Source organism: Coptis chinensis, chromosome 3, assembly GCF_015680905.1.
Source record: "Coptis chinensis isolate HL-2020 chromosome 3, ASM1568090v1, whole genome shotgun sequence".
In the NCBI taxonomy this organism is placed as follows: Eukaryota; Viridiplantae; Streptophyta; class Magnoliopsida; order Ranunculales; family Ranunculaceae; genus Coptis; species Coptis chinensis.
In genome coordinates this window covers 110,218,374-110,290,462 of record NC_141458.1, presented here as the reverse complement: position 1 = coordinate 110,290,462, position 72,089 = coordinate 110,218,374, and the positions used below count along the sequence as shown (strand labels likewise).

Sequence of the window (72,089 nt, the reverse complement as noted above, 5' to 3'; positions counted from 1 at the left end):
TGCGATCTTTTATGTGATTGCGAAATGACTATAACTTGATATGTTATTACAAAAATATTAATGACTTGTGATAATCTGAGATTTATGGTTATGCACACAAAAACTTTATGACGTAATGATGTCATGTGATTATGTGAATGACTACCCTTAATATAGGTATTATGATAAGTGGTATTCCCCGAATATGCGGGACGAACCAGATTGTATCAATTAGATTTAAATGTCTTAAATGAGGTTTTATTATGAATGGAAATTTGACTGGCTAAGATAAATCATTTTATTGTGATGTCTAACTCTGTTTTGTAGGAGGGTAAAATCTATTAATATTTTATGCAGGGACGTAAATATCATACCCTAAGACGACGTGTTGGCTTAAAGATAAAGTGTATCAAACTTATATTTAATTATGTTATCATATGTGCATTTAATAAGTGGAATGTAAGTGGTATTTATGTTGTGAGTTATTTTGGAAAGTGAGAATGATGAGTATTGTTATATGAGATTTTTGGAATTGTATATTGGGGGTGAAATATTACTTGGGAAGAAACTACATGTCGTTTTGAGAAAACGGAACTAATTTGTCTTCCAAGTTGAAATGATTGTAATAGTATATTCCTTTATTTGAAATATTGAACATATTGTTTTTATATTTTTAGTCTTACTGATACTAGCAAATTCAATTTGCTTACCCATGTTTGCTTTGTTTTGCAACGTGGGTGTGTTCTTGGAAATATAGATGGTAGAGTGCAGTGGATAAGGACACGTGATTTGGATTTGCTCTTGGAGTTTCCTGGTTTAAGTTTATTTGAAGTGTATGGTTTTGTTTTAAGACAGATGTAATAGAGTTGGTTAGTTTCTTTGTAGTTTAATAATGTGATTGAAGGATTGTTCATTTTGGTTTTAAATTTGATCTCAAATTTTAATATCGTGGTTGATAATATATTATTAGGGTTTCATTTCATCCTGGGTTTTTAGATGATTGAATAGGATGACGATTGAGATAATTATATCTTGGATAATTCCCTATTTTAAATTTTCTAGAAATTTGGAATGTGACAATAATCTTCATTCCCATACTTATAAAATGATTTGCTCTTATGGAAGTAGACATCATTGGTTACATCTTGTGTTGTGGTATGTTTTACTTTTTTTATATTACTATTGTCTGTTTGTGATAGTTATATCCATAGTTTAGGTTTGTGATTTTTCGTTGTAGTAAAAGATTATAATTTTGATTGGAGTAATAGATTGTCCAAGTGCAAGCTATTTTAGCGGGAATCGATTGGTATCGTCAACTCATCAGGAAGTCTAATAAAAATATCGAAGATTATGAAGATTATGTGATAAGGGAGAGATTCTCCGGTTTCTGCGTCTTCGTTTACCTGACGACACTGGCGAGGTGCGATCCATGGTAGGCAGTGTTTTATCTTCATATAATAGCAGCTAGCAAGTAGTGAACCAAACGAAACGAACTTAACGCCCTTCAAAGTTCAATCAGATTCTATAAATAACTGTTCAACTTGTGCACACAGTACCACGAAAGTGATTAAAGAAGGGGATGAAATGTTGATTTCACAAGCCAAAACTCAACAAACAAGGACAAACTTTCTTCTAGCTAGCAAATGCATACGTACTAAATCCTGGTACCAGATTATGGCATTTTTAAGCAAGAGAAACTACTATTCTTTCCTAGTTCAACTCTAACTTTGATATGATTGTATAAATTACTACGTTTTTTATAAGAAGTCGTATTCGTCGATTGTTTAGCTCAATTGAACCTCTAAGTCTAACGCCACTCCTATTTGAAGTTAAATTTCTTAATTAAGATCACGTGTTAATCCCAAGCTTTTATTGTCAGAAAAAAGGTTTCAGTTATTGTTAACGATGTTGTCCGATCCACGACATTAGGTGATAGTTTGATATAGAGCATTGACAGAGCAAACCTTGATTTAGTTTCAATCCTAATTACAGAACTTGCATATTCAATATTCATGATGAGCAATTCTTTTTTTTTGAAAAGATTATGGGGTTAAGGCAAACCTCACCTGTATATAGAACCAAAGGCATAAAACTTACAAAATCTCCAAAGAGTATGATCTTTAAAGAGGTACATCTCCTCCCTAAGAAAACTACAAATCCCAAAGAGTTAATGCTATCAGCCATATAATCATAAAACACTCGTGAACATAACCCACTAGAATGCACATAAGAATAACAATGCAAACATCTATCTACCACCAAACAAAAGTTTGTCTCTTAAGACCGGTTGATCTTTCCTTAGATGTTTCTTGCATTCTCAAAATCATAGAAAAAATTGATGAGCAATTCTTATCCACATTGCTTATTGAGCTAGAAATTACATTATGATGGAATTGGACAGTTGAAGTAATGTGACACTGTATATATTTTAATGTGTATACTCCCAGAATTCCATATTCCACAAATTTTTGAGCTTTCCAACGAAAAAATAAAAATAAAAAATACTACTCTTTGAACTTGCATTGAAATCAAAATCGGAATTGTTGGATTTACAGTTCGCCATTCATTCACAAGGTCAGAGAGTGTATGAGAACAAGAATATAAAAACCTATTGTCTGGGATTTCTATCAAGGTGGCGAGTTACTAGGCCATCATCGTACTACTCAAGGAGACCAGGCTATTAATGTGACCGACTGCACGCACTCGAGAATCTGAATCAGCAGACATCTTTCCAACTCTTCTGAAAGTACCTAATGTTAGATTATAAAGGAATAGATTTCTGTAATACACACGCAATAACAAATTGTCACCGTACATGTGTATAACTTGAACCCGAGCTTCTCTGTAACTACGAATTGAAACGCCAAGTACCATGCAAGACTTCCTCATTTCAGCAATGATAATAACATGCTTTTTTACCCAACCTTGTTTTTCATAGTCATCTAGCATCCATATGACTAGTTCATCATGAGATGAATTGTCGTAGTAACACAAATGCTCTTCCATTTCCACGAGACCCTTAAGATAGTGTTGTCCTGTCAATGGACAGGGGTCTCCTGGGTGTGACATTGTGCCAAATTCCTCCTTGTTCATATTAAAGAACACAATTGAATCTGAACAAACTGGCCAATCCCCACGTAGACTATTGTAGTAAATATCATCAACCATCCAATGTAGTGCTCCATTTAGTACTATAGGAGGTCTAACAATGTCTGGAGGATGAGAGACGGTGTTGGGAATCAGTCTCGTAGATTTAGTGGCAAGGCTAAGTACCATAGATTTGATGCGCACGCCTTCGTTATAGGTAAAAAGAAGTCTGTAGTCCCTAGCCGTCGGGTGGAAGAAAACCCCACAGGCAGTGCATTCTGTTCGACTTGGTCTTGTCACAATTGGTGTGGTCACAATTACTTGCTCTTGAATAACAGGATTCCATAAAAAGTAGGCTGTATCGGGAAGTCTATTTCGTAATAGAAGAAATCCATTGCAGGAACTATGGAGATGAGGCAAACATAATCTTTTAGGACAGCCAAAGCGCAAATCAACTTCAAAGCGTTTAGTCACAATCTTTTTAGCGTTTTCGTCCGTGAAACTCAAATTGATTTTGCATATGGTTTTGCTTTTATCTATTGCAGAACGGGAAAACCATTGGAAAGCAATAATTGGAGTAGCTCTTTGGAGGTGCATTTCAACAAAAGACGAATTTGCCGTGAAGGGACGAAGAGCTCTATAGGCCTGACAATAAAGGAGCACATACTCAGCAGGAAGTCTTGTAAAAATGTCTGCGATTATTTCGTAAGGTAGTGATTCTCCAGTTGTCATCGGGTCTTCATTTATTGGACACATGAGAGCTGACTCTTCTTTTACCTGAAACCGGCGAGATGAAATGCATGGTAGGCATTGTTTTATTTTCATAACATCTGCAAGCAGAAATCCTGGATTAAATCAAAGGAACTTACGTTGTTAAGCCTCTCTAAAATTTACAAGTCTTCAACTTGTAAAACAAATTACCAAGATCAGAATTGAACTAATATATGAATGAAAATATCATGTCTCAAGCAATCTCAACAGACAAATAGATTAAGGCATGAATAAGTAACGCAGAGTTACTTCCTAATAAGGTATGTAACTCAAGCAGGTCCTCTGAACACCAGCCAAAACCATGTTAGCATACTCAAATCATGGTGCTTGCATACACACTCGTTGTTGGACTGAATAAAGGTATGTATATATCATGGTAAGCATGATTTTATGTATGAATGAATCGCATGATCATCTGATTCATCTCACACCAAATATATAATGTACTTGTCTGATAGACAGAGAAATGTACACGATTTAACTTAATCATGACTGTACTAAGACCCTGACCAAAATAAGTCCCAAGAATAAAGAATTCAAACCCGAATGCGTACGAAGGACTTTACATGATCTAGTGGAGGCGGAGTTACTGGCTTGAGCTTTATACAGTGGATGCCTTCGTTGAAATTTTCTCTTTTCCTTTCCTTCAGATGCTGTTAAAAGGAAAAAAGGTGAACTAGCCATGAGAATTGAAGGGAAAAAGAAGGTGTGGGGGTTGAAGATAAAATCTTCGTAATATTTGTTTTGAATTTTTTTGTTTAGTAGATTTAAACTATTAGTTTTGAATAATCCCCTGGTTTCTGTTGGCTTTCTTATTTGTCCATCATAACAGACACATACTCAATTTAGCCAAATAAGAAAGCCAAATTATGGTCTAGAGCTTTTTTTGACCAAACGGCCAGGGTGCCAAGTGCCCAACTGCCAAAATATAGACGTTTGGGTTGGCGGTTGTCCCAATAATGTCTACTTGTGAGCTGTGGATTTTTATCACCAAAAGTTGTAGGGTAATCTTCTTTGCACCTAAAGAAGCCTGTCGAATACCTAAACAACTCATCTTATGTGTTCAAACAAGAACCTCAACTTTTCGAATAAACTCAATTTTCAAATATTACCGGCCTAATCCCCAGGCCAAGTGATCAAATATTCAAATCCATCACACCAAACTCAGACACCCTCACTATCCATCGACTAAGTTGGCATGACGATTAAAGCCCTCGACTCGCTTTAGTGCTTACAAAGTACAAACACCTCAATCTCTCACTAATCTTAGCGAGCATAGTGTTTTTTTGGGTAAATTTTCATAGTTAAACTCTCTCTCACTAGTCTTATCGAGCATAGTGTTTTTTTTGTTAAATTTTCATAGTTAAACTCGCAATGAAATCCTATAGAGGTAATATTTGGGATTGGTATACTCTACCAATTCGAATCTCAAGAAAGTGGTCCAGAGGACCGATTCGAGGCCAAAATAATTCTAAAGGACACTTTATTTTTGAAATCACTCACAAACCTAATTTTCGAGTGAAAAATAACTCAAAAACCACATTTTCAAGTGAAAATAACATTTAAAGACAAATAGCCTGGATCTAAAATTAATATATTCCGATTTTATCATTTATGTAATTTTCGTATAAACAATGATTGTTCATACCTCCTCAAGTATGAACAATATTTGTTTATATCCCAAATAAGTGAATATACCTCATACATTATGTTGAGGCATGAACAGATATTGTTCATTGATAAGCACCCAAAATTATATTATAAAACCCTATAGAGACGTAATATTTCGGTTAATTATGTGCTTAATAATCATGAAATAATCGTATTTTCGTGCTTTTGCAGGTTTACGCAACCAACGTAAAAATGATGATAAAGCCGTGATTTTAAGTACGGAATAATGAAATATCGTAAAAACTTTTCCGAAGTAAGCCCATGTGAAGCCCAACAAAGCCGGACTAAAGCCCAAAGACTCAAACATGACACGTAATCAAGTCGAAACGGGATTACGCGGCGAAGCATCAAACTTTCAAACACATCTCTTGAACAGGACTCTCGACCGACAAGTGAAATTGCCGCATAATCATCACCGAATTTTAACTCTATACAAAGGCAGAAAGTTGTAAAAATGCCAAAAGACGGACCCGCCACTGGACGTAGTACGTGGACCCACAGGATTGGATGATTCATCATGTCCCAAGTCAAGTTCACAAGTTAAACAAATAATTGGCACCACATGACACCTTGCATCTCATTAATTAGCAAGACTTGACTTTGGATTCTTGTAATAGTGATTATTTTGTCTTGATTTAGTTTTAGATATGATGAAATTTAATGTGGGAAGTTGCTTCACGTGGGATGGAAGAGAGAACGCTCTCATATGTAGTAAGTAAATTGGAAAATGAAAGCATTCATTCCTTGTCTTGTATTTTTATTTTTTGCTTGTTTTATGTTAAGCTCTTGTAATAGTTTTAATGGTGGCAACACTTATGTTTTTCTAAATTAAATCTATATTTCCTTAAGGCAAAGTTAGTTTCTTCTCTTATTCTTCTTCTTGCTCTTTCATAATAGCATAACACATAACATATGAGTATTGTAATTGTAGGGGTCAAATTCGTGACATGTGACATCTTTGGTGGCGAAGGGTCCGTATACAGAATAGTGAAGAGAAGACCGGGTGCAGCGGATCTGAGCTGCTGCACCATACCTGCCGAGAACTGCGGGGAATGGCAAGGGTGGAGAGTGGGCAGTAGTCAGAGTAATGAAGATACTACAGGGTGCATCGGATAGAAGTCGCGGAACCCTAACTGTCGAGAACTGCGGTGTATGTTGTGGGACAAGTGGCAAGCTGATGCACATAGGATCAGGGTGGATGGACGAACGAGAGAGAGCGGTTAGAAAGAAGAAAAGTATAAAGACAAAGAGAGAGAGAGAAAGATGAAAGGAAAAAAGAACGAGAGAAGAGTAAGAGAAGGAGACTAGTAATTTCTTAGGGTGTAATTCTTGTAGTTACATTTAGCGCCGTTTGTGGGGACCTGAAAGCAAAATGGCTACTGTAGTGAAAAGAGGAGTAGGAAGACCTAAGAAAGCAATGGTTAGAGAAGTGGTGGAGGAAACAGAGAGCACCGAGGTGGAAAGGTAGGAGAGGAAGAAAGAGTAGGAGAGGAAGAAATATCCGGGCGGGCGCCGACGCTACCGCACTTCTCCAAGAGGAGATAGTCGACTTCTGAAAATGAGAATGACGAGTTGAGAAAGGAGAGAGAGATTACACATGGTGAAACGGGCGGAATGATCATCGAGCAGCCGGCTGGAGGGGGGAAAATGAGGAGTACCCACCACCGGACGCGAACAAAACGGTGGGTATCACATTGGAGGTAGTATAGGTTATGATTGAGAAGGATAGGGAGATAACCCGCGCAGTAGAAAAAGCAAACCAGAGTGCTACGCAAAAGGAGGTTGCAAGCCTCAACAAAAATCCACTGGCAGATTCGATATGGAATTCCGCAGTGCCTAAGAGGTTCTCCCAACCCAGGTTTGAGAGGTATGATGGGAAGGGAGACCCGACGGATCATTTGCACCATTTCCGGCAGCATATGTCATTGTGGCAGGAGGGTAAGTATGATGGGCTTCGCTACATGATGTTCCCCGCAAGTTTAAAGGGGGGAGTCTCGGATTGGTATTATCGGTTGGTTTCGCGGAGCATCAAAAGGTTTGAAGAACTGGAGCGCGCGATTGTTGACCACTTCATACACCATTAATGAAGGGTGGTTGATATCGCGGCTCTGTTCAACATAAAACAAAGGTCCGCTGAATCATTGAGAGAGTTTCTGTGCAGGTTCAAGGAGGAGACATTGAGAGTGGAAAATTTGGATGAACATACCGCGGTAATAGTCTTCCAGCATGGCTTGAGGGCGGGAACCAGGGTTCATGAGTCGGTTTCCAAAATCGAAATCACTTCGTTGCATGCTTTGTATCCCAAGGTAGAAAAATACATACGCTATGAAGATATAATGCAGAGGAACGCGAAGGAACAAAAGAGAGCGGGAAAGGCAGTGCAGGCTGTCGACCGAGATGATCGGAAGGGAAAAAGCAGAATGGAAGAAAGAAAGAAAGGAGCTGATTGCAGGAGAGCCGAGGTCCGAATAGAGACAGGAGACCACGCGTAAGGGACATCCGGAGAGGAAGCCATACCGAGAAATCGAACGATACATCGCTTAACGGACCCTTAGAGGAAATCTTGCCTCTTATTAAGGGCAACAATAATTTTGAGGAACCGCGAGCACACCGGTGGCAATAGAAGGGAAGCCATTCAATGCGTATCATCAAATCGAATCATGCCACGAATGAATGTTATGCTTTGAAGTGGTTAGTGGAAAGAATGATTGGAAAGGGATGCTCGGGAGTTTGTCGCAGAGAGGTTCGCCAAGCCGAGAGTGCCCTCGCCCGGCTAGAATTCTAGGTACCATCAATGTCATCTTTAGTGGAGAAACCCTGGGAAGAAATAAATGCACACAGATAAAAGGTGAAAAGACAAATGAAGTTTACAACATTGAACGAGGTCGCCAAAGATACCGCACCGTTAGTTAAGGGAACCGCCGGGGGTGAGGAAGGCATAATGTTCACCCTAAAAGACTTGGAGTCAGTAATTTCCCCGCATGAGAATGCATTGGTGATTACTATAGCGATGGGTAATTATCTGGTAAAGAGAGTGTTGATAGACTTCGGAAGTTCAGTAGATTTGTTGTTTAAGGGGGCCATGGAGGAGATGAATATCGGTAGAGATCAGTTAAAAGCTCCTCGAACCAATCTGTATGGGTTCAATGGCAGCATGACGGAGCCCATGGGGGAATTGATGTTACCAGTTATAGCCGGCCCGACAACGGTATTCACCAGATTTATGGTGGTGGATTCTAGCTCCCAGTATAATGTCATCCTAGGGAGAAAATGGATCCACGAAATGAAGGTCATCCCATCGACATTTTACCAGGTGGTCCGCTTCCCAGCTAATGGGGGAACGTACGAAATAAGGGGGGATCAAGTGGCAGCACAGAACATCCATCAAGTTACAGTAAAAACTATGGTCCGCGGTACCAAAGGGGAGGGGCCGTCACATGAACCAGGATCAACATAGCAATTACGGAGGCAGCCGGAAAACGAAGTGTACGAGCCTCCACCTGGAAACTAAAAAATGTGGATGAGTTGGAAGTGGTGAACCTTGAGGTGGGAGAGGAAGAAAAGTTTACATCGGTTGGAGTTGACTTGCCTGGAAGAATGGAAATGCAAGTCGGGTGCAGTTTTTGATGGACAATACCGATGTATTTACATGGGTAATCGAGGATATCACCGGTTTAGACCTGCATCGCTTTGTCATCATTTGCATATGAATAAAGATTCTAAGCCAGTAAGACAAAAGGTGAGGAGCATAAGAGCCAAATACGCAGAAGGTATTCGCGAAGAGGTGGTACGGCTTAAGGGGGCGGGGATAATAAGGGAGGTAGAGTTTACGGAGTGGTTGTCGAATGTGTCGCGGTACCAAAAAAGAATGGCAAGGTTAGAATGTGTGTGGACTTCACAGATGTAAACAAGGAATGCCCAAAAGATTGTTACCCTATGCCCCGGGTGTATGAGTTAGTGGATAGAACGACAGGATATAAGGTGTTTTCCTTTATGGATGCATCGATGGGGTACAATCAGGTCGCGATGTATGGGCCAGATCAAGAGAAAACCACCTTCGTGGTAGAAGGTGGTACCTACTGTACACCGGGATGCCCTTCGCCCGAAAAATCGCGGGTGCTACCTTTCGGCGGTTGGGAGAAAAAAGATGTTCAAGGCAAGATTCGAAGGGGATCGAGATATACATTGGCGACATGGTGGAAAAAGTATGTCGGAAAAAGAACACTTAGAAGGTCTCCATGAGACTTTTGCATATCTTGTGCAAGCATAAGTTTGAAACTCAATCCCGAAATGCACATTTGGGGTAACTTCAGGGAAAGTTTCGGGCTACATAGTCACCCACCGCTGAATAGAGGCTAATCTAGAAACGATTCGGTCATTGATTGAGATGCCATCTCCGCAGAATGTGAAGGAAGTACAAAGATTGGGCTGGTAGTGGTCGCGCACTTAACAAATTCATTTCCAAGTCTTCGGACAAATGCTGCCCTCTATATCGTTTGCTGAAGAAAACTCCTGATTTCCATTGGTCCGCGGAGTGTGAAGGAGCCTTCCAGGAGTTGAAAGATTACTTAGGGAAGGCACCATTGTTATCACGACCGAACAGGCGAGAAAGTTGCATTTATATCCGGGAGTTAGCGAAAGCACGCAATAAGTTCGGCCGTGAGAGTGACCGACAAGATAGAAAAGCCAGTTTACTTTCAAAGTAAAACCCTACTGGATGCAAAGACCCGGTACAGTAGGATTGAGAAGTATGCTTTGGCTTTGATATTTTCAACCCTTAAGTTAAAGCCTTACTTCGAAGCTCATTCTGTGGTGGTAGTGACGAATTTGCCTTCAAACAAAGCGCTGAGGGCGGTGAAGTCGTAGGATGTTTGAAGTGGGCGGTATTACTAAGTTCTTATGAGATTACATACCAGATCAGAACGGCTGAAAAGGCGCAAGCCATGGTGGAGTTTCTGGCCGAATTCCCAGCAGAGGATCCCACTTGGGGAGAGGAAATGGTAATGGAATCTGAGGGGGAGTTCAGTCGCGACCCTTTAGATCCTTGGGATATGCGCAATGGGTGGATAGTTTTCATGGATGATTCTATTACAGATACCGGGAATGGAATTGGGGTCGTGTTAGTAACTCTTGAGAACAATCGCCTTGAGCTATCAATGAAACTGGGGTTTGCGGCTTCAAATAACGAATCTGAATATGAAGCTGTGATAGCTGGATTAGACTTGGCCAAAGATCTGGGGGTGAGTGAGTTATCGGTGTTCTCAGATTCCAATTTGGTAGTTTGTCAGGTGAATGGAGGGTTTGCAGCCGCCTCCCGATGGCGCAGATATACGCGCGATCCTACGTTGAAGGGCAAGCAAGTTCGACCAAATAAAGTTTACCCACCTAGGCCGCGAAGAGAATAGACATGCTGATGCTTTGGCTTATGTAGCGGCGGTTCTTCCTGGGTCAGAGGGTCGGTCTATTGAGGTTAGAGTGTTGAGCAAGCCAAGACGCCGATGAGGTCGAGTTTGGCTCACCACCGAGTGGGATCAGGGTTGGATGGAATCGATAAAGGCTTTCTTGAGGGGAGTAGAGATAGAGAATAAACAGGAGAGGCGAAGAATGGAACAACGGAGTCAGAGGTACATATTGTTGGAGGGTGACCTATGTAGGAGAAATTTCAACGGCCCATTACTAAGATGTATAGGGCCGCGGCAGGCGCAGGAATTTATGGCAGAGGTTCATGAAGGCGATTGCGGGAGTCATTCCGCAGGGCGAACAACTACCCACAGGTTGATATCACAGGGGTATTTTTGGCCTCATATGAAGAGAGACGCCACAGAGTACGCCAAGAAATGTGAGAAATGACAAAGGTTTGCACCGTTCATACATTCTCCAGCTGAGCCCTTGCACAATGTGTTCAGCCCTTGGCCATTCTCCATGTGGGGGCTAGATATTGTTGGGCCTTTGCCAATGGCAAGCGGAAAAAGGAGGTTTATGTTGGCTGCTACGGATTATTTTACCAAATGGGTGGAGGGTGTGGCTCTACAACAGGTTAAGGAAGAGAATGTGAAGAAATTCTTATGGGAGAATATCATCTGCAGGTTCGGGCTGCCCCATACAATCATCGCGGATAATGGAACTCAGTTTACTGGAAGAAAAGTGCGAGAGTTTCTTCAGGCGTTTAGGGTGAAGTAGGGGTTCTCAGCCCCCTATAATCCTGAGGGAAATGGTCAAGTCAAGGCGTCGAACAAAATTATAATGGATAACTTAAAAATAAAATTAGAGGATCGTAAAGGTGCGTGGGCAGACGAGTTGAATCACGAGTTATGGGCTTATCGCACCACACCGTGGACGTCTACTAAGGAATCACCATTCACAATGGCATATAGAGTAGAAGCAGTCATCCCGGTGGAGATGATAGAGAAAACGACAAGAACCAAAGCTGTGGAATTGGGAATAAATGAGAGGATCTTGGCCACCGAGTTGAATCTCATAGAGGAAAAAAGAGAAATAGCGCGCATACGACTGGAGGAATATCACCGAAAGTTGCAGAGACAATATGATAAGCGAGTAAAGCCGCGGACTTTTCGGGTGGGGGATTTGGTATTGCGGCGTGTTACACTAGCCACTAAGAAAGAGAACGATGGTAAATTGGGTCCCAACTGGGAGGGACCCTATGTCGTGACAGAGAAGGGTACTTCGGGAACTTACATGTTAAAGACTTCGGCAAGAGAAATGATAGAGAAACCATGGAATATCATAATGTTGAAAAAATTCCATAGCGGAGGCAGTCTCTAGTTAGTTTTATTTCTATTTGTAAGGAGTAAAAATAGAAATGCTAATAAATAAAGTTATGTGAGAGAACCTAAAATATTGTCTTTTGGTTATTTTAGTTCCTTGAATAGAAGGAGTGTGTTGATTCCCCAAAACAAATAAGATATTAAATGAAGAACAACAACCTGGGGGCAAATTGAGCTGCCCCAACAGGCTTCGGGGAAGAGCCCTTTGCGGACTTTAAGTCCAAATCAACATAGGGGGCAAATTTAGTTGCCCCAACAGCACAAATTCAATCAAAACAAACAGGGAAGAGCCCTTCATGGATTTTAAGTCCAAATCAACATGGGGGCAAATTGAGCTTAACAGCTTCACCCGATCAAAGACACCGGGACGAGCCCTTCAAGGACTATATGTCCGAATCAACATGGGGAAAATTGAGCTGCCCCAACAGGCTTCACACCGATTAAAGACAAAGCGAGGGGAAGAGCCCTTCATGGACTATAAGTCCGAATCGACTGGGGCAAATTGAGCTGCCCCAACAAAGCTTCACGGCCGATCAAAGAGGCGATTATGGGGATGAGCCCTTCGCGGACTATATGTCTGAATCAACTTGGGGGCAAATTGAGCTGCCCCAACAGGCTTCACAGCCGATCAAAGACAAATGGGAAGCCCTTCGCGGACTACATGTCCGAATCAACATGGGGCAAATTGAGTCGCCCCCAACAGGCTTCACAACCGATCAAACAAATGAAGAGCCCTTCGCTGACTATAAGTCCAAATCAACATAGGGTCAAATTGAGCTGGCCCCACAGGCTTCACAGCTAGCCAACTAAAAATTATATGCAAAGAGATAATATAAGCACCAATGAAGAGATCCCACTTTAGTAAAGAGAGTAAAATAAAGTCAGATGGGTGCATATGAATCGAGAATATGATTTCACAAAATGAGTGGAGGAGATAACAAAAGACACTACATTTGACTGAATACCTGCTGGGAATACCCATAAAAACAAGCAAATTACATATTGCAAAATATACTGTTAGAGAGTGAACATAAGAATCACAAAGGTACAAAAATATATTTCAAATAAGCTACTGCGGCCCTTCAACCCCCCCCCCCCTGCTAGGAAGAAACCTCGGCCCCTCCCACCGCGGTGTTCGAATCAGCATCCAAATCAATGGGGGAGGTGACCGCGCTGAAAGTACCAGCAGGAAGCACATCGGTAGCAGCCTCAGGGTCAGCAATAGAGGGTGAGGCAGTTTGAGCATCAGTGACTGGGGCTAGAGGCGGAACGGGTAGCAAACGACCAGATGCAGCAAGCTCTGCGAGTTGGCTCTTCAATTCACGAGCAATTTTCTTCTCAGCTAGGTCTCGGGATTGATCAGCCGCATCCTTCACAGCTTTGTCCACCGCGGCCTGAGTAGCAAGCTTCTCCACCTCCCTTTGGCTCTCCATTTTGGAGGTGACCCCAGCGACGTAGTCGCGGTGCTTGTCCTCTGCTTGTTAATTAGAGAGCTTTTTGGGCCTTCAGGGCAACGATCCGAAGATCATCGCGGTCCTTCTCCAACTGGGCATGCTTGGCTTTCCACCTGTTAGGGCCATTGATCTTCTTTTGCGGCTTCTAGAGAGTCCAAAGTGTTGGTTAGCCCGCGCACCACATAGCCGATGTCCAGACTCAGCTGAGGAGGTATTCGTTAGAAAAAAAAAATTTGAATACCTTTTCCCAGCCAGTATAAATGGATGTTTGGTGAGAGGAGAAGGAGCCTGAGTCGCCGTATACTTGGTCTCGGGGGAGATGAGAGCTGAAAAACAAAGAAGCAGCGACCGCGGGATTGTCAAGGGTGGAGTCGCGTATATTTATATCGCGGTCTCGAGCCTTAAATCGTGGGTGCCATATCTCCACAAATAGCCGGTGAAGGAGGGATCACCAAGATCGTTTTTTTCCGTATGCGATATGTAAATCAGGCCGCGGTATTTGGGTTGGTGGCTCTGATGGAGGTGGAGGAGCAGTACGAGCTTTTTTGGCTGGCGGGCTCTTGGCCGCGGCTTCAGTGGGCTCATCACCATCGGAGTCGCTGTCCCAGAGTTTGAGTTTGCTAGAAGCCATGTCCGCAGCGGGAGTAGATGAAGAGGGATGGGTAAAATCGTCTTCCCAATCCGCTAACGCAGCGTAGGAAGAGGGGGCGGTATCTGTAGGGGTAGGGTGGGATTGCGCGGCAGCTCGTTGGGCGGCGGCCTTGGAGCGGGAGATCTTGGTTGTATAGCCGAAGGATCAGTGGGTTACGCCTTCTTTTGGCGTAAGGAGGGGTTTGGGTTTGGCGCTTTTGGGTGGCGGCAAAGCGGTAGGGACCTTGGTATTTCCCTATATCTTTAAGAGAGGGTCAAGCAAAAGAGGGTTGCCTTTGTCGGGTCTATCTTGAGGAACTCGCGACCGTTACTCCCTAGATTCCGGAGTTCTTGAAAAATTGCAGAGGAGATGCCGGCGTAGAATTGAGAACGAGAGTTTGGTTTCCAACCTGGGCCACAGAAAGAAGACACATTAAAAAGAAGGATATGCAAGAGATCAGGGGACCAAAGTGTTTTACTTACCACTGGTAAGGAAATTGAGATGCTTTAGAGAAACTTCTGAAGGGAGGTCTGTGGAAATAAAACTTCCAGACACATACAAGGGATAATGGTGCCACACCTTGTCTGAAGTTGTAAGCCGAAGAACAAAAGACTTCTTCCGCAAACGTGTACAAAAGGAGTGGTACCCTATGCTTCCGAATTTAGTGCTCTTTTTCAAATAAAATGAGCGATTATGTCGCGGAGTTGGATTTTAGGGGTGTGGGTTTCGTTGTAATGGTTAGCGGCGTACATCACTCGCCAAAAGTTGCGTATGCCTTGACAAGGCGGAATATTAAAATGGTTGCATACCTCTATGTCGAGCAGAGTTAAGGGGAAGCGCAAGCCGGCCGCTATCTAGCCAACAATCGCGACAAAACATCCTGGCCACGGTGCTACCAAGTGTGGAAAATGGGTAACGCCAGTCACGTGCTCTAGTAACACGTCATCTGGGATGCCATAGGCAGTTTTAACTGCTTCTAAATTAGGGCGGCGGTAGTATGATGGAGAGGGAGGAAGAGAAGCCTTCCTCCCAGAGGTAGATGGTATAGCGGCTGGACTGGAAGAGCGAGACGTCGGAGAGTCCGACCTGTCCGCGGTAGAGTGGCTAGATCTGGATGGAGAAGCACCGGATCCATCGGATCTGGTGGCGGAGGAATCCGCCGAATCAGATCCCGACATGTCGCAATGGACACTAAGAGGGGACAGGTGAAGAATGGGGGAAGAACACAAGTATTGAAATTGGAGTATAGCAATAAACGAAGGGGAGTGAGAGGGTGGAGGACAAACCTGAGATGCAATCACAGCCAAGAGGGTGGAGGGACCAACAGACACAAACGGAGCAGATAAAACCTTGAGAAAGAGGAACAGCGGGTAAAAGTTGAAGAGGTGGGGAAGAGGAAAAATGAGAAATGAAAAGGTGAATTGGGGGTTTATGGGTGTTGAGGAAAATGAAGGGTTTGGGCGGGATTTGAAAGGACAGGGGGCAAAAGCGTAATTGCAAAGAGAGGGACTAGGGGAAATGGGACACGTGGGCCTCGAGAATCGAGAGGTCAGATTTTGTACGGCGCATGCGCCGTTCTCACGCGACAACAATGATGGAACACATGTCATTCAACAGATGGAACATCTTAAAATAATGGAGATAAACCATGCTTTGAGATCGTTAGGTCTCGGCCCCATCGGTTGTCCGCGGACTACCAATAGGACCGAGAGAGGGCATCTATAGGGGTCAAATTCGTGACATGTGACATTTTTGGTGGCGAAGGGTCCATATACAGAATAGTGAAGAGAAGACCGGGTGCAGCGGATCTGATCTGCGTCACCATACCCGCCGAGAACTGCGGGGAATGGCAGGGGTGGAGAGTGGGCAGTAGTCAGAGTAATTAAGATACTACAGGGTGCATCGGATAGAAGCAGCGGAACCCTAACTGCCGAGAACTGCGGTGTATGTTGTGGGACAGGTGGCAAGCTGATGCACGTAGGATCAGGGTGGATGGACGAACGAGAGATAGCGGTTAGAAAGAAGAAAAGTATAAAGACAAAGAGAGAGAGAGAAAGATGAAAGGAAAAAAGGACGAGAGAAGAGTAAGAGAAGGAGACTAGTAATTTCTTAGGGTGTAATTCTTGTAGTTACAGTAATCCCATGATCATGAGCTAAAACCTTCATTTGTAGAAGGTTAATGAAGCTCATATGAGAAATAACTTTTTTTATTGATTTCTAGTTATTTGTTTAGGACAAATAAACTAGACTTTATATCCTACCCCAAAATGGTAGTTTGTGTAGAGTCTAGTTAGGAATTGAGGTGATTTATTAGAAATAAGTCATTGCTTTTGTTTCTCATGCTAGCAATATGATCTTAGAGATGAGTTATATTGTTAGGGATCAAAACTCTAAAGATTTGTCTATGAATTCTAAGAAAGACTAAAGATACAATAAACTAGATTCAATCAATAGAGGTTTCTCTTCACATGAGTGGATTTAACTTTCCACCCTTTTTTATCTATCTATATCACTTTTTTTTAGTGGTGCATGTTTACGTAACGCCTTAATTTAAAAATCTAAAAGTAAGCTAAATAGTTTTAGTATAACTCAATCATCAAAAATCCTTCTCACTAGTTTCCTTTGAACAAACTCTAGTTGTAATATCATCCTTGTCTTAAGTTGGAACGAATCCCTTACTCTAGCAATACACACAAAGAACGTGAGTAAGGAACTTGAGTTAGTACCAAAACGGATAAAGAATCTTCAATTCTTTACACCGCAAAAGTGTTAACATCATTCATATATCCCAAATATGTATGAATATATTCCAATAAGTGTTCTTACTCATTATACAGTATATTAATATATGAACAATGACTGATTGTTCTTACCTTAAATAGGTAAGAACAATGATTATTCATACTCCAATATGTGTTATTACTGATTATATATTATGTTAAGATACGAACATTGATTGTTCATACTCCAATAGGTGTTTTCTTACTGATCATACATTATGTTAAGGTATGAAAAATTATTGCTCATATTGAGGTATGAATCTACAGTGATCATTCATACACCAAATAGGTGAATGTTCATATTCCAATAGGTGTTAGTACTGATCATACATTATGTTGAGGTATGATTGTTCATACCCTAAATATGTATAAACAATAATTGTTCATACTTTTATAGGTGTTTTCTTACTGATCATACATTATGTTGAGGTATAAATAGTGATATGAACAATGATTATTCATACTCTAGTTAATAGGAGTTTTCACTAATCATACATTATATTGAGATATGAACAATGATTGTTCATAACTCATGTTGAGGTATGAATAACGATTGTTCATACTACACATGCCGGGTCGTTTTGGTTGGGTTGGGCCGTTTTTTTATTTCGCGTCAGGAGTAAACTTGACTTTTTACCACTCGAGTCGTTACCACTCGAGTCGTTTTTAATTTTGCGTCAAGAGTACACTTGTCCTAAAATCTACTCAGTCCTTGTGAGTGATTATAAAAAAGAGAGTAAAGCTAGTGCGCAGGAGAAAGAGTGGTGTATAGAATCTGGGCCACTCATATCAGCAAAGAGTACTGGTGTATTGCTCCACAAAGTAGTGTCCAAGGGGCAGAAATCCAACATACCTATACACCCTGCGCACCCTAAACGTCCTCATAAAAAAAAAGGTGAATTTGAGAGTGATTTTTTCTTGTTTCTTTGTAGAGTTACTCTCCGTTCGAATCTAACTAAACATGAATTGATCGAGTATACCTTAGCAAACGTTTGCTCACTTGCCTTCACACTCTCTGCTAATGGACTGAATCAGTAAGCTATCATACTAAGACCATAAATATAATTGAATCACTTGTGTTTTTTTTTTTTTTAAATTATAACCAAATGACCGACTATTAAAGAAAAACAGAATTGATTTTCAGCAACTGGATTAGTGTATGAATTGAAGATAATAATTTATTGAATTCCACCACGTATAACTGTATGAGGTCACTGAATAATCAGGTCAAGTCATAAAACATTTACAGCAATGCACTTCCCTGATTAAGAAATAAATGTGCATAATCGATACCATGACCCTGACAAATAACCCACAGAATATATCCAATCTTAACTGGAGAATTCTAAACGGAATTGTGTAAAATTTTGCATGATCTAAGCATCCATGGGAGCATGAGCACTGGCTTAAGCTTTATATGGTGGAGGTCTTATTACATAAAAGTCAAACAGACGATTTTATGTTGAGATATATTCCTTTTCCATTTCCTTCAATCTTTGACCATACACCGCCCCTCGGTTGTGCGATTAAACACACATATTAATCACACCCTTAACTAAGTATGAAATTATTTTTGGGACCAATAAAAATAATAGTATTAAACTTACATCTATCATCTATGGTATATTCGTAGCATATTTCAAATTCAAAATGTTGCCCATCTTATCCACAGGCAATGATGCAAATTACTCAACTCAAGTGCAGTTTTGTTATTTTAAAGCGATACTTTTTTTATAGTTATGCATTGCGAAAACGATCATAAATCCAAGTACCCTTACACGAAACTCGCGAACTGGAAGTGGCACCGACAATAACACTCAAATTCACAAACCAAAGGCCAAAATTTTCAATGAAATGGCACTTTTAGCATTTTTGGTAGTCCTCAGTTTTGAATATGTTAAAAACCAAGATGTAGAGATTCTGAACTGAAATTCGTATATACTGTACCTTAGTCTTAGCTCTTGAGCATTTTCCTCTTATTAAAATTAGCTCATCTTATCCATTTATGATTTATCCATGCCCGGATTTGAATAACGAAGTCCAATCCAGTCCCAAACTAACATAGACATTTAGTTTTGCCTGTTAATGCCTACTCGTAATAATATATCAGCTAATATTATGTTTGCGTATTTGAAATCAAGATCTCATCATATTTAGTTCATCGAAAAAAAACAAGATCTCCTCATATTTTGACTAGTCAAACTGTCAGAGTCTTCATGTAAACTGTGGTGAGTGGTGACACGCTTTATACATTTTATCCTAGAATCGACTTAGCAATCAAGCAAACATTTATAAATACCATCACTACTGCAACTTTTAGTACAAAGTCAAGAAGTATCCAAACATGGAAAAAACCCATCTTACTCTCCTTCTACTGTCAATCTTAGTTTCTTCTCTCCTACCACATTCTCTCAAGGCCGCAACAGGACGGTGCAATCCAAGTGACTACAAAGTCCTCTTGAAAATCAAACAGGCCCTAGGCAATCCTTACCACCTTGCTTCATGGGTACCCAATACCGATTGTTGTGATTGGTATTCTCTCCAATGCAACGACACGACTAACCGGGTTGTGGAACTCACTATCTTTTCGGGCCAAATTTCGGGCCAAATCCCATCGGAGGTAGGCGATTTGCCGTACCTCGACAATCTTACTTTCCGAAAACTATCAAATATTACCGGCCCAATCCCTCAATCCATTACAAAACTGAAGAGGCTTAGATTTCTTCGACTAAGTTGGCTCAATCTCACAGGTCCAGTACCAGATTTCATTAGCGAACTCTCCAATCTCATCTTCCTCGAATTAAATTTCAATAAATTTACCGGTCCCATTCCATCCAGTTTTTCGAAATTTACCAAACTTGGTGCTCTCCGTTTAGACCGCAACCAATTGTCCGGATCCATACCCGAGTCATTTGGGCATTTCAAGGGGTCCGTACCCGATTTATACCTATCTCACAACCAACTCACAGGCCCAATTCCTAAGTCGTTTGCGAACATGGCTTTCTCAACAATCGACTTGTCAAGAAACAAGCTAACTGGTGATGCTTCAATGTTGTTTATACCAAATGGTTCCAGTGTGATTATCGACATATCTAGGAATATGTTGGCATTCGATTTCTCGAAAGTGAAGAAGTTGTCCATGCAGTACTTGGACATGAATCATAATATGATCTATGGAAGCATTCCAAAGGCGATAGTTGATGATGCGAATTTGCAGTTTTTCAATGCCAGCTACAATAGACTTTGTGGTGTGATTCCAACTGGAGGAAATATGAACAGATTTGATTACTCTTCATACATCCATAACAAATGCTTGTGTGGACCACCTTTGGCCGCATGCAAGTGAGCATCACGGTATTGTGCACGTGTGGTTCACTGGCCATTTGGTTGCTACCTGTGATGTCTATATAACGTTGGAACTTGTAAGAAAGAGGTCGAACCCCTCATTGGTTTACTTGTTATGTTATTCATAATTGCTCCTGTGTACTATTTATTTGTTTTGTAATAAAAGCTTTGAAAGAGTAAAGATCCAGAAAATATCCACACAACTATAAAATTGTTGTGTAAAATATCCACGCAACTATAAGATTGTGAATTTGTGATGTAGGACATAAAGTGACTATTTTATTTTATTTTCAAGGTTTAATTGTTATTGGTAAGACATTGACGCTGAACAATTACCATATCTATAAATATATGATTTTTCTAGTATTTTGTAAACTAACCCAATATAATTATTATGATTTGATTATTATTTAAGAAGTCTCTTAATTAAGTTATCTTTGTTATTATCTATCTTTCTACTCCTAATCTTCATCTTCTTTTTACTTATGTTTTTGTTCGTTTAAATCTCTTATCTTTCTTCTTCAATTTTCTACTAGTCGAGATTTTCTAATCTATTTCTTCTAAAATCTCTACTTTAGCTTGTTCTACATTAGATCGAACCTAATAATTTAGGGGATTGAAGTCCATACTTTTGTCCATCACATTGAACTATATGAGGTCACTGCATAGTGCATAATGATCAGCTCAAGTCATAAAACATTTACAGCAAGAATCCTGGCATATCTATCTAATAAAAATGTCTTTGGGGCCTAACCTGGCGGCGGCTGAAATATTTCTCACAAGTTGTGACATGGCAGATCCAAAGTCTTATAAGATATGTACAGTTTGAAATGTTAATTTGAAAGAGTACTGAATCATTGTTGATTTGGTCAACAATAACTGCTTTGTGGGTTGGACTTTTATCATTTAGTTGGTTGGGGTTATTTTGGGTCTAATTTGAAGCAGTGTTGTGCGCACGGATTATATACTAGTAGATAGTGGTGGCAATGGGTCGGGTTGGGCCGGGTTCGTGTCGTGTCATATTCAGGTCGTGTGTTAAGAGAGCAAATCCAAACCCGACCCAATTACTAATCGTGTCGAGTTAGGGTGATAAAAGGGTCGGGCCGGGCTAGCCCGGGCCTCAAACTATAAAAGTCTTCATGATTGAGGGCCGGTCAGCCCGCCCCTATTTTGTATTGAGGGCCGGGTCGAATAGAGTCAAACATGAAAACATAAGCCCTTAACTCGCCCCTTGACCCTCATTTTTGAGAGCCAAATAAGGGCCGAGTCGGGCCCTATCTAATTATACTTTACTAGTTTACTCTTTTTTTTTGTGATTTTTTATTTATTTTTATCATACTTTGATTATGTATATCGATTTTAACTCAGTATATAAAACTAATTCTTATGCCTTTAAAATATATATATATCGGGCCGGCTAGATAGACAGCAGAATTTCGGACAACATCCAAACAGCAGAATATCGGCCGTTGGATCAAAATTAATCAGATCAAGATTAAAAAACGATATTTCAAAATTTGCTTAACATATGATATTTCACCTCACAAAATACGAAATTACGAAGGGTTTGAGTTTCGAAATTTCCTCCCAGCAAACAACAAACTACGATCACACGAGGGTTTTGAATTCTCCAAATTCATACAAACTTAACAAACAACAAATCATCAACAAAATCAAAACCACCTAAAAACCCAAAATACGAAATTACGAAGGGTTTGGGTTTCCTCTGACTTGCTATTTCTCTCACCTATTCCTCTCTCCAAAATCATCTCGCTCACACTTCGTGCTTGATTCTTAATTTATCTGGTAAGAATTTTTCGTTTATAGTTCGATTAGTTTGAAATTTGTGATGGGTTTCATTTTGGTTTTGATTGCGATTTCAAAATAGAAAATAGAAAATTTGTTTGGACACTTTGCTGATCCTTCCAGTAGATTACTTATTTATTGAAATGGATATTGTGCTTACGTTGTCAAGAAAAGAGATGTTATTTTTATGACAATCACATATGTAGCTTAATTTGATCTTCCGCTCCCTTCAATCATATCTGGCAGAGTGTAACATGCACTTGGTGATGATGAAGCGAGGAAAAGGAATTTTAGTGTAAAGATTGAATTTTTATTTATTTTATCTTATAATCTTGGGTGCTTATTTGTAGTTTATATTCTAATTGAATGTGTGTAATGAAATAGGTAGTTTATATTCTAATTGAACTTAAGAATGGGTGCTTATTTGTAGTTTATATTCTAATTGAATGTGTGTAATGAAATAGGTAGTTTATATTCTAATTGAACTTAAGAATGCTTTTATGACAGGTCTTAGTACATGAGAGTGTTCACATAACTGTTTTCTTATTTAACCCACTTGCATTGTTTGATTGCAATAAGTTTGCAAGAATTCGATCTTTACCTGTCCATATCAATAAGCTATGAGGGCTATGAAAGAATAGATGTTTAGGGTTCTCCAAGTATAGGAAATCTGACTCACTTAATGTGAGTCATTGTTTAAATTGCTTTTGACCAAGTATGGTTTTGCTTGTTACCTATGTTGTTTAGTTTTTTTCATAAGTTTTTCTAAGGGTATATATTGGCCGTGGAATTGTGGGAAATTTGAGTGTAAACACATTAACAGACGCTTTACCTTAGTGTTTTTTTTATTAATTGTTTTTACATTTGATTAAAAAAAAATTATCTCTTTAATAAATACTGAAATTCTATCAAGAAATGGGGTGCCCAATATGTGGAAGTGTATTGTTTAAGAGAATTTCAAGAACATCAGTGAATCCTGGACGTCGTTTCATCATTTGCGAGAAACATTCGGATCATCTTCCGAGGGAAATGAGATGTACTTTCTTCAAGTGGAATGATAACGAGGACAATTATGGAAGTTGTTCGTCATCGAATATCGAATCAAATTATTGTTCTGCTACTCCAGTTTCAACTGAGAGTCCGGTTTCTACTTACGCAAGGAAGATAACGACTGATTCAGAAATTAATTTTATCGGCATTCGTATAATATTTAAATTGTTGTTAGTTTGTCTTATCTTAGTGGTTATGTGTTTGATTAAGTATCTAGTTAAGGTGTTATGCTCCTAGTTAACGTGGTTATGTGTAGATTGGGCAAAGAGCATTTTCTAATGTCTTAGCTGAGAAGGTAAAGTTTGCAATAGTTCTCATTGCATTTTTTATTTCTAGAATTTATATTTCATTCGTTACATTCGCCTCTTGGTTACATGCAGGAAAACACCCAAGATTTCGTCAGTTGATCGTAGAATTTGCTAAGGTTTGCATTTATGCTATGCCCTTTTTTCAATTTGACTTGAAGTTGGGCATTCTGTTTGTAGTGTACCCTGAAACCCTTTTTCGTTTGTTTGTAAGTTAGTCTTGTTTGTAAGAACGGAGTTTGCAAAATGTAATCGTTTGTAAGTTAGTCTTGTTTGTGAGAACGGAGTTTGTAGCCCCTTATGTTATTGAAATTGTTTAGACAAACTGCCATTGGATAGCGAATGAAATATGAGAGATGTAGAGCAAAGCTCCAACTTTGTTATGTTCCCTGGCTTTTCGAGTATTTTGGAAACTAGTTGTTATTGATAGGTAAGTTGTGTGTTCAATGTCACTTAATTTAATTTTTCTTCTTGTTGTGTTTCTGTGTGTTCGTATTTGTGTGCCTATGTATACAATAACAAGCTCTAAACTTAAAACTGCACATGCCAATATTACTTGAAATCAGATTATGAATTTTACCTTATGGTGTTTCAGTTTTATTACCTTACTTGAAATATTGTTTCAGTTTTATTAACAACAAGTTATTGACTTGCTATCGTTTATTATTGTTATCGTTATCGTTATCGTTATCGTTATTATTATTTTTGTTATTATTGGTATTGTTATTATTCTTATTGCTATTTTCTATGTTGTTGGCAGTTAGGAATGATGATGAAATGGGGATAAAGGTGCTTAGTTTTGTTGGGACAACTATTACTGGTTTTGCTGGGATAACTATTACTGGGGTAACTGTGTTGTTTTTAGTGGTTGGATAAAGGTGCTTGGCATGGAAAGGCTAAAAGCAGAGTTGCAAGCATGCGGATTGAAATGTGGGGGTACTTTGCCAGAGCATGCTGCCAGGCTCTTCCTGCTCAAGACTACTCCTTTAGAGATACTGCCTAAGTTAGCAAAGAAATAAATGGAATCTTTCTCTTTGGTCTGTACTAAATGGAGAAAAGAACCATTGATGCTTAAATAGTTTGTACTTTTGGAAGCTCTCTTCACCACTTAAACTGTATTGCAATTCTGTATCTATGCTCTTGAGCTCCTCGATATTGAGCAAAACTAAGAATTGAGAGAATTACTCGACCTTTTGTGACCATCATCTTTTCATGTATAAAAACACTTGCGTTTCTTGTGAATTAGTTTGTTGGTATGCCTCCAGTATATTTTTTTCTTAATTATATGGTTGATCGAGCTTCTTGTGAATTTGTGATAGATGATATTGGGTGTTGGTTAATATAAGGGGAGTTCATCTATGATATTGGGTATTGAGCTGAGCTTCTTGCATTTATGATATCAGGGGAGTTCATCTTGGCTAGGCGCCAAAAGGAATTGGCTTGCTCTTTAAAGGCTAGCTTCTCATATGCAGTTCGAAATAAACTCTCACAGAAATAACCAAAATTCGAAATACAGCAAAAACCAATATGCAGTTCGAAATTTGGGCTATGTGACTTGCAACATCTTATTGATTCTCTGACAGAACTTGTTCTGATCAGTTTCTAGTCTCTATATTCTCTGACATAACTTGCAACATCTTATTGATTCTCTGACATAACTCCATCTGATAAGTTTTAGCTTATTGAGTTTGGGCTTGGACCTATCTCTCGCACTAAAAATAATTATGTATGCAGAGATACAAAACTTGCACCAAAACTTGCGAGATACAAACACATCATACAAAACTCGACAAACCAAAACTTGCACCAAAACTTTGATAGCCAATACAAAATACAAAATACCAAATGCAATAGTATGGTCATTAATACAAAATTCAAAATTGGATTTGCTATTACACACCCTTAACTCCTCATTGAACTGAAAACTAAAAACTCGGCCGAACACACCCTTAACTCGTGACAGGCTGAAACTAAAAACTCGACAGAACTGAAAACTCTGACAGAACACACCCTTAACTTTGACAGAACTCAGCTTGCATCAATAACCAATCCTTCACAACACCAGCTACATTCATCGTAAGTGCCGAAGTCTTCCCAACAAGTAAAAACACCGCAAGATAAGCATCGAAGGATCGAAGGATCAGTTTACACAAAATGGCAAAGAATAAATTCTTGAAGCATCGAAAGTGCATTTCTAACCAACAAACCAAGCAACCTAGCAACCAAAAATACTTACATTTCACAAATTACATCTTATTTTTCTCCGGACAATTTCTCGAGTCATAGTTAGCAATCTTTCCACAGTTTCTACACATTCTTCCTGGATTGTTTAGAGCTATCTCTTTGGGGGATTTCCATCTCTCCGCTTTCTTCTTCCTCCCTTTTGTTTGAGAAATGCTGGGATTCAAAATCAATATTTGAAATAAAGATTTGGAAGTCAAAATTAAATAATTTTTTATATCAAATTAAACATTAAAATAAATCAAATAACATTAAACACTAAACCGATATCAAATTAAACATTAATATCACAATCATAACCTGTGAGGTATCAACCAAAGGCTCTTTAACTATATCATCTTCATTATCTTCGTCCCCTTCGTTGGAAGTATTATTCAACATTGAAACATGCTTAGCCATTTCATCCATCTTTTCTATAAAATATGAATAAGCCTCAACACTATTCCCCGCATCGTAAGCCACTTGAGAAGCAACCTTGATATAATGAGCCACTCTCAAAAGTTCATGATTTTCATGACAGCCCACTAATCCAGTATGAAACTCCGCTCTATACGTGTTTGCCTTTTGAATCCATCGTTTCAAAAGAAAATGCCTTGGAATCTCTTCAATCTCGTAACACTGAAAAAACTTTAACATGTGACCACAAAGTAACCTCATAAACTGAAAATGCTTACATTCACAGTCTCCCTCTAAGGTTCCTCTATTGAAACTCACTTTCCAAATGGACTTTTTCTGCGGGTCTCTGAATTTCACCATGTAGCTTCCGGTTCCATTGTTGACAATCTCGTCCCCATCAAATTTGTACTCCATCTTTGTCTTGTCTAATTGCTCCTTAAATTTATTAAATGCATTAATCGTATAGACCTTCGCAACATGCATAAGGAGGAAAGCATCGTTAGCCACAATTCATGAACTATACTCAGTGCGGTAATCATCATCTCTTTCATTCCTACCAATCAAAGCCAAAGATCTCTCATTACCATATACAAACTCCATCAGCATAGTGCTCGAATTTACGAATTGGTCGTAGTGAGAATTCATCGATTCACTCCTCCCAGTCGTACGCATGCCAGCAAAAAATGTATCACTGAGATAAAAAGGAACTCATTTCTCTCGCATATTATACATTTCTGTCAACCAAGGATTTTCAGACAACTCATTTTTCTCTATTATTGTACATCATCTTCTTTCAAAATCAGCAATCTTATACGAGTAAGAAATAGTATTTTTCAGGTTAGTTACCAGTGTCTCAATTTTAGTAAAGGACAACTTCTCTTGAAATTTCTGCATAATATGCCAAAGACAGTAACAATGACGAGTATCAGGGAACACTTTTGCGATGGCTGCAGTCATCGCTCTATCTTGGTCAGTGATGATTGCAGTTGGTGCCGCGACCACCCATGGTCGCAAAGCCGGGCCTTAAACAGCCATATGAATGTATCTTCTGTCTCATCAAGTAACAACGCACAACCAAACTGAATCGACTGCATATGATGATTGACTCCAATAAAATGGGCAAAAGGCATAGAGTATGCATTCGTACGATATATGGTATCAAAAGAGACAACATCCCGAAATACTCATACTTTTCGAGACCTCCCATCAACCCGGAAAAAGTTTATCGCAGTCCCATTTTGATCTAGATCAATAACGTGAGTAAAACTGGGGATCCGCAGGGCACTCTTACGCATAAAATATTTAAGCCGCGGCAGTTGCATCACCTTTTTTAGGCATCTTTCTAGTCAAACCATAATGATGGTTCTAACAATCCTTCTCTGTAAACCCAACTTCTACCCCACTAAAAACAGTTACAACTTTACCGACAGGTAAACCATTTTCACCAAAAATCTCAGTCAACTTCTTTACTGTTTCAGGCATATTTTTATTCAATCTCATGCAATTTCTCTTTGCTGGACTAACCAAATTGTGGCTATGGTCATTTTCAACGTAGCTTACATGGTATGTATCTTTGTTTTTTTTTTTTTGTAACACACATTCTAGCGGGGCAACTACACTTGACAGTGCTAGTATTTCTAGAAACACCCACTTCTCCCACTTCTCTATTGTTATGGATCCCTTCACGTGAACAAACTATTAAACATCCCCTAGCCAAATCCACACCGGTTTTTCGATCTGTCGACCGAACACGAGTCTCAAATCCCTCTTATTGACCATAATGTCTGTAGTAAGTCTTTGCGTCGTCAACACTGCTAAAAACCATACCTACAAACGGAGCAACTAGTCTATCCGGGGATTTATTCGACAAAGACCCAACAACTACGTCATTGTCGATACTAATTATTACATTATCTCCCATTGACTCCATTTCTAAATTTTGGGTTTGAGTTCAAATACTGAAAAGGCAAAGCTAACAACTGAAATTCAACATACCATATACAATTGAAATTGATATCCACAAACTACTTCGCCCATGAAATTTGGATTTTTGGGTTTTGAATTTTGGGTTTTTGGGTTTTGAATTTTGGGTTTTTCGGTGGTTTTGATTTTGTTGATGATTTGTTGTTTGTTAAGTTTGTATGAATTTGGAGAATTTAAAACCCTCGTGATCGTAGTTTGTTCTTTGCTGGGAGGAAATTTCGAAACCCAAACCTTTCGTAATTTCGTATTTTGTGAGGTGAAATATCGTATTTTGTGAAGCAAATTTCAAAATATCGTTTTTTAATGGGTTATTTAGTTTTTGGCCCCACTTTATATATGGATATTAGCATTTGGCTCTCCTAAGTTGCTAAATTCGTTTTTGGCCCCAGTTCTGTTAGTTGAATCAGTCAACTTTAACTCCACTGTGTGTTTTCCTACTCACATTTTTGTAATGGCATAAATACCCCTCACACTTAACACATGTACTGATTTTATTGAAAACAAATAAAATTTACACGTGTCGAAATCTTGTGGTTTCCATCCAACGGTTACTGATATTATCCATATGTTCTTATTTTATCTGCGATCTCTGGAGGTAATGGAGTAAACTGTAAACGCCTAATTCCCCAAATCCAAAGAACTGATCCCAACACTATATCGATTGATTTCTTTCTGCGCCAGCCAGTGAAGTGCTCCATCTAAGAAAAAGTAATCTGATAAGTGTGAAGTTACTGGGATGAATGGGACATTTCTTATTCTTATCCACGAAGTCGATCCGAGTGTGCACATCTCAATTTTTAGTTCACACTCGTAATCTTCGCTATTATCATAGAAATCTCCAAAATCGTCCAGGAATACCTTTGTGATTGCCAAAACCACGTACTCATTAAGAATAAGATTCTGACCAAAAGAAAAAGTATTGACTCCAATCGTATTAGAAGTTGGTAGTTGTAAGATTTCTCCAGTAAATGGATTCCAAACATAGAGTTCACCCATCTTTATTGGATCCATTAAAGGATGACGCAAACCGGAATCCCGTAAACAAAGCAACCCATTACAAGAGCCACAAACACTAAATGAACGCAGATGTGGGGGCAACACTGGAAGAGGCTTCTCTGACTCATCATTACACCCAACATTCTCTATTGTACCAATACTTTGGATCTTCAGAATTGTGCAATTTGGATGCCAAATGAGGATGGGACAGAGATGAATCTTATCCATGAATTGAAAGGCAGGAGTCGTGTTTCAATCCCATATGATGACCCGATGTATTGAAAATAAAAAAAAAAGTGAGGGAGTGAAAACACTAAGAAATGCGATTCGCTCTTGGAAGCAAAGCGATGGTGGTGTTGATGAATTGGAGTCTTTGTGGCGCCATTCGGATGCCAATGCTTAGGGTGCCAAACTTTAAGGGCGGAGTTTGATCCAAATGCAAATGGTGGAGTTTGGAATTACCAAGAAACGGAGATAGTGAAGGTAGTTGCCGATCAGGTGACCGTTGGATGGAAATCACAAGATTTTGACACGTGTAAATTTTATTTGTTTTCAATAAAATCAGTACATGTGTTAAGTGTGAGGGGTATTTATGCCATTACAAAAATATGAGTAGGAAAACACACGGTGGAGTTAAAGTTGACTGATTCAACTAACAGAACTGGGGCCAAAAACGAATTTAGCAACTTAGGAGAGCCAAACGCTAATATCCATATATAAAGTGGGGCCAAAAGCTAAATAACCCTTTTTTAATCTTGATCTGATTAATTTTGATCCAACGGCCGATATTCTGCTGTTTGGATGTTGTCTGAAATTCTGCTGTCTACCTAGCCGGCCATTGGATCCAAAAAAAAATATATATATATATATATATATATATATATATATATATACGAGTAGGTTCTTAAAACATCTATATTTAAGAGATAATATTCTTAAAACATCAACATTTTTGGATTTATTTTTATGTATGACTTATATTCCTATCACTCAATCAATTACAGAAAACACATATGTTATGTTATGTTATAATCTATCCCCTATTGAAAATTAATTTAGTGATTTTTTTTTTTTATACAGCTCAAATAATTAGAGTATAATACATAAATATAATGTAAAATAACAAGAAAATGTATGAGGGCCAAGTGAGGGCTTAATGAGGGTTGGGCTCAGGCTTCAAAATCTAAGCCCTTGCCCGCCCCTTATAAGCATGAGGGGAGGGCCGGGCCGGGCCACCCCTTAAATCTGTGAGGGCCAACTTTTGAGGGATTGAACATGCAATTTTGAGGGCCAAGTCAGGGCGGGTTGAGGGCCTGAGGGCCAAATTATCACCCCTATGTCGAGTTTATCAAACCCAAATCCAACCCGCCTACGGGTGACCCGTTAAGCCAGCGAGTCAATAATATATCAGTTTCGGATCAGATTCCCAGAAAACTTGTATACAAAATATTTACTATTTCACAATTTTATTTATCATATATATATGCATTAATTCTAAAAAATCATCCATAATTTAATTACATATTAATGAAAATTGAATAATTAAATATATATTTATTAAATGAATCAATATGATAGCTAATCCTTTTTCTTTTAGTCGTTTATTTTAGGTAGTTGGGATGATAGATGAGATTTTATATCAGTTTTGGATTGGATTCAAAGACAACCTGTATGCAAAATATTTAACATTTCACGATTTTATTTATCAAAAAAACATATTAAAAAAAAATATATGTATTAATTCTCAAAAACCATCCATAATTTAATTACATATCAATGAAAATTGAATAACAAAATATATATTTATCGAATGAATCAATATGACGGCTAATCCATCTCCTTTTAGTCGCTTATTTTAGGTTGTTGGAACTTGGGATAATGAAACTTATCTTAAAACAAAACAGGTTATACAGGTCACGAGTTGATGACCCGACCCATTAAACCCGAAAACTAATCGAGTCTTCTAACGGGTTATTCGGGTTAATATATGTGACCCTAACCCTACCCATTTATTTAACAGATTCGGCATATCAATTCTTAAATGACCCAAAAACCTTTTTTCCCAATCCAAACCCGCTAATTTCGTGTCGGGTTAGCGGGTCGTGTACAAAACTGCACCCCAGATAAATAAAAAAAAATACTTATATCAAAACGGAAATGTGTAAAATATCCAATCTTAACATCAAAGAAATCAAAACGGGAATGTGTAAAATTTTGCCATCCCAAAAAGAGAATTGAGCATTGGCGTAAGCTTTATATGGTGGAGGTCTTATTACCTATATTTGTCAAACAGACAATTTTACGTGGAGATATTCCTTTTTCCATTTCCATCAATTTTTTACTATACACGGCCCCTCGGTTGTGCGATTAAACACACAACACACACATTAATCACACCCCCCACTCGTAGCTCTTGAGCATTTTCCTCTTATTAAAATTAGCTCATCTTATCCAGTGCCTGAATTTGAACCAAGTCCAGTCCCAAACTGCCAACTGTTAAAAGTATAGACATTTGGTTTTGCCCGTTAATGCCTACATGTGATATTAAAACCAGCTAATATTATGATTGTGTATTTGCATTCAAGATCGAGTCAAACTCTTCATGTAAACAGTGGTGGCACGCTTTATAAATTTTATTCATCCTAGTAGAGCAAATTAGCAATCGAACAAACTCATATAAATAGCTTCAGTGCTTCACTACTGTAACTTTTAGTACAAACTCAACAAGTATATCCAAGCATGAAAAGAACACATCTCACTATGATTCTATTGTCAGCATTCTTTGTTTCTTCTCTCCTACCACATTCTCTCAATGCTGCAACAGGACGGTGCAATCCAAGTGACTACGAAGTTCTCTTGAAAATCAGTAAGGCCCTAGGCAATCCTTTTCCTTCGTGGGTACCCAATACCGATTGCTGTGATTGGTATGGTCTCCAATGCAACGACACTACTAACCGGGTTGTGGAACTCACTATCTTTTCGGGCCAAATTTCGGGCCAAATCCCATCGGAGGTAGGCGATTTGCCGTACCTCGACAATCTTACTTTCCGAAAACTATCAAATATTACCGGCCCAATCCCTCAATCCATTACAAAACTGAAGAGGCTTAGATTTCTTCGACTAAGTTGGCTCAATCTCACAGGTCCAGTACCAGATTTCATTAGCGAACTCTCCAATCTCATCTACCTCGAATTAAATTTCAACAAATTTACCGGCCCCATTCCATCCAGTTTTTCGAGCTTTACCAAACTTGGTGCTCTCCGTTTAGACCGCAATCAATTGTCCGGATCCATACCCGAGTCATTTGGGCATTTCAAGGGGTCCGTACCCGATTTATACCTATCTCACAACAAACTCACAGGCCCAATTCCTAAGTCGTTTGCGAACATGGCTTTCTCAACGATCGACTTGTCAAGAAACAAGCTAACTGGTGATGCTTCAATGTTGTTTATACCAAATGGTTCCAGTGTGATTATCGACATATCTAGGAATATGTTGGCATTCGATTTCTCGAAAGTGAAGAAGTTGTCCATGCAGTACTTGGACATGAATCATAATATGATCTATGGAAGCATTCCAAAGGCGATAGTTGATGATGTGAATTTGCAGTTTTTCAATGCCAGCTACAATAGACTTTGTGGTGTGATTCCAACTGGAGGAAATATGAACAGATTCGATTACTCTTCATACATCCATAACAAATGCTTGTGTGGACCACCTTTGGCCGCATGCAAGTGAGCAACACGGTATTGTGCACGTGTGGTTCACTGGCCATTTGGTTGCTACCTGTGATGTCTAAAATCTCTAAATATAGTGTTGTAACTTGTAAGAATGGGGTGTTCACTCGAACACCTCATTGGGTTGCTTGTTATGCCATTCATAATTGGTCGTGTACTATTTGTATTGTAATAAAAGCTTTGAAAGAGTAAAGATCAAGAAAATATCCACGCAACTATAAAATTGTGATGTAAAATTTCCACGCAAATATAAGATGAATGTGATGTAGGACATAGCGTCTTTTATTTATTTCTTCTAAAATCTCTACTTTGTTCTTTATTAGATTGAGCCTAATAATTTAGGAGATTGAAGTCCATCACATATAACTGTATAAGGTCACTGCATAGTGGATAATGATAAGTGTTAGAAAAATGGGTTTCAATTGAAAGTCTATACTGTTGTGAACACATAGGACTTGGAATGGCACAAATCCATTGAGAAATGAATGATAAATTTGTCTCCCAAATTATCCCACTTGAGATGAAATGGTTGAAAAATGGGTGTGAAAAACACTTAGTCCCACGTGGGAAGAAGACCAAAGTATTGTTGAGTTTATAAGGCCTAATTGAGGCTATTTGGGTTGGGCCCCAATGGGTTCTATTAATTTTCCGTGGAGATGGAACACAAGCAAGCTCAACAAGAAACATGCGCACCACTAACAGGTGGGCTGGGCTGGGCTAGGTGGTGTGTAGTTTATATTCTTTTAGGATAACCAATTTCTTAACAAGGCCCAATCTATTTGGGCCCATAAGACTTAACAATTTTACTTAAAACAGTAAAAAGAGAAAAACATTTCCAAAATAGTGCAACGGTTCAAAATGTTGCATTCAACGGTTTGAAACGTTGTTTTATGCCGAAAAAGTACGGTGCGTCCTTTCGAAAAGTCACTATGTTGTTTTGAACCGTCACTGTGTTGTTTCGAAAAGACACTGTGTTGGTTCGAATAGTCACTGTGTCGTTTCGAAAAGGCACCACTCTCATATAAATATCAGACGTTTTTGCATAAAGAGACATCGATTGAAAACCTCTCTTCTCCTCTCTGTTCTTAGTCAAAATACAATGTTGCGTTTGCTAATTCTGTAGAATTGAAATGCTGCTTTCCAAAGAAGGAAAAATTTGTTCTATCTTGGGAGATAGTTTCCAATCCAAATTTAATTTGAAGCACCGTGAGGAGGAAAATTTGTCTTAAGGACATAGTGAATCTTCACTAGGCTCGGATTAAAGTTTTCATACGTGGTACATAAGAGAGAAATATTTGTACTATTGTGATAATTGGTAAAGTATAAGTATAATTTGGTTGTGGTTCCTAACAATAAACTCAAGTCATAAAACATTTACAGCAAGAATCCTGCCCTATAGATAAATAATTAAAAAGACTGTTTACAGCAAATAAAACACTTCCCTGATTAAGAAATAAATGTGCATATATATATTCGTGATCATGACGATCCTGACAAATAAGAGTGCACAAATCTCTACTAGTAGCATATCCTATAATGATCGTGGCCTCTTAAATTCATCCGGGTATTTTTCTTACGCATAATACCCCTGGATGAATAATTAAATCAAATGTCTAGATATTTATTAATGAGGACTACTTTGTCTTTTTATGCCTTTATAAATTTTCAGTACCAATATTGTCCTTAAATTAAAATATTGCTTAACACCTTTGAATAGGAGCAATCAGTCTTTTCATGTGGCGTTATATTAAAAAACCAATTTCACGCAATTTTGAATTGTACGCTTTACTATAAATGACATTTAATTAGCAATAATTTGGTTATTTAATAAGACGTTAAGAAAAGGAAAAGTATAACAGAGAATACGAAGCGATTCTTTTCCCTTCTCTCCCATCCTCTTCTCTTCTGTTTCTCATTTTTTTTTTCTCATTACAATGAAACTACTACTTCCATTCTTTTAATTTTGGGTTTCTCCCCGTAAAACCAAAGGAAAAAAAAAGTAGCCATCTATCGCTGGTGATCCGAATGGATTAGAAGCATTGAGTTAAATCAGCAAAGCACATGCGCATTGAAAGGAATGCACTATTTTATACTATGTCAAGTTGCATATTCTCTTCCTTACATTTGATCAATCTTTGATTGATGAAGTTCGTCATCACGTTACACGTTTTTTATATTATAGAAAACACTGTAAGTGTCAATTTTTATTTTTGATTTTTTTTCTTTCTACTATTTCCACAATCATGAAGATGATCTTGCTGCTTTAAAGTTGGAAATTGGGTATCATAAAAAAAAAAAATTATAATCGAGAATATGACATGAAGCTTGATTTGATTGAAGTGTTCTGATTGTCCGAACATTCTTAAATGAGTTTGATAAATCTTGAAAAGTTCTTATTTTCTTTTTGATTTTTTTTTGTTGAGATGCATAGTAGAATTGAAGTTCTACATTTGCTGAGGAAGAAGTTACTCAATCCTTTAGGTGCTTTGAATTTTTCCGTACTATAATTGGACTTTGGCGCTCTTAGAGGATGGTTGAAGAAGATGAATCATGGACTCGGCAATTGCGAGTCAACTGGCTCAATCATGGTATGATTTTAGGACATCTTAATGTTTTCGTAACATCCTCAATGTATTCTTTCATCATTAGCATTTTAGTATACTTTTGGCTTTCTGAAGTCTGAAATTGCTAGAATGTTTTGAAGCATATTTGACACTGAGTTCAGGCTTGGATAATTCTAATGTTGTCTGTTGTAAAACTATACATGATCCAAGACTGAATGGCATTATGTATGCTGAAAGCAGAGTAGAAAGAGCAAGGTTTTTTTTCCCAAAGTATAATGGGATGAGATCGTGGGAACACTGAATCATACCCATTTCTAGGCACAAAGAAATGGAGAAATGGGTGCTTAGGTGAGTTTCTTATTTTGGCTTGATGAATTTATTTGTGTCCCCTATTCAATTAAGGACTGGAAATTGAAATGGTATACATAATCCGTTAAATAGCTTAGGTGAGAATGAAGTTGAATAATGAAAATTAAAAGTGAGTTGATGGTAAATTAAATTGGTGGCTTTACTTTCTACGTTTGAATGGTGAAGAACATTGAATTTTGTGTTTTTTAAACCTAACTAAATTATTACGCTCAAAACATATATAAGATTAGGCTCGATTTTGTGCAGAGGGTCTTTCATCGAGTATTGTCCCTCACTATTCATTTCCAAAGAATTCATAGAACAGTGTTTTAACCCAGAGTAGTTGCCACACTTTACATTCAGGTTTCTAAAACAATTTGCAAAAAAACACATTGTCTTGGTCAACTAGGTAATGTACATTGTCTTGAAGTGATTCGATTTAGATAATATGCATTTTATGGTAGCTTAATCCGAGTCATTTTAGTGATTGCCCTCCCAATATATATATACAATCAACCCAAGTTTCATCTAGACGAGAAGGTATGTGAACAATATGCTATCAAGGGGGACGATGTAGATCGTGCTTTGCTTCCTGACACTACCAAAAAAACGAGTTTACCCGAGAGACGCCATAAAGAATACCCGACGGATTCCGTCGGTAGGACGTTACCAACACATTTTGTCTGTCGGGTATAATATGACCATTTGTCGGGTAATCTCTCTGGGTACCTGACGGTTCTACAAGAGTTGTTAACAGTCGGCATATCTCTTCTAAATATCAAGCGGCAAACTAATTTCGCTTCCCACCTATTTTTTTTGGAAAATTAAAAAAATAACCAAAAAAGACCCTAAAGCTAACTGTTTAAGTTGCATCGAACAAAAAGATAAAAGCTGTTTAGTCACATCCATCGGCAGTATTGACCTTTCCTTCAACCACCGCTCAATGAATCACATCCATCGACAGTATCCGAAAGATCTCTTTCTCACCGTCTCTCTCAAAAAGCTTTGATTTTCAAAGTTGGTTCTCTTATATATTCAAGCTTAATTAATTTTTTGTTCTCTTTGGTTTTACTTTAGATATTGATTCTCTTAAGTAATTTTATAGGTTGATTTAAAGCTCAAATTACTGCTAGAGAAAGAATCAATTTTTCAGGTTAGGTATTTTTTTTTTCTTGAGATTTCCTTTAGATTTTAGGTTGCTTTATAATTTGTTTCAATTGGTTACTTGTTATTTTCGTTTGTGAAAATGAATTAAAACTTGGTTTTGGTGTTGGGTTAGTCAAAGCTTCAGCTTTGGTTAGTTCTCTTTGGCTAGCACCCGCTATGTTGCTCTTAGATGAATTAGCTTGGGAAAGTTGGCCACCAGCTTTTCGCGCTTAGGTTCCTAAGTGCTCCCTGAGTTCAACTCATCGTACCACACAAGTTCATAGTCTTTCAACTGTGTAGCATGAAGCTTGACATGTTTGTGGTCTTGAAGGTTTTTATGATTGAAAGCTTTCTCCATATAACTTAAATAATCAACGAACTCATCCGACGTGACTCGACCTTTCTCTGGATTTGAATTAAATTGCCTCATTTATTGTTTAGGTCTATTACCTTGGCAACACCTCCTGGAAACCTTCCTGATTTTAAGATGTTATTGCTTTTTGGTTGTGGATCGGTGCTTTTAGGAGATGTTGAATGCACATAGAATAACCTCCTAGACAGGAAGATTGACTCAAAGGTATTATCCCTTTTTGTTCTGTTAATAGATACATATTTTATTTTATAGATGCACCTTGGTTTGGTTCCTCAATATGCTCAATAACTGTTCTATTTGGAAGCATGGTCCTAATAACATTTGATTTAAATATTCAATTATGTTCTTGGTGTAGGTGCAGGGTGCAAGGGCTTGTTTTTGTCATCTCCTTTTTTGCGGTTGTTGGCTTCTCTCTCTGCCCTTCCTCAGCAGAAATATCTTTTTTTTTGTGGAAGGGTGAGTCCGGTGATTAATAAACTTTAACCTTTTCAAAAACAGAAATAAATAAAAGTAAAGATTGTGTTACCTACTAGAATCACTAAGCTCCATACAAGTAATGCATGACGTGATTTATTGTGCAGAACTGAATTTGCATTTTGATGTGCAGGTATTGACATACAAGAAATTGAACTTCTAATATTGCTAGTATTAGTTCAAGGAACTTAAAACAAACTTTTATTATGTTGTGTGTGTGTGTGTGTGTGGGGGGGGGGGGGGGAGGAATGCATACTGAATTGATTGAAACTTTAGCGCCTTGCTTTTTGATTGATCACTCACTTATTCATAATGTTTGTTTCTGTTTTTCTCTTTCAGGAAGAAATGCTTTGGTGGCGGACTGCAAAAGGCTTGCATGATTGAAACAACTTTGAGGATTCGGTACGGAAATGCAGGTATGAAGTTTGGTGTTTTTCTTTCTTCGTAAGTGATTTTTTTTATTAATGGTTAAACAATTAATTGCCATGACACTTTTTGAACTTGGACGTCAACTTTAAAACTTTTTAGTTTGGCTGATTTGAGACTCTTTTCATTATTATTATTTTTTTAAATCATTGAAGCTTGCATGTACTTCATGAGTGGATGAACTTTTAATAACTGTTAATGAGTTTATATAGTTCATTGTATTCTTGTACTCCCTTGTTGTTCATAAAAAATAATTAGGTGATGATGTAAAAGAAAGATGTGCACTACACTAGTAGTTCTAAAATTGGATGGACCTTAGGACCTTTACTTGCAATTTTTTCATGCTGGTTTTATAGCTTCCATAGTGGACAAATATAATGACCTTTAATTGTAAACCATTACTTTTTTTCTACAATTTTTAATTGTTCAGTTTTTACTCTCGGAATTTAGGCGACACAAAAAGGCTGCCATGTTATGGTGTAGTGTTTATGGGTTAGGGTTTAATGAATTGATGACTTAACAAAATGTATATCTTTTGCAGACTTGCAGCAGCCACTGCATTATAATCCAAAAAGTCTTGAATGTGAAGCTCCTCGTTAAAAATCCTTTGGATACAATAGCTGCTGAATGTGGTGCTTCCAGGTAATTGCTTGAAATTCATTGTTAGACCTATGAACAAATTATATCCACTTTTTCTTTTTCCTTAGTTTCCTTAGTTGGTTTGTCCCCAATATGGAGTTTTTTTAGCAACATGCATGTAAAAGAGGATTTCTATGCATGTCTTCTCTTTTATAGGGTATCATCCTCTAAGGTTTACAAAGTTATTCCTCCCCACCGCAATTGATGGCTGGGGTTCACAACTTATGAATATTTCAATCTATATCATGGGTTGGTTGTATCATTGGAATAAAATTGGCAACAAAAACTATTAAGAACGTGAGTGCCTAGCAATCCATGCTGATGTTTAATTGTTTAGTAGGTTGTTTATAAAATAAGAATTGGCATGTTCATGCCTAGAGTACCTGGAATCATTTTGAGATTAAGATTACAGAAGTCTGATAAAAATGTTTGAGCTATCCACGACTATGATTAGTAGTAGTTTACGCCTTTTCCTTAATGTTCTTTTATCATGTGGGGTTAAAGTGATTGAATGTAATTGTAATATGAGTAAAGAATTTCCCTTTGACATTTTTTTTTTGGTTGGTAGGAAACTGAAGTCAAAGGGAAACCGCATCTTGGATCGAAACAATGGTAGAAAGTTAAAACCTACTTGGTTTTTGTCAGGGTTTGGCCTGGGAAGTTAAAAAGTGTTAGAAGACTCCGTTTTGTTTAATGTGAAGAGTTTGACATCATTGTAGACTTGGGCATTACAACAGTATGGAAAGATGGTGTTATAATTTCATCGAATCATTGTTGTTACACTTCCTTTCTACTTGTGCTAGATACTAAGTGTAGCTCTTTTGTAATAATTGTGATGTTGGCCTGAAAAAGAATGTGATGTTGGGATCTTTTATTAAAATCCCAATATATATATATATATATATATATATATATATTTATTTATTTAAAAAAAAACTAATTTCCGATTGACATAAACTGTCGCAGGTATACCCGACGGTCAAAGACAGTAGGAATATCCGACCGTCTAAACCTAATTTCCGACGGACATAAATTGTCACATGTATACCTGACGGTCGAAGACAGCAGGAATATCCAACGGTCCAAAGCTGTAGGAATGTCTGTCGGCAAAGATCATCAATGCCGACGGCCTATTTTGACTGATTTTAACCATCGAAAGCCTATGCCGACCGAGCATTTTCCGACGGTCTTGCGGCAGTTTTGGCCTGTCAAGTAATACCTTTCGCGACAGCCATAGTCAGTCGGGTAAAGTCGTTCTTTTTGTAGTGTGAGAAGACACCTTTCTACGAAGATTTGGTAATTTTTGTCTAGAGAAACTGACCTACTTTTTGCACAAACACATTTTTGCATTTTAGAAGTTCAAACAATATTTAACTTTTTGCAGGCTACCATGGATGTCCATCTTTAAAAGTTATTGATTGTAAGTTCAAAGTAAATATATTCTGAATGAATTTCATTCCCATCTTTAAAAGTTACTAATTGTCTTATTTCTACTGCATATATTCGCTGGTGGTCTGGACCCTAATGTCACAGAGGAGGAATTGAGGCAAATATTTGCTCAGTTTGGTGATCTTGTCTATGCAAAAACAATACCGGGTAAAGGATGCGGCTTTTTGTACAGCTTTGGAACTAGGTATATTTGAATCACCCTTTTCATTGTATTACCCGGTTTTGTTTTGCTTTAATTTATGTTTTCTTATATTTGTTGATTGATTAATTTATGTAGTACCCTGTTTTGTTTCGTTTTAGACTTTAGCTATTGTCTATTGCTTGTTTGTGACTTCCAAATTCTAAATATTAGAAGCATGCTACTTTTAACACATTATTCTTTTATTTTTGCTATTAGCAATTTAAGGGTATAATGTTGTATCTCTGCATTGGTGATCAGTCAGGATGGTCATTTACATTCATTGATATTCAATTTCTTTTATCTATATATTTGTCAATATTTAAGGTTTTATAAATCTATGTTTTTCTGTCTAGGCAATCTGCGGAAGTAGTAATACAGAGATTGAATGGAACTATGATTGGCCAGCAAACCGTACGCCTTTCATGGGGTAGAAGTATGATAGCTAAACAAGTAAATCCAAGATATATGCTTGCTATTGAATAGGGAGGGCCTTGAATTAGATTTATATTTGTGCATATATGGTGTGAGGATGAAGTCTATAACGTTTTATTCTTAGAAATCTGTGAATTTTGTTTACTGTAACAATTTCCATACTTGTGAACATTTTGAGGAGGTTGAGGATTTGAATAATTTATTCCCCAGCGGGTTTCAAAGCAACAAGTGCATGATGTTTCATTGTCACATTCCTCACATATTAATCATGACTGGAACACAATTGCCCCGCCTTCCTTCAAAGTTTTTTTCTTGATTTTTAACTTGCCAAATACTGTTCTAAAATGTTGGAGTTCCATTTTTACATAGCCATTGACCGATGTTTTACTGTCCAAATTACAGGATCAGCCTGGCACCTGGGCTTAGCCATCAGATCCCAATCAGTGGAATGGTGCTTATTATGGTTATGGGCAAGGCTATGATGCATATGGTTACGAGGCTGCTCTAGACCCTTCTTTATATTCATACGGTGCATATGCAGGATATGGGCGGTATCCTCAACATGCAAGATATTTCAAACACTTAATTTGTCAAATAATCCTTATGTTTAACGCTTTCTTTAGAGATTTTTTTTTTTGCATGTGTTTGATTGGCCTAAAAATTTGATTATTAGTGTTACTTCTTATTTATAGGTTTATGAAACACTCGAGAATTGGTGTGCGTCTATGTATTATGGACACTCCATATTTTAAAAATAATCCATGTCGGATATGTATCCATGTATTTGTGTCAAACATGACACACATGTATTGTATGTGATATACCTAATTTTTGGTACTTCGCCATATCGGACACTTTGTATCGGTGTCAGATGGGTATGCATACCCGTGTCAATGTAAATTAGGTGTGCGATACTAGATTCAAACAAAGGAGGACTAAATGATGGAAAAAATTATCTATTGATACTTGGCCTCTATATATTATTTTTTGCATCTGTACATTTTAATTTTCTTTAAGATGAGCCCTGTTTCATCCTTTTAAATTTAAATTATGCAAGTCATGAAGGTATAATATACATGAATATAATTCCATTGGTAAACTGTTCTCAAGACATTTTATGCTTCTTGCTTTTCAGGCGGAAGGCATGCAAGAGATGGTAGCTATGGCAGGTGTTGTCCCATCTGTGGAGCAGAAAGAACTATATGATCCGTTGGCTACACCTAACGTTGACAAGTTAGTTTTTTTTCCCTTTTGTCAGCTTTCATAACTTTATTCAATCAGGTCTATTATTTACTTCATGGTTTGTGTCTAAATCTACACTCATTGTTAGCTCCTTATTTGCCAGGTTAAATTCTGCATATTTGGCCGTCCATGGAAGTGCTATGGTGGGGCGACCTTTGTGGTTGAAAACTTCAGCACTCTATCAACAAACTTAGCCTACTGATTATAGTGGTTTTTCTTATTGGCGTGTTTGATAGGAAATCTTGATCTGGTTTCTCTATTAATTGAGAACTTCTTATTTTGATAGAATAAATGCTGCTTTATTACTTGGTTGTCCATGGAAATGCCATGGTGGGGCAACCTTTATTATAGAAAACACTCTCACTGTCTCACAAGTCACAACAACCTTAACTCGTGTGCAGTTTGTATTCTGGTTAAATCCTTCTGGTGGTCTTTCTTATTTTGAAGGCAACTTTGGTGTCTTTACAAGGAAATCCTGATATGGTTTGTCTCAAATTATTGTGAACTTCTAATTTTGATAGGTCAAAATGCTGCTTACTTTGAGGTCCCTGGAAGTGCAATGGTGGGGCTACCATTATAGTTGAAAACCTTGACACCCTCACGACAGGCCTAGCCGCGTGCAGCTTGTACTTGGTTAGATCCTTCGGTGGTCTTTCTTATTTTGAAGGCAAAATTGGTGGGTTTACAAAGTATATTGAGCAGTCATTTGAGGATCTTGATGTTTCTTAGTTAAGTCGTACCACTAATTTTCAGGCTAAGAAAGTTTTAATGTATACTATGCCCGTTTGCTTTATTTATAGGATTGTGTTTCTCTTTACCTGAACTTCTACGAGTAAGATGAATATACATCTTTATGGAGTTCAAATTATAAATCTTCGATGAAGCTTTATGTTTCTTACAATTTGAATAAATGGTGTTAGTTAACTAGCAAAATTCAGGTATACAATATTGAAGAGCAAGACACTTACCTATATCCTTCTTTAAATGTTAAGTTCATACCCTCAACAAGAAAATTTAGCAACCATAAACACAATTACGAACAGTACATCAATTTCCCCCCGAGTTGGTTACCAAATAAGAAAGGTGTTAAGCAAATTATGTTTACACTCTTCCTTAAGTTTTGTTTGACATCGTGTGCATAGCACGTGCATCTTGCTAGTAACCCATAGAATATAGCCAATCTTAACATCAAAGAAATCAAAATGGGATGTGTAAAATTTTGCTATCTATGCACCCCAAAAAAGAGAATGAGCATTGGCGTAAGCTTTATATGGTGGAGGTCTTATTACATATTTGTCAAACAGACAATTTTATGTTGAGATATTCCTTTTTCCATTTCCATCAATTTTTTACTATACACGCCCCTCCGATTGTGTGATTAAACACAGCATACACATTAATAACACCCTTAACTAAGGGGTTATATGTAGGGGTGTGCACGGGTCGGTTTGGGTCGGGTTTGGATAAAAACCGACCACCGAACCGACCCTGTCGGTTTATGAACTACAATAACCGATCTGAACTGATCAATACTCTTAACCGATCCGAAACTAACCCGACCAATTTCCAACCTAACTGATACCCGATCCAACCCGAGTATGTTACAGTTTAACCGATGTTTTAACCGACCCGAGACTTTGCAAAGTCATTCCTCTAGAACACGAGCTCATGGGGTTTCATGCCTGACTAAACTTGAGCGAAAATCATGCAGCCAATGAGCCAAATATGTCTTCTGTCTTCAACTCTAGAACTCCTTCAATCAACTTTATCAACAAAGCATCCATAACTTTCTGATCATCTTCCCTTTGCAGTGAGAGCATGTTCTTTCTCTTGAAAGGTCCAGTAAGAAGAAGCAAACCCAAAAGAAAGTTGCTTCAAAAACACAACTCTTTTATCCTTGAAACCTTCCAGCCAATATAATCAAAAGGTTGCCCTGAGTGGTTGATGTTTGCGATTGTTAACAAAAGGTTTCTTAACCTCATCAGCTGGCTGGATAAAGCCTTGGGGGCCGGTTTTCAATTATCATGACGTGGGGATACACCACCATTTTTGGCTTGAATAATTCCCAATCCCATGCCCTGATATGGGTTTCTACTACTAACCCTTGCTTTTGGCACCATTGTTTCAGCCTTTAAGGTCCCATCTCTTTTCTCTCTGTGTGTGTGGCTTAGTTGAGCATGGAACTGAGACTGACAAATAAATCAAATAGATAAATCAAATTGAAACATTTTGACAGAGAAAAGGAGCCACTTTGACTTACTTATTTGAGTTGGCATCACACTAATCGAGATGTTTTGTTGTGAAGGGAACCACCACGTGATTACTTGTTTTTTTTTGAAAAATGCCCCTACTTTGAGCCAGCCACCACGTGACTAGTTTTACATTAAATTAAATGTTTATATTCTAAAATATCTTACTATATAGAAAAATATGGGGTATGATGAATAGTATTTTCACGTACGTCACAGGGGCAGTTTGGTAATTTTTCTATCTTTTTTGGGGGTATTTTGGTCTTTTCACTATATGAAGGTATTATCTCTACGGTTCTCGAATATTCTCGCACCTCTTCTCTCTCTCTAAAATCTCCACTAATAGGATGATTGATTCATCTATGTATTAATTATTTGTTGAATTGATCAAATTTATTTCCTATGCATTCATCTCTGCAAACGATTCAGGTAGCCGAAACAATTGAATTCTCCATTGGAAGTTCTTGAGCAAGAGATTTATGATATATCGAGCTTGAGAAAGCTAGACGATTGAAAGTGATTTTTTCTCTTTTCATTACTTTTTATTTGATATCTCTGTGTTTTGAATATGTAATTGAAGTTTGAGCAAGTACATTTTGTTTGCTTTATCTCCTTCATGTTATATTTACAACTAAAAAGGATTTTTTTTTCTTCTATCTTTAGAAAATTTCTCATTGTTGTCTTTGTCATTTTATCATTTGTTGAATAAATTGTTTACAATAAATTATTTCAATTTTAGTTAATTTTTTAGGAAATAAAAGTTAAAATGACTTTATGTAATTTTATGAAACTATAGTCGATAAAATAACCTGAGTTTGTTGTGAGCAACTCTTTAATTTGTGAGTGGATACAAGTGTAGAGAAGAGTGAAAGCACTAACGAGGGTTACAAGGGTATCTCAGTGTTCTTTTTTTCATTTAGATTTGGCAACTACAGTGCATGTACGCTATTGGAAATTTTTTATTTATGGCATACCCGTTTTGTTTGTGGTAAATAATTGTTTGGCATATTTCAAAAATGGCAGTGTGCTTTGAATATGGAGAAGTATGAAATTACTCAACGACGGAGTAAACAAGCTTACAGAGTACCTCTATCAAACTTAAATGCTTATTTTTTCACTATCTAAAGGTTCTCTGTAGATTTCTTGAATATTCCTCGCTTCGTGTTTGCAATTTCTCATTATTAAGCTCTGTCTTGTTCGTCTCCGGCACAGTATTATTCACAATCTTCGACTGGTACTATTCACACGTAAAGGAATACTATATGATTTCTTCAATCTTGAATCTAAAATATATATGGTTGAAACAAATTTTGTGGCGCTGTTTTGTAGTGATTATCTATTCAAGCTTTTGCTCATTGGATATTCTAGTGTTTGGCAAATCATGTCTGCTCCCGAGATTTACTGATGTAAGTTATACTTATGGCATAATTTTTAATATTCACAGCTTGAAGGAATCAGGCCTTTGGAGGTTAGCTCCAAGGTCTTGGGGTATGATTTCCAAACTAAGCGGGGTTAAAAATCCTGATTGTCAGTGCATTATTATGTGTTGTGAGATTCTGTATGTCATTGAGAAGTTGCTACTTCTCTAGACACTGATATGAAATTTACCTATAGATTTCTATGTGGAGTTGCTCTCATTTTTCCTGACCTTATTCATTTCATATTCATGGTGTACATGATGACTCATATCTGGTAGTGTGAGAAGACAAACACTGTTCTTAAAGATTTGAATTTCTCGCCACTTTCTCTCTCTCTATATATTTATTTCTTCTATGTGATTGTTATCCAAACGACTGCTATTGTTCGCACATGGAGGAATACTCATGAGAATGTAAAATAATAAATAGCAAATGTTCTATTCATGTTGAAAGTATATCTTACTATATTAGGAAAATATGGGATCTGGGTATGTGTTTTTTGCATCTGTGTCTGAATATTGCTCATTGTGTTCATACAATTCGAGGATAGCAATTTTGTAATTTCAATTTCCTCTGTCCAAATTGAGTATACTATTACTGATTTGTTTGGGTGGGGACTGGGGACTGGGGAATACACACTCTAATCTTTAGTTAATTATTTTGCAAGAATTAATTATTTTGATGGAATTGAGATGCATGCTCACACGACTAAACGGTGGAAAACCACTTGAATCATCTGGTCTCCCTTATTCTGCAATTGATCTATCTTCAAAATATTACTTCGACATGCAGGTAAAATATGATCCCAAAATCCTTTCATGAGTTGTATAAACTAGCTCTGCCAAAAAGCTAGCTAAGGCACTGATAAATTTGTGTCGTCGTATATGTCAAGGTAAATGGTAAGATATTAATGATCAGGTTATTGGAAACATTGTTGTAATTCCTAAACTCACGCACATACACAGGTGTAACTTTCACCGTGGGTTTTGTCGTAATATAGTGACTCTTCTCTTGATTTTTGTAGGCCTTCTGTTTCTATGCTGAAAAAGAAGTTTTATGAGAGCCTCGAATGGTTCGAGTTGGTCTCATTCAGAACTCTATTGCTCTTCCTACCACTACACCCTTTTCAAACTAGAATAGAGTCATCTTCGAGAAAGTGAAACCTCTTATAGATGCTGCATGCACTTCAAGAGTCAATGTATTATGCTTGCAAGTGAGTCACTAACGAAGACAAACTATGTACATGAATAATTTTACATAATTGCAACATCCACAAATATCATACATAGATGTATTTAGCCTTTGGTTTGAATGGTGTTGAGATTGTCATCAACCCTTTTGCTACTGTTGGTGAACTCAGTGAACCAATGTGGCACATTGAGATTATATTTTGCCCTTTTTACATCATGCTGCAGTTGCCATAATTGGATTAGTTCTTTTGCTGCCGGTAAATTAATCATGTATAATTTCATCTCTAACACATTCAATTGTTTACAGAAACTAAAAAAGGAGTTACACAAGCTATCATCCATTGCGTCATCAGAGATTTTAAAAGAGTCCAGTACCAGCATAAAGTAAACTTTTGTTGCGAGAGCCTCATCAAACACCTCCAACACTAAGAATGAGTACAAACTACAAAGTATACAGTGTAGATAAGGGTCAAATGAGATGCGTCATTCAAGGGAAATTGAATTTTAAGAGGTGAAGGACAACAAGTTTGGCCCACAACTTTGACAGCCACTTCTGATATATGGTACAATCTTTGTTTGTAAGGTGCGCTTCTATTGAGTTGTTGTCCCCTACCTTAGTTAATTTCCCAACTTTTCCCTCTTGCGTTTTAGAGAGTACATAGTATTGAACAGTATTGTTAAGATTTCTATTGTTGTGGATGTATTGTTAATACGTGCATCGCACGTGCATGATGCTAGTTAATATGTAATGGTCGGGTCGGTTAATTATGGTTATCACAATCTGAAACCGAGCATCGAACCGACACTGTTGGTTTTGCAATATTTCAAGCCGATCCAAACTAGTCTTAAGCGGATAACCGACCGATGTGGTACGGTTCGGGTCGGTCGGTCGGTCGGTTATGTCGGATACATCGGATTTATGCACACCCCTAGTTATATAGGTGATCTTGGACACACCCATAAAAACACTCTCATACCCCAATTTTAAAATACATAAATAAAATTGTTTTAGACACATTTAGGTTCTTAAATTACCCCTTTTTAAACTTGATTGAGCGATCTTGGACACACCTATAAAGTTGTTGCAAATGAGATTTTTTTACTATCTCAGTTATTTATAAAGACCCGGTCTAGTGAAGCTAGAGCTATTCATGTCAAACATCGAAAATGTATTTTACTTATGTTATATAGATTGATTTTTTTTAGTTCATGTTAGAAATGTATCCTCCTACCTACGAGATTTTTTTCTCTGTAGAAAATAGAGCGAGGAAAAAGAAGATTGCCGAAAAAAAGGTTGTGTGTTGTTGTTTTTTTTTTTGCCCCTAATGAAAATACCTCAAATTTATTTGGGAGATATTATATGATTGAGGAGGTTGTTGGAGTATGACAAAAACTTTAGTTAGTTATGAGGTATGGGAGTGTTTTTATGGGTGTGTCCAAGATCCCTATGTATGAAATTATTTTTGGAACCAATAAACAAATAGTATTAAATTTACATATGTGGTATATTCGTAACATATTTCAAGTTCAAAATGTTGTTCATTTACCTATGTGCAAATTGTGAATAAACCCATGCATTGAACACACTTAGAAAACCGGCTTATCAAGTGAGGGTGCCCAAGTACTTCCTTACTAATTCATGCTCAAATATCCAAATAATGTAGAACTATTAGAGCATCTTTAGGTGAGATACTATCCTAGCATCAACCATCTTCAGGAGAGACACATATTGATGAAAACACCAAAAAAATACCAAACCAAACACCAAATCGGCCAAAATTTGGTTCAAGCTTTGGTGTTGTATCAAATCTCTCTCGCAGTTTTGGAAAAACCGCGCGGTTTTTTGAACACCGCATAGGCTTGGGCTAGAGTGTGGGCTTCAATCATGCGATTTTGCGAAAACCGTGCGAGAGATTTGGAAAGAGAAAAAAGAAAAAAGTTGATGTGCGATACATCATGCGGTTTCTGGAAAACCGTGTGGGCTTGGGCTTCAGTGGCGTAGTTTTGAGAAAGCCGCATGGACTATATGGCACGGTTTATCCAAAACCCCGTCATTTGATGTTTCTCTTGAAGTTGGTTGGTGTTTTTTTGGTTTGGTGTTTGGTTTGGTTAAAAAATTTAGTGTTTTTGTAGTTTTTCTCCTAAAAATGCTCTTATTTCTAACATAAATTACTCAACTCAAGTGCGTTTTTGGTAGAATCTAGCTATCTTACATGAACCTCACGAATTGTAAGTGGCACGCACTGACAAGAACACTTATATTCTTAACTGAAATTCGTAAATACCTCAGTCGTTAGCTCATTTCTCATGTAAAAATGTGATGATATGAGGCCCTTGGCATACGTTTATTAACTCTCAACAAAATGCAATCAAATGTGATGATAGTAATAATGTGGACAATCAAAATTCACCACCCATTTCTCATGAAAAAATAGAAAATAGGCATACCGTTAGGGAGTTTGAAACAATTCGCTCCATCTTCATTTCATCTCAAATTGCTGTAGCTCAGGCCTTCTATTTGTTCATTATGTTGCGACAAGTCAAGCATAAAGACTACAAGTATTATAACCAAAATTTACATAATCGTAACCGAATGGTCAATGCAGCGGAGGCAACTTACATTGTAGCTCAAAGTTTCAAACCAGAAACTCAAACCTTATTTGTATTCAATTAAAATCAACCGTTCACAATTTCGATCTGCTTTTATAAAAGTCCTTCAGTATAGCAAAGAAGATGATATTGAAAAATTGAGTGGTCTTAACTAGCTAGGAAAAAATAATAGTAATCAAATGCATTCAAGATCGAAGAAAAACTAGTCGGTTCAAAATGTGAGAAGTTGGAAAAACGCAAGCGAAATGGTGTGGTAGTGCACACCATAGGCAGTGTCGGCTCGTCCATAAGGCGAGTTAGGTGATTGCCTAAGGCCTCGAGTGAAAAAAGGCCTCAAATTTCCACAAAAATTGTACTATGCAATATAAAATTCCTACTAAATAGCCAATAAATCATACTAAAAGATTTTTAGATACTACAAAACATAATACATATCCCATAAAAGTCTCCTAATAAAAAAGGTAATAACTCTCCTTCTCTTATGTTAAAAAGAATTTCCGAAAATACCTCAAATTTCAAATGGTTAAATTTTCAATTTTCCATTTCCATCTCTATACTATATCTCCATAAATGATAAGTCTAACCAGACCTATGAGAAATAGATTAATCAAAATAAGCATAAATTACAATCTTATTAGGCAAAGAAAACTTGTTATGTAGTGTAGAATTGCAAACAAAAAAATGGAGTAACTAACTTAAAATTTGGTTTGGAAAAAAGCCTCAAGTTCTGAGTTTCGCTTAAGGCCTCACCGAAGCTAGGGCCGGCCCTGACCATAAGCACCTAACCATTCCATCACAAAAAAAATAAATAAATAAGAGCAGATGCAACTTTAATAGTAGGTTCCAACTTGTATTGAATGAAAACATAAAGATATACTTCATAGTTCCAAGTGCAAAAACAAAAGCAGCAACTGTGTATAAAAAGAAAGATAAAGTGAAGTGTTAAACTGTTCGAGTCCAGATTGCCAAACTGTGAGACGTGACCCAATAAACTTCTATGCCTGTCACAAATTCGTTCTCTATACTAAAACGTACAAATAGCTATAGTGACAGATACGAGTTTACTTAACAAGGAAAATCAACCATACGAGAAGTGAGTCAAGTGACAGAAAGTGTAGTTTTATTATTGATTTAGCAAACAGTTAAGTGTAGTTTTTTTTATTGATTTAGCAAACAGTTACAATCAAAAAGTGACTTCCATAAAGGGACGCGCGGTTAGCTCAAATATTGGCTTATGGTGAGGACCACATTTAATGTAACGTGTTCATGCACGCGCTTAGAAACCGGTTTCAACCTTTCAATAAAGTCAACTGAAGAAAACATAGAAAATTTTGTCCACCTTAAGCACCTAAGCTTAAAGGCACTTTGATTATTACTCAATCAAAATTCAAAAGTATGGACGTATGATGTTTGCTTCTTCTCTTTTCTTTTGTTTCACCACAGGTTATTGGTTCTTAGTTACGCACCCCAAATGATAATTTTAGCTCTGTAAATAATTATATATGAAATTACATTCCGTTTTTCTTAATACATTATGAATGAAGAAAATAGGAATGTTAAAACATACAGTTTTTCTTGATACAAATAGGATTGCTAAAAGCTACACTTGAAGCAATAAGTGTAATTCAGCTAGTCCTTGGTGCATGCATAATACCACACGACTCTCATTATTAACGCTTCGTTAAGGAAATGCATGCACTTATATATTACTACATATCAATATTTATAAAGACCCAGTTTGGTGAAGCTAGAGTTATTCTTGTCAAACATCAAAAATGTATTTTACTTATGTTATATGGATTATTTTTTTTTAGTTCATGTTAGAAATGTATCATCCTACCTAAGAGATTTTTTTTCTCTATAGAAAATAGAGCGAGGAAAAAAAAAATTGCCGAAAAAAAAGGCTATGTGTTGTTGTTGTTGTTTTTTTTTTTTTTTTTTGCCCTTAATGAAAATACCTCAAATTTATTTGAGAGATATTATTAGATTGAGGGGGTTGTTGGAGTATGACAAAAACTTTAGTTAGTTATGAGGTATGAAAGTGTTTTTATGGATGTGTCCAAGATCACTCTATGTATGAAATTATTTTTGGAACCAATAAACAAATAGTATTAAATTTACATATGTGGTATATTCGTAACATATTTCAAGTTCAAAATGTTGTTCATTTACCCATGTGCAAATTAATAATAAACTCATGCATAGAACACACTTAGAAAACCGGGTTATCAAGTGAGGGTGCCTAAGTCCTTACTAATTCATGCTCAAATATTCAAATAATGTAGAACTATTATTTCTAACATAAATTACTCAACTCAAGTGCGTTTTTGGTAGAATCTAGCTGTCTTACACGAACCTCACGAATTGGAAGTGGCACGCACTGACAAGAACACTTATATTCTGAACTGAAATTCGTAAATACCTCAGTCGGTAGCTCTTGAGCATTTTCCTCTTATTAAAATTAGCTCATCTTATTTGTGCCTGAATTTGAACCAAGTCCAGTCCCAAACTGCCTGCTGTTAAAAATATAGACATTTGGTTTTGCTCGTTAAAGCCTACATGTGATATTAACACCAGCTAATATTATAATTGCGTATATGCATTCAAGATCGAGTCACATTTTGACTAGTCAAACTCTTCATGTAAACAGTTGTGACACGCTTTATAAATTTTATTCATCCTAGTAGAACAAATTAGCAATCAAACAAACTCCTATAAATAGCGTCAGTGCTTCACTACTGTAACTTTTAGTACAAACTCAACAAGTATATCCAGACATGGAAAGAACACATCTCACTATCATTCTATTGTCAGCATTCTTAGTTTCTTCTCTCCTACCACATTCTCTGAATGCTGCAACGGGACGGTGCAATCCAAGTGACTATGAAGTCCTCTTGAAAATCAAACAGGCCCTAGGCAATCCTTACCACCTTGCTTCATGGGTACCCAATACCGATTGTTGTGATTGGTATGCCCTCCAATGCAACGACACTACTAACCGGGTTGTGGAACTCACTATCTTTTCGGGCCAAATTTCGGGCCAAATCCCATCCGAGGTAGGCGATTTGCCGTACCTCGACAATCTTACTTTCCGAAAACTATCAAATATTACCGGCCCAATCCCTCAATCCATTACAAAACTGAAGAGGCTTAGATTTCTTCGACTAAGTTGGCTCAATCTCACAGGTCCAGTACCAGATTTCATTAGCGAACTCTCCAATCTCATCTTCCTCGAATTAAATTTCAACAAATTTACCGGCCCCATTCCATCCAGTTTTTCGAGCTTTACCAAACTTGGTGCTCTCCGTTTAGACCGCAATCAATTATCCGGATCCATACCCGAGTCATTTGGGCATTTCAAGGGATCCGTACCCGATTTATACCTATCTGACAACCAACTCACAGGCCAAATTCCTAATTCGTTTGCGAACATGGCTTTCTCAACAATCGACTTGTCAAGAAACAAGCTAACTGGTGATGCTTCAATGTTGTTTATACCAAATGGTTCCAGTGTGATTATCGCCATATCTAGGAATATGTTGGCATTCGATTTCTCGAAAGTGAAGAAGTTGTCCATGCAGTACTTGGACATGAATCATAATATGATCTATGGAAGCATTCCAAAGGCGATAGTTGATGATGCGAATTTGCAGTTTTTCAATGCCAGCTACAATAGACTTTGTGGTGTGATTCCAACTGGAGGAAATATGAACAGATTTAATTACTCTTCATACATCCATAACAAATGCTTGTGTGGACCACCTTTGGCCGCATGCAAGTGAGCAACACGGTATTGTGCACGTGTGGTTCACTGGTCATTTGGTTGCTACCTGTGATATCTATAATTCTATATAACGTTGAACTTGTAAGAAAGAGATCGAACCCCTCATTGGTTTACTTGTTATGTCATTCATAATTGTTCATGTGTACTATTTATTTGTTTTGTAATAAAAGCTTTCAAACAGTAAAGATCAAGAAAATATCCACACGACTATAAAATTGTGATGTAAAATTTCCACGCAAATATAAGATGATTGTGATGCAGGACATGTTACATAGTTGTATGTAAACAACAACTAGAGTAGAACAGAAGGAACAGTGGACTAACAATGAACAACCAAGGCGTCGATAAGACTGTCCTTAAGAAAAGATTTCGCCCATTCCACTGGTGCAGAAAGGCTACAATGGTATTTTCTCCTCACAAGATTCAATGATTACAGAAGGCAGATTTTGCACTAGTCAGACTTTTTTCTAAAACGGCGTAATAATTCTCTCTGTGGGCTGACAATAAAAAGAGAAGGAGAAACTTGGGTTTTGTTTGTGCGAGATTTGTTTCTATAAGTATTTGTGATCTGGACGCACAATCCTGGTTATATAGAAAGTCACAGCCGGTTTCCAGAAACAGAATAGAAAATCTACTGGAAACAAAAATCCAAAACTTACTCCAAAAGCAAAACAAGTTTAAGCAATAGCCAAGCCACTACCTACTTAGTGGTGCCGTGGTGGCTAGGCAATGTGTAACTATCTTCCAAGCACAAAAGTGGAGAGAACACTCAAAGTTCTCCACCTCCATTTTGCTCACTCTTAAATAGATTGAAATACAACAAAGAGATTCCAACATAACATAGTGTGTCTTTTATTTATTTTCATGGTTTAATTGTTTTTAGTTATTAAACAAGTAAATCCCATTTTTGATATTTAAGTACAATTTAGATGTGTATAGCAGTATAGCTTGTAAAAGGTAAAACTTGTTTGTCCTAAATACAAGACAATGGAGAAGTTCAAGTGTAGGATATTGACTGCCCTTGTTCTATGGAGGTGCTACGTATCAACTTCTTCTCTAAATCAAACTTGAATCAAGCCGAATGTATTAGTTCATAGAAATAGAATAAAAATATAAGAATTGGATGGAAAGATACGTTCTCCCCCTTTCTTGTAAACACACTTGTTTTATAGCTTCTCTTGGTGCTCCATTAATAGCTATGGATAAACACATAACTTTTGGCTCTTGTGTTGCATAGTTTTTATGATACCATTTCGGCGGTAACCTGTTTTAACACAACGAGAGCAAATAATAAAAAATACACTAATAAACAGAAGAAATTGATGTTGGGGGAGATGAAACTGAACCAAGATAATGACTGCCTACGTACCCAAGATCTATTATCTAGGGATCAAGTTTCAACGTAGTTCACATTATGATAAAAAATAGTTTTTATACGAATGAAAAAGTTGAGTCATAAGATGACTGTGTTTGTTTGTGTCACAAGAATTGCTATCTTTTTGAACTTTTATCCATATCTTTTTATAATAATGATCATAGACATATTCATAAATAGACTAATTATTGGGTGTAGCGAGGATTAAGCCCTTGGGCTTAATTTATTTGGGTTGGATTCGTGGGCTTAATGAGCCACAAGGTGAGGGTCTACACATCGCCCTCTCTTTGGTGGATGGGCAAAGCCCATGTGGCAAATAAATTAATATAGAAAAAAAAAATGGAAGAACATCGATTTACAAGAAAAAAATAAAATAGAAAAAATGTCACCAAGTATTGGCGTACGTGATGTTATTGTTAAAGGCGACAATATGCGATGACAGGAGGCGAAAATTATTAGCGACAAAAGACGGATATAATTAATGGAAATTATTGGTATAAATAATTAGCGAAAATTATTGGCGGAAGTATATTGGCGGAAATTATTGAAAATTAGTGTCGAAAGGAGACGGGAATATTGGCGACCGAAGACGAAAATAATTTACGAAAATTATTGGCAAAAGTTTATTGGCGGGAGTTTATTGGCAAAAATAATTGGCAAAAATTATTAGCGGAAGTTATTAGCGAAGTTGATTGGCGGAAATAATTGGCGAAAGTTATTGGCGAAAATAATTAGCGAAAATAGTTGGCGAAAATAATTAGCGAAAATTATTGGCAAAAATTATTAGCGGAAATTATTAGCGAAAATAATTGGCAGAAGTTATTGACGGAAATAATTAACGAAAGTTTGTATATGGATACTGTTAAAAGTTGCTCTGAAAGGTGTGTCTTTTCAAGAGGGAAAGTAATAGAACGTTGATTGTGTAATAAAAGTAGAAAAAATAATACCAACCTTTAATGGAAATGCAACATCACTTCTTGTTTTTTATCTCGTGTTGTTCACTGCATGTTGATAGGTAATATTGATAGAAAAATATGATGGCAATATAATGGGGGAATGCAGACGCCCCCAATATAAAATCAGTGTAAGAAAGTGTAAGTCTCGCCTCCATTGTTATTATTGAAAAAACTAAGGCAAAGGGGCCACGGTGGTCCTTAATGACTTTAGCTATTCAGGTGTAACAACACATGCACCAAACATGAGGCAAGATTTGGAATTTTCCGCAGGTGCAAGGTTGTCATTCTTACACTTTGCCCAAACTAAAACACAACGCTGTTGCCTTAGTAGTGGAATTCACACGGATATTAAAATTTGAGAGTATTCCAATAACCGCACCGAGCAAGAATAGCCATCCTATTTACTCGGATTTTCTTCAAGCAGGCATGAATGCGACATACTTGGACCGAAGAATGCATAATAGGGATGACCTCTTTGGAATTAATGCTAATGAATGACAATAATATTGCTGAAAGGAAGAGTACAGAAGAATAGAGTAACGTAATAAAGGACAACCAAACATATGAGAATGGAAATTGAATGTCTTTATTGATGGATAACATGTAAAAATGTAAAAGAACTTCATAACAGTACGGTAAAAAATGTCGTTTGAGTCTGTTCCAACAGCAACCATCGAGATGTACTGGAAATCAGCTCTGTGGATGAAACTAATTCAGCACCATATTCAAGGTTGAAAGATGATAACGCAGTTGAATACTTCGGCGTTGTACTATAAGCCTACAAAATTATAGATAACTCATTTACCCAATTCCCCTTGAGAAACGACAAAGCTCTTCATGCCCGTGACCATTATTTGTGAAAGTTACATCAAAGGGACTTTGTGTTAAACGGGGTGAAATCCATTTCATCCATAAGATTTAAACAGACAGATGCCCCCAGTCAATTAAGCTTATGTGGAGGATGACACTTGTCATTATCTCTTACAAGAGTTGGAGATTTTAGGCGGTATACACGTTCGGGTCCGACTGGAGATTGTCTTTTTCTTTGCGTGTAACCAGCCTATCTAAGCCGATAGCTTGTTTGGGATCGTGGTATTCCTTCTAGTTGCTTCTGTGACACCTTCCTTCCTTATCGAATTAGACCTGTCTAGGATGGCAATTTTCCTTAGGTCAACGAGGTCGGCCTTCCCTATCAAGTCGGTCTTGTTTGGGATATTGGTCTTCCTTATATTTTCTTTCGTGACGCATTCTTTCCTTGTCTGGGATGGCAATTTTTCTCAAATCTGCGAGGTCGGCCTTCCCTGTCAGGTCAATCCGGTCTGGCATGACGATCTTCCTTATACTTTCTTCCGTGACACCTTCTTTCCCTGTTTGGTCGGACCTGTCTAGGATGGCGATTTTCCTCAAATCAAGGGTTGACCTTCCCCGTCGCCCATCCGGGTCTAGGATGATGGTCTTCTTTATAGTTTTTTCTGTGATGCTATTTTTTTTTTGTTAGGTCGGCCCTGTCTGGGATGGCGATTTTTCTAAAATCAGCGAGGTGGGCCTTCCCTGCCAGGTCAGACCTGTCTGGGATGTCGGTCTTCCCTATCAGGTCAAACCTGACTGAGCTGGGATGACGTTTGTTCATAACTTATCAAGTACCCTTCCTTGACCATCAAATTTTAAATTCTGACATCCCTTGACTCTCTATCGTTAAGTTCTTTTGCAATCAACTATTTCAATTATTGTTCCATCAGAGTTGAAATATTTACTCGAACAGCTAGACACCTTCGGTTGTGCCCATGTGGAGAAGGATACCTTCCATTGTCTCTTATTGGAGTTAGAGATCTTTGGCGGTATGCACAATTAGCTCCGACCGGTGATTGTCTTTCTCTATTCCTGTAACCAGCCTGTCTAGGCTAGTAGTCACCATTGGCTGCAGGATGGTCAATATAATTATACCGCTCCTCCATGTTTTGTTGCTCTTGTCTGTGATGAGACATGTCTAGGGTAGTAGTTATCCCTGCCAATCCGAATCTCTCCATAAGTTCAGGTAATAGGGTCATTACTCTTAGAGTGTGCACTGTTGATTGCGCTTGAAAAGTAGCACGTTGCTGAGGACTAGAACTGGATCTTCAAGACGGTCTCATACACTGGAATGGCATGCATCCCTGCGTGGTTACCTCGATATAGTTGAATTGACAACATCGTCCACCGGCCTTTGTTTCTTTGCGAGCTTCCTTCTCAAGTTCCTATTCAAAATGTTGACTCGTCATAATTCACGCTCAACCGTATTAAAGGGTGTATTGGCTGTTACCATCACCTGTTCCGTTAGTTGGTGTGAGAGTAATGTCCACGTCCATATCCATGTCAACTAAAGGATCAACATAGACGAACGGCGGACCACATAGAGGATTACCTACTTGTAGGTTTTCTTATTGCAAGACTGTTAGGGGTGGTGGCGGCGACGTTTGTACTGTCGTTTGTGGCGGTGGCGGAAGTGCTGCAGTTGGATGTTGAAAATTAATCCTACCACTAGGAGCAACTCGATTGTTCAATAGTTTTTGCATTGCCGGAGTTGAATTTCGAGGGTTGCGATTCCTATTGGCAGGAGAAATATGTTGATAGTTCGGTCTGCTTTTTGTGTTTATCATCTTGATTGCTTCACGTGATAATGGATTCTAAAAAACCCACAAACGGTGCCAATTATGTTTCGGTAGTAACTTGCTTCAACACAACGAGTGCAAATGATAAAAAATGCACTAATAAACAGAGGAAATTGATGTTAGGGGAGATGAAACTGAACCAAAATGAAATTGCCTACGTACCCAATATCTACTCTCTAGGGATCAAGTTTCAACGTAGTTCACATTATGAGAAAAAATGGTTTTTATATGAATGAAGAGGTTGAGTCTTAAGAGGACGACTGTGTTTGTTTGTGTCACAAGAATTGTTATCTCTTTGAACTTTTATCTTTATATTTTTATAATAATGAACTTGGCCATATTCATAAACAGACCAGTTATTAGGTGTAGCTAGGATTAAGCCCTTGAGCTTAATTTATTTGAGCTGGATTTGTGGGCTTAATGAGCCAGAAGGTGGGGGTCTACACAGATACAATAGCTAGATTGGTTATAAGTTAATTGGTTAATGACAATGACAAGTGTCACATATTGGTTACAATATATGCCCCTTACAATGTTAGGAATTTTTTTTTAGAAGATTTATAATATGATTTAATTTGGAGTTTTCTATATAAAGAGTTTCTATGACAAAAAGTGTAATCAATTCTTCACTATTATCAATTAAAATTATTTTCAAAGTTATCTTCTCAATGTTCTATAAAACTTTATTATAGCTTCCACGCTTTCGCTACGTCATATTGAGACTTAATTTTTATTTTCTTTTAGAAAGATATACAATATACACAGGGCCAAAAGGCCCCAATTTGGTATAATACAAGTGTTTTATTGATTTATTACTTTGAGCCCAACTGAATAAGCCCACATGAGTAGAAGGTTTTTTTTTTAAAAAAAACAGAAGAAGGCCTACTTAGAGCATCTCTAGGTGGTGGTAGCATACTCTTCATATTTGAAGAATGCGAATGAAGAAGTTGGTCGCAAATTTCGACCAACTCTAGGTGGTCGCAAATTCGATTACCAAAAAACAACCCACGCGACATTAGCACTGTCGCGCGACAGTTGTAATGTCCCCAATGTATAATTTGAAAACAACCCACGCGACATTAAGAGTGGCGCGCAAGTGAAAAAAAAAAACCCTACGCAACATTAGAGGGCGCGACAAAGGCAACCGGGCGCTGCGTGGTAGCCGGGTCAAAGTCAAAAATGTTGTGGGGCGACATTTGCAATGGCGCGCGACATTACCAATGTCGTGCCGCATCCGCATCCAAATTGCCAAATTTGTGAACAAGAATGCGAACAAGCAGGTGATGCGACCACGAATGCGTCCACCTAGAGTTGGAATTCCGGGAAATTCCGACGCATTTCTTCAAATTTGAAGAATGCGACCACCGATACGTCCACCTAGAGATGCTCTTATAAACTAAAATAATCAATGGGGCATGGGGTTTGACTAAAATAAGCCCACAAGGAATAAGCCCACAAGGAAAGCTTTTGAATGTTTTTACTTTTTATCATTCACATAGGCTCCCATTCTAGTACTGGGCTACTGGCCTAGGGCTGGTCAAATCTCATGGCTGGCCCTGAATATATCAAAGTCAAGAATCCCCTCCTTGCTCTAAAAAACGAAACAATATTCGAGGGAAAGTTGCCTAATTAGTGAGTTCTCATGGTAATTGTTTCAATCGCCTTCATAGATGTGCTTCCCCTTCAAGACTATTGTCCATGTTATAATTTGGGTTCGCAGATTGGCACCCTATAAATGGGACTAGCACCATTTTGACCAATTCAATGGTACTAGCACCCCTCCATTAAATATACAAAAAACACTAACGGCAAACACCTGCCACAGGATCGCACAATCCACAGCATCGGATTGCCACGAGATCCCATATCCCACGGAAGGTGACTGTCGTGGGGGTTTTTTTTTTTTTTTTTTTTTTTATAGCCACCATAAAAAAAAGTTAGTTACCGCGAGATGATTTTGTTTATTAAAATGGAGTATTTGCTTGTGTTAATTATCAAAACTCTTCTTCATTAATTTGATCACAATTTTCTTATAGCATATGAAAATATTTGCCGCGAGATAGCAAAATTATGGCTCGATTGTATATTTTTTTTGTCATGGTTTTAGTGTTGTTCTTGGAGTGTATAAAGAAACTTTAAAGAAGAAAATGAGGTATCCATATGTCGTGTGTGTTCAATACGCAAAATTTGAAGTAAAAAAAAACAAAAAACACAAAAAATATATGCCGCGGCAACTGCCTGCCATGGGATATGCGATCTCGCAACAACCCGATGCCGTGGATTGTGTGATTTCGCGGCAGTTGCCTGCCGTGGGATATAAGATCTCGCGGCAACAGTCTACCGTAGAACTATGGGCATGTGGGGTGTAAAATGACATATAAGGAATAACCATTATTGTTTTACTTTTTACCAAAGGGGTGCTAGTCCCATTTATCGGGGTGCCAATATCGCGCCCCTTTAATTTCGATAGTTGACACTTTATAGATTCAAGATCTACTCATTTGTATTTTGAGGAGTCATTCTAGCTCCAACTTCATTGTACACACTTGTATCCAACGAAAGGATCGAGGGGATTGTTTCACATAACCGAGTAAACATTTAGCATGTTCAACCGGTCTATTTCCAAACAAGAAATTGAACCCCAAGCCCAATTTTGGGGAAAATGAAGTCTAGAGGACACGGTTTTTTGTGAGTAACTCACAAGGACAAATTTTGGGGGAAAATAACTCACGAACCCACTATTTCAAAATTAGTAACTCTCAAGGACAAAATAAGTTGGCCCCACCTTTTTATATTTTTTTAAATGTCAGTTATACCCTTCCGTGAAAATAACCCTCAAGGACAAATGATCCGGATTTAAAATAAATATTTTCCAATTTTACCATTTATGTTATTTTACTATGAACAATGAGTGTTCATACTTCATACCTTCTGCTGTTAAACAATGATTGTTCATATCCAAATAGGTGAATGTACCTTATACAATATATTGATGTATGAATATTGAATGTTCATACCCAAAAGACCAAAGACTATGAACATCGAATGTTCATACCTAAAGGACTATGAACATTGAATGTTTATACCCAATCAATATTCATACCCAAGGACTATGAACATTGAATGTTCATACCCAATCAATGTTTATACCCAAAGGACTATGAACATTGAATGTTCATACCCAAGGACTATGAACAATCAATGTTCATATCCAAAGGACTATAAACATTGAATGTTTATACCCAAGGACTATGAACATTGAATGTTCATACCCAAGGACTATGAACAATCAATGTTCATACCTACTGTTCCGGCCCCCACAAATGTGGTCCAATATAAGCCCAATTCAATACAAACTCATGCTTAGAGCCCAACTATAAACAAGCCCACGCTCAGAGCCCAACTATAAACAAGCCCACGCTCAGAGCCCATGCTCAGAGCTTAACTATAAACAAGCCCACGCTCAGAGCCTAACTATAAACAAGCCCACGCTCAGAGCCCATGCTCAGAGCTTATCTATGAAAAAGCCCATGCTCAAAGCTTACATTCCACGAAACAGATTCTCCCGCCCGGTTCTCCAACTTCATTCCACGAGTTGATGGATGTCCCGCCTGTTCTCGACTTGATCCACGAACCGACAGTTCTCCGCCCATTCTCCACTTCAATCCACGAACCGACGGTTCTCCCGCCCGGTTCTCGACTTCTTCATCCCACGAAATGACATTCTCGCCAGTTCTCAACTTCATCCTACGAAATGACGGATGTCCCGGATTCTCAACTTCATCCCACGAAATGACAGATGTCCCGTCCAAACTCCAACTTCATCCCACGAAATGGGACGGTTCTCCCCGGCCAAGGAAACCAACTTCATTCCACGAAATGACGGATGTCCCCCAAATCTCTCAAATTCAATCCACGAACCGACAGTTCTCCCCCCATTCTCTTCATCCCATGACAGTTCTCCCGCCCGATTCTCCAACTTCATCCTACGAGCCGGCCAGATGTCCCCCAGTTCTCGACTTCATCCCCCGAGAAATGACAGATGTCCCGCCAGTTCTCGACTTCATCCCACGAGCCGACAGTTCTCCTCCCGCCAGCCTCTCCAACTTCATCCCACAACCGGCTCCAACTTCATCCCATGATTGGGCCAGTTCTCCGCCCTCCTCAACTTCAACCCACGATTGGAATATTGGAGAACGAGGAAGAAACTATCACCAATGCTACCTATAAAATCCAACCTTCGCTATTTTTCCGTAATCCACGCAATCGAGACTTGATCCCAAGCAATATCTTTGGAGTGCGTAGGCAACTTCAAAACCAAGTCCAAATCTCATCTTTCCCCAATCACCATCTCCTTCACCATCTCCAAAAATCATTACTCACAACCCTCAACTGGTGTGTTTTGGCAAATCTTGCTGAAACACCTACCAATTGAAAACAATTTAAAAGTAGTCATAAACAATAATTGTTCATGTTTGATGTATGAACACTTTTAATGTATGAACAGTGATTTTTCATACTCCCAAATAGGTATGAACAATCCATGTTCATAACTAGATCAATGTTCATACATATTAGATCATTGTTCATAACTCCAATAGGTATGAACACTCATTGTTCATAACTAATGTTTGTAATTGGGGGCATGAACAATGAGTGTTCACACCTGCTTAAAGGTATACCAGGTCGTTTCGTCTGGGTCAGGCCGTTAATTATTTGGCATCAGGGGTATACTTGACATTTCATCTACCCGGTCTGTTTTTTATTTCGCGTCAAGAGTATACTGACCTTTCATCTACCCGGTCCTTGTGAGTTACGGGGAAAAAAAAAAAGTGTCCTTGAGAGTTACGTTTTCGGCAGTTTTGTCTTTGAGAGCCACTCCTTGATTTCCAAAAAAAGCAGAAAACGTTGTTTTTTTTTCAAATAACAGAACTTGTCGGTCATTCTTACTCCATACAAGTAACCCTACACAGATCTTGAAAGCAGAGTTTCTTCTACTCAAAACCCTAAACTCCCTGAAAGAAAGCAACTTACTAGGAAAATCAAGTAATTTGGTTAAATTAAAACCCCATTTAAATCACCTTAAAAACCTCATTTCAAATTGTCGAAAGCATGGGTTTGAGAGCTGTTATGAAGTTGTAAAGCTGAGAGAGAAACAAAACATTTGAGATGACAAAATGATAGGAGGATATAGTTGAAGGGAAATAGAAGTTATAGAAAATTTATATTTGGTAACCTGCAAATAATAGTCATTTGAATTAACAAAAATTAGTGAATCACTCCATTCGAGACCATCTTTAGTTATTTGAATTAACACAAATTAGTACCATCTTCTTGTCACTTCCGTCATTTGCAATCAGTTTCTATGTAGGTGGCAGTGTCCAACTTCAGCACTAGCCATTTTCGGTATTTTCAGTAGTCAAAGTCCTCATATAAATTTGTGGAGACGCCGCACTACGCATTTTATCCTAAGAAATCTGCTTAGCAATCAAAGTGAAGTTCAATCAATAAATACTTTCGCCACTTCAACTTGTCAATACAAACTCAACAAATACGTATCAATGAGAACTCAGTAGCAGACAAGCTGGCGGTGATGGGCTCTTGAGATCAGGCTACTGGTTTCTTTTTTGATGAACTTAAAAAACTTGTCTTAGAGGATATCATTGGTCTGTAATGATGTATTCCAATATAAACAAATAAAAGTCTTTATTTTCAAAAAAAACAAAAAAAAGGAATTCGTCTCACTCTCGGGCCATTGCAACCCAAGTAATTATAGCCTTCTTCGAAAATTAAAAATGTTCTAAACAATCCTTACGTATTAATGTCGATGAGCCGATTACACTGACCATTATATTTGAGTGTTACCTGGCATGTCAATATCGTATTCTAAGTTGTAAGAAAGATATGTTTACTCGATTCCCTTGATTAACACGGACCGCTATAAGATTGAGACTCATTTTCAGGTTAACACGTTCAATTAATTCGCTAAAACACAAAATCAACAAGTCCACAGAGAGGCAAATACGTACTGCCAAGAACCAAACCCTCTCTACCAATCAGAAAATGAAGAGACTAGACCCTTCCTTGCTTCAAAAGGCCTAATACCTTGAAATCAAACTCTCGTCAAACCTTCACAGCATCGAACCAATAAAACCAAACAATTGGTATTCAAAGGAAAGTTGCCTAAATAATGGTTATTTGTCATGGATTGAATTATGTTCGTGTTTCACTACTTCGTATATGCGCATGGCTTACTATAGAAAATAAAAAGTATGTGCGCATTACTTCATTTTTAAAACTGATGACTACAAAAAATAGAGAGAAATTACTTTTGGCAATAGGAATTAACCATCTTCAACCCAAGCGACTCTGCGAGACAGAAGTGTCACAACTCACAAGAGGCATTCCTGTTTCGATATGATATATATAGGGAGGAACACAACAAGCGTATTGTGAAATAATTGTCATGCCAAATTGGCAGAAGTTGGCAAGACCATGATCAATATTCAACCAAATTCACAAATTCACTGCCAAAAAAAAATTAACATCTTTGCAAAGCCATCGACCTCCAAATCTTTAATTCTTTCAAAGGGCATAAATCAGTAAACAAATAATTTGAGAATTAATATTAGCAAGCAACACACCGCCGTTAAACAAACAATCAAAAATTTAAGTTACAAAGGTCGCTGATTAATTACTTGCTTTGTTTATTCACCAAATATTTTAATTAACATCCGCATCCAAATAGACTAAGGAATTAGTATGAGGAACTGCAACAATATTCCAACGCTTCTGACCAACTCTTCTGGAAGTATTCAGTTGTAGATTGTAAAGGATTACATAACTCTCATAACTCTTAGACACTCCTAGCAACAACTCGTTGTTGAAGATATAAAAACCTCCTATATTCACATGAGATCCATAGCTATGATGTATACCACAAAATTTGATCAAAGGGTCAAAGGGTCAACCATGATAACATGTCTTTTCACCCAAATCCTATGTTCATAGTCCTCTAAGATCCATATGACTATGTTTCTGTTCAACGAAGCATCGCAAAAACACAGACGCCCTTCCATTTCCATCAGCTCCATCTGGTTATGCTTTTTCCTTAAACCGCATTGATCTCCAGGGTGTGGTATTGTAGAGAAGTTCACACTATTCATATTACATAGCACAATGGAGTTTGAACAATCTGCCTTAACACCATTTGCCTCCTTGTAAGCTTTGTCGCAGACCATCCAATGTAAATTCCCATTTAAGATTATAGGGGTTTTTTCATTAGATGGAGGATGAGTAAAGGTGCTAACTGCTCTCTGTCTATCGGACAGCAAGCCATGTAAAGAAACCTGGAAGTTTCCATCTGTCAGGGGACATACAGATAAAACTGTGTACTCCATGTAGGCTGGGTGGAAGAAAATCCCACAAATGTGAGCGTAAGGAATCTCTATATTTTGTTCTGTGATGGGATTGCACATATATAACACTTTGGGTGATCTGAACAGAAGGAACCCATTGTAGGAACCGTAAAAGCCATCCAAACAATAATAGTTGCGTTTGGTGATCTTCTTAGCCGTTTTATCAATGAATTTAACATGTAGCTCGCAAACAGAATGGTCATGGCTGAAAGCAATGACTGGAGTAGCTAGACGAAGGTGCGTTTCAACAAAAGATGGACTTGTTGTAATGCCGCGAAGTTGCGTATCACGTGCACAACGGACTAAGCACTCAGCAGGAAGTCTACTCAAAATGTTGTAGATTATCTCTTTAGGCAGATCAGGTCCTTTAACTCTTGTACTCCTTGAAAATAGTTTATATATCTTACGCAAGAGAAATCGAACACCTGATAGGGATGAAGATACCTTCATAATATCTGTAAAATAGTAAATGTGGGGAGAAGGAGAATATTCACATTGAGCAAAAACTCAAAATACATACACTGAAACGTTTTTTAGGTTTTCAAAATTAAATTGTTATGGATAATATAGATACATATTGCAAATAATTAGATTTGAGAGAGAGAGAAAGAAAATAAACAAACGAAAGAATAAGAAAACACTATAAAGTTAAGCATGTTAATGGTACCTTGTTTGATTGAGTTGTGAGGATGAACGTTATGCTCCTTTCCCATGAACTTGAAGCTTCTCTGTACAAGTTAGTTTTTCAATTAAAATATATACTTTTTAATAGTTAAAATTCATGTATGATACGGATTTTATAGAGGACTCGTAGTAAAAGAAGGATACTGAAGCCTATCATTATTAGAACTCGTAATTTGAATCCCGCTATAATTACTCCCAAGAGTCCGGCTATGGAAATAACAGCTTAACCCCACTAACTTCTCCATCAATCTCCAATTTTTATGATATCCAAGGAATTTCAAGATGATGAATAAAATGACAAGGAAAAATAAGTTAATGCGACTGAACAAAACTTCACTGGTACACATGAAGAACTGAGAAGGGAAAAGATTATAATTAATTCTAATGAGCCGTAAAAATTAATTCTAATGAGCCGTCAATCTCCAATTCTAATCAGCTTATTCCATTATAGAATAGATCCATATGTCTATCTTTGCGATTGGTGCAGCATCACAAAAACATAAATGGCCTTCCATTTCCATGAGTTCCATCCTGCTATGTAACTATGTTGTTTCCTCAAACCACATTGATCTCCAGGGTGTGCTATGGTACCGAAATATTCACTATCCACACTGAGTAGAATAATGGAATTCGAACAATCTGCCCTGACACTACTTGTTTCTCTGTATAAGTTGTCATCAACTATCCAACGCATAGCTCCATTTATAATAACAGGCGCTCTTTGAACAGACGGAGGATGAGTGATGGTGGCTGTTTCTCTTTCAGATTCGGACAGCAATCCATATATATGAAAGTTAAATTGCCCATCTGAATATTTCAAAGAAACAACTTCGGACTCCTTGGTAGCTGGGTGGAAGATAAACCCACAAAAAATGTAGCCGTCTTTCACAGTTATTTATAATTTGGATGCCCCCTAAGATATAAGATATGGAGTTCCTAGGGAGTTATTAAGGGAGTCTAAATAGATTTTTTGCTCCTAATAATAAAAGAGATTTGAATTTGTTCACTTCCTAGTCTAGCACTAGTAGTAAATCCTACCAACACAGTCATAGCTCAACACTTCAAAGCCAATTTCTTCTTCGCCCCTGGTTGTGTCACCTCCACCCCACATCGTTACCAGGTACTGCGTTGGACCTTGGTCCAGTTTATTCCACCAATGATTTCATTTGTTCGCTCCCAAACAGTATAGTTTCTTGCCAAAAATGGTCCTTCACTAAAATTTAATTAAGTGAGAATCGATTTGGAGATTCATTGGTCCCTTAATTAGCCTTTTTATGTTTCGAACAACCTGCCTGAACTCTTAACTTCTGAAGTTTAAAAACAAAGACAGTGGACATCAATCTACTCCATAGTTACTAATTTAGGAGACGTGCAACTATAATCCAAATACCTCCTCAAGCACCACAAAGATAAATGTTGCAGAGGCTTTGGATGTGGCTATGATTAAAGGCATTCAGCTGGCAGTGGTTTATCAAAATGGACTGAATAGGCTGATTATATATCCAATCTGATTCTCAGGTACGGTGTTGATACAGGGTCCAGACACATCTTGTTAGTCAAAACAAATTTGTGCGACTCAAAGACAAGTTTGAAACCCTTCTTACTTAAAAGAAACCAGAAACCAGATTTTTCCTAATATCTTATTAGTCAAAACAAATTTGTGCTACTCAAAGACAAATATCAGGGACATAAAAAACATCCTTCAAATTAAGAACATTTCCAGTCAAATTACCAGCAGATGAATTATCCATGCACAAACTTTCTCTTTCTCCTAGAGTTTAATTTTGTTCATAGATGGTAACTTTCTCTTTCTCCTAGAGTTTAATTTTGTTCATAGATGGTAGGTTAGCCGTAGCCTTCATTTATGAAGTCTCCACTTTGATTTCAACCTTCCTGTTATCTTCCATGAGTACCTCTTTCAACAAGGTAATATAAACTTAAAAGACTTAAGTTTAGTAACTAATGTGGGACTAAAGCCCCCACATTTTAGAGTAGAAGAGACATAAGGTCATGCATTCAAATCCATAGGGACACAATTTTATTCAAGTTTCAAATTGGGTAAAATTAACGAGCTTCTGAGCTAGTAGAGTTTTCTTGTAATGAAGTTGGGTTGAACAATGTCAAATTTATTTATTTTATTGTTTCTTAGTATGCAGTTGTAAGATCAGATCCAACGTGGACAAAATTATATACTGGAGTCTAAGGATATTTTAACATACTAAATCCAAGTCTTCGAGGTAATCAACAATGGAGTTCAGGCCAAATGTCGATTGAAAATGGACCACCGGATGACTTTAACTGTATTCATGCTGGATGGGCGGTGAGTCAAGCTGATCACGCTAATCATAATTTTGTTCTTAGAAGTTCCAAGATTAAAGCATATGTGAATTTATGTTATCAGTCACGTTTTTACCAAGTTATTTCTATAAATTTTGACGTGCTGGAATTAACTGGTATCAACAGGAGTATTTGGAGATAATAACACTCGGTTGTTTACATATTGGAAAATGAATAATTTTCTCTATCATTTCATTAATCATTTGAATTATATATATTATGAAAACGGCATGCTATATATGCCTGGTGATTTTATCTGATTCTTTATTTATTTATTAGGGAAAGGGAACAACAAAGGGTGCTACAATTACTTCAATTGCGCAGGTGGTTTCGTACAAGTTGACAAAGACCATCCCATAGGCAGAGTTCTTCCAACCTCTATATATGATCAAACACCCATTGAGATTCCACTTATTCATCAGGTAAAGTGAGATATTCATTTTATACAATTCAGAATCAAAGCTAGGTCCAATAGATTTTACTGTGGAAGAAAAACACACACACACACTTTTTGTTTTAGATTATTCAGGGCCTCTTATAAAGGCGATGTTGTCCATTTCAAACTAATGACGTGTCATTTTTGTGGAAGGTTCACTAATCTTACGTGTATCTAACTTTTTTTACAAGGACAAAAGTACTAAGGATTGGTGGCTGGTTAATCTGGATAACAAATCTATAAGTTATGGTTATTGGCCAATGGAATTGCTCCCTCAATTGACAGGAGGTGCTCTTTCCGTTGCCTGGGGAGGAGTCAGGAGATGTAAATTAAATCAAATAAGTCCAGAAATGGGAAGCGGATATTTTCTTAATGGTGAATTTAAGCATGCAAGCTATTTTGTACGTGTCAAAGTAGCCAACACGTCTTATGTTGCGACCATAGTTCGTGATTCCGAACGAAACTCCGGAATTTCGTCCGGAATTTCGGTTTTTCAAAAAAACGGAATTCCGAATATAGGGTTGAAATATCTGAAATTCCGAAATCATCTGAAATTCCAAATACAACAAGAGTCGAAATTTAATGAATTTCGGTTTTTGAATTTGTCGGAATTTCGAAAATTCCAAAATTCCGAACTATGGTTGCGACAGACCCATGTAAAGGGGTGTTTTGGTTTTCCTTTAGAGATAGTGAAGAGAGGGGAATGGGTTGAGGTTTTTTGGAGAAACCGAGTTTGTCTGAATGATGAAGCCGCCTCGATCCTCTCTTAGTTTTTAGAGAGAGGAATCGTGTCTCACGTAGTTCAAGTAGGTGGTATTTATAGGCTTGCTGGAAGTGTCATCCCTAGAGACACGCAGGTCTCTCTTGCACACGGTAAGGTGGAGATTGTGAATGAGTGTTGGGTTTTTTTAGTATAAGTCATGTGTCGATTGAGGAGTTGGCGCAGTAGTCCCTATTTCCTGTGGTGGAAAGTACAAGTAAGATTTTGGTAATGATTACCCCGGTGGTGATTTTATCCGAGGCATTCGCCTCGCCGCGTTTGTTCGCATGAGACATCCTTGATCGACCTTAAACGCATCACCACCTACATGAAAGGAAGGAGCCGCCACATCGGTCTTGGAGGTCGATGTCTTGGTTCCTATCTTTGCCGCTGCTGATGTCTTCACAAGGGAGCTACTCATAGATCGATCTTGGAGGTCGATGTCCCGAAGTTCGCTTATGCTTCACGCCGCGTGATATTCCTTAATGAGGATATTACTCCCCCGCTCCCCTTGTTTATGTCCCCGAAATGATCTCCGAGAAAACTAAAAAACGTGTGGAGCATGAGCGAGCCGTGGTGGACGATCCGACCGATGCCGTAAATTTTGAATCATGTGGCATGTTGATTTGGCGGAAAGGGAAGATAGTCCGTGATTGGCGCGGACGTAATCGTGAGCGGTTGGTAAAGAGACGGTCGCCGCTATTCTAACTCTTGAAAATACAGGTCCTTGGAACACGCGCAGTGCGAAGCTAGGGCATAGTCCGTAATCATAACTTCTTGGTAATCGAACCCGGGTTTGTACAAAAATCAAATTTGGGACAATCAAAAGGTATTTCTGTTTCCTTCCTCGCAAAACGCAGTTTAGGGTTTCGGGTGAGTGAAGTGCTTCATTCTTTATCTTTTCATTTTCAATTTGTTTTCCTCTCATTCAAGTCACGATTTGTTAAGTAGGTAGGTCGTTGTTAGGTTGTAGGGTTTAAGCTTGAGTAATTGATAAAAATGAAACGCTATAATGTCCGATTCGATGATACTCGACGGAAGAGGTTCCGTGAGGTTTCATTAAGTTGGGAGAGTATGAGGATGATAACGGAAGAATCGCGAAAGTGCATCATCGGTGAGTTGGATGAGGAAGTTAGGTAGATGAGGGTAATACTCGACCGGGGTCGGTCGGCGTGGCGTGCCATCCAAAGACATCAGTCGAGGGGAGATGTCGCCATCAAGCGAAAGTTGCCTCCCTAGGACGGTGGATCGCCGCGCGGCGAAAGCTCGCTCCCCGGCGAGGCGAAGCCAGATGGGATCAACGCTCCCGATCTGGAGATACACGAACCAATGTTGAGTGAAATGTACGTAGTGAAGAGTACAACCCGCTTAATGGGAGGTAATCATCTGTGAGGGCTACCGAGAGCCGATATGCAAATACCGCTTCTAAACGGTGTGTGACTTCTTGGCTCACGTTGGAAGTCTCCTTGTCGGTTGTTGGTAACACCCGCCATTGTTTAAGGTGTTCGACCTGTTGAATGCGAGGGGGAATAATACATAGGGTATCCGACATAGTTGAAAGCATTATGTTGTGAGGCTTATCCGGTAATTTGAACTTTAGTTTGCAAACGATGACGACGCCGCTCGGCTGGCGATCGACGGTGTAAAGCAACGGCACCCGACAAAGAGGTCGCGTTACGCTAGTTAAACTATCGTATTAACGGATGTAGGTTGCAAACCAGATTTTGTAACATATCCGGTAGGAATATTTTTCTCTTGTCGCTTTACTTGGTGATTCACCGTTGTTCTAACCGGTCTATATCTCTACTTTGTTTGTAGATTTTTCTCGTGGAAGACGCCGAACCGACGTGGGAGATAAAGAGGTCCGCTGCCGCTAACTTCGAAAGAAAACAAGCGAAGTTGCCCTAAGTTGCTCATTTCTTTGTGGAAAGGT

General features: G+C 38.0%; 6 protein-coding genes, 1 long non-coding RNA gene and 1 pseudogene across 8 annotated transcripts; 6 read left to right on the top strand and 2 right to left on the bottom strand.

Annotated features, from left to right (window-relative positions):
* Positions 1-2,622: 2,622 nt before the first annotated feature.
* LOC147512914 (F-box protein At3g07870-like) lies at positions 2,623-3,798 on the bottom strand. Its single transcript, XM_086598823.1, has one exon. The coding sequence runs from the start codon at positions 3,796-3,798 to the stop codon at positions 2,623-2,625; it is 1,176 nt and encodes a 391-aa protein (XP_086454949.1).
* Positions 3,799-8,518: 4,720 nt separating this feature from the next.
* LOC147512913 (uncharacterized) lies at positions 8,519-8,965 on the top strand. Its single transcript, XM_086598822.1, has one exon. The coding sequence runs from the start codon at positions 8,519-8,521 to the stop codon at positions 8,963-8,965; it is 447 nt and encodes a 148-aa protein (XP_086454948.1).
* A 10,362-nt stretch (positions 8,966-19,327) lies between these two features.
* LOC147512912 (polygalacturonase inhibitor-like) lies at positions 19,328-20,695 on the top strand. Its single transcript, XM_086595914.1, has one exon. The coding sequence runs from the start codon at positions 19,503-19,505 to the stop codon at positions 20,502-20,504; it is 1,002 nt and encodes a 333-aa protein (XP_086452040.1). The 5' UTR covers positions 19,328-19,502; the 3' UTR covers positions 20,505-20,695.
* An 11,192-nt stretch (positions 20,696-31,887) lies between these two features.
* Positions 31,888-33,265, top strand: LOC147512911 (polygalacturonase inhibitor-like). The gene has a single exon (XM_086595913.1). It carries the CDS (start codon positions 32,020-32,022, stop codon positions 33,016-33,018), a length of 999 nt encoding a protein of 332 aa, XP_086452039.1. The 5' UTR covers positions 31,888-32,019; the 3' UTR covers positions 33,019-33,265.
* Positions 33,266-38,260: 4,995 nt separating this feature from the next.
* LOC147512910 (uncharacterized) lies at positions 38,261-39,848 on the top strand. Its single transcript, XR_015217295.1, has 3 exons — positions 38,261-38,338; positions 38,890-38,990; positions 39,556-39,848. It is a non-coding gene; the product is annotated as an uncharacterized LOC147512910 (long non-coding RNA).
* Positions 39,849-40,377: 529 nt separating this feature from the next.
* Positions 40,378-44,470, top strand: LOC147512909 (polyadenylate-binding protein RBP47B'-like; annotated as a pseudogene). The gene is made up of 6 exons (XR_015216103.1): positions 40,378-40,383; positions 40,460-40,620; positions 40,971-41,067; positions 41,452-41,613; positions 42,185-42,282; positions 42,395-44,470. The product of XR_015216103.1 is annotated as a polyadenylate-binding protein RBP47B'-like (transcript).
* A 7,998-nt stretch (positions 44,471-52,468) lies between these two features.
* Positions 52,469-53,738, top strand: LOC147512908 (polygalacturonase inhibitor-like). Its single transcript, XM_086595912.1, has one exon. The coding sequence runs from the start codon at positions 52,536-52,538 to the stop codon at positions 53,538-53,540; it is 1,005 nt and encodes a 334-aa protein (XP_086452038.1). The 5' UTR covers positions 52,469-52,535; the 3' UTR covers positions 53,541-53,738.
* Positions 53,739-65,471: 11,733 nt separating this feature from the next.
* LOC147512907 (F-box protein At5g18160-like) lies at positions 65,472-66,389 on the bottom strand. The gene has a single exon (XM_086598821.1). The coding sequence runs from the start codon at positions 66,387-66,389 to the stop codon at positions 65,472-65,474; it is 918 nt and encodes a 305-aa protein (XP_086454947.1).
* Positions 66,390-72,089: the final 5,700 nt, after the last annotated feature.

What these genes read in the sequence shown, in the direction of transcription:
- LOC147512914 (XM_086598823.1), bottom strand. Translation starts at nt 3,798, where the DNA reads ATGACAACTGGAGAATCACTACCTTACGAAATAATCGCAGACATTTTT.
- LOC147512913 (XM_086598822.1), top strand. Translation starts at nt 8,519, where the DNA reads ATGGGTAATTATCTGGTAAAGAGAGTGTTGATAGACTTCGGAAGTTCA.
- LOC147512912 (XM_086595914.1), top strand. Translation starts at nt 19,503, where the DNA reads ATGGAAAAAACCCATCTTACTCTCCTTCTACTGTCAATCTTAGTTTCT.
- LOC147512911 (XM_086595913.1), top strand. Translation starts at nt 32,020, where the DNA reads ATGAAAAGAACACATCTCACTATGATTCTATTGTCAGCATTCTTTGTT.
- LOC147512908 (XM_086595912.1), top strand. Translation starts at nt 52,536, where the DNA reads ATGGAAAGAACACATCTCACTATCATTCTATTGTCAGCATTCTTAGTT.
- LOC147512907 (XM_086598821.1), bottom strand. Translation starts at nt 66,389, where the DNA reads ATGAAGGTATCTTCATCCCTATCAGGTGTTCGATTTCTCTTGCGTAAG.